The sequence below is a fragment of the Saccostrea cucullata genome, unplaced genomic scaffold (genome assembly GCF_032062105.1).
Source record: "Saccostrea cucullata isolate Sc308-1 unplaced genomic scaffold, CSIRO_AGI_Scuc_v1 ctg756, whole genome shotgun sequence".
Taxonomy (NCBI): Eukaryota; Metazoa; Mollusca; class Bivalvia; order Ostreida; family Ostreidae; genus Saccostrea; species Saccostrea cuccullata.
Genome location: NW_026930876.1, coordinates 291,484 through 363,572, shown reverse-complemented (window position 1 = coordinate 363,572; position 72,089 = coordinate 291,484). Strand labels below are relative to the sequence as shown.

The 72,089-nt window shown below is 33.5% G+C and overlaps 6 protein-coding genes across 7 annotated transcripts in view; 5 read left to right on the top strand and 1 right to left on the bottom strand.

The window, feature by feature from the left end:
* Positions 1-1,328, top strand: part of LOC134230401 (uncharacterized) — a 2,885-nt gene extending 1,557 nt beyond the window's left edge. The window contains exons 3-4 of the mRNA XM_062712199.1: positions 291-432; positions 616-1,328. Of these exons, the coding sequence (XP_062568183.1) occupies positions 291-432; positions 616-625 (152 nt within the window). The 3' untranslated portion in view covers positions 626-1,328. The remainder of the gene's footprint in view (positions 1-290; positions 433-615) is intronic.
* A 3,321-nt stretch (positions 1,329-4,649) lies between these two features.
* LOC134230418 (uncharacterized) lies at positions 4,650-5,562 on the top strand. The gene is made up of 2 exons (XM_062712246.1): positions 4,650-4,687; positions 5,088-5,562. The coding sequence occupies exons 1-2, from the start codon at positions 4,650-4,652 to the stop codon at positions 5,560-5,562; spliced, it is 513 nt and encodes a 170-aa protein (XP_062568230.1).
* Positions 5,563-50,383: 44,821 nt separating this feature from the next.
* Positions 50,384-53,479, top strand: LOC134230400 (uncharacterized). Its single transcript, XM_062712198.1, has 7 exons — positions 50,384-50,666; positions 51,139-51,278; positions 51,379-51,498; positions 51,597-51,710; positions 51,908-52,269; positions 52,656-52,814; positions 53,156-53,479. The coding sequence occupies exons 1-7, from the start codon at positions 50,536-50,538 to the stop codon at positions 53,324-53,326; spliced, it is 1,197 nt and encodes a 398-aa protein (XP_062568182.1). The 5' UTR covers positions 50,384-50,535; the 3' UTR covers positions 53,327-53,479.
* Positions 53,480-60,453: 6,974 nt separating this feature from the next.
* On the top strand, positions 60,454-62,016 carry LOC134230399 (uncharacterized). The gene is made up of 4 exons (XM_062712197.1): positions 60,454-60,543; positions 60,917-61,049; positions 61,155-61,263; positions 61,473-62,016. The coding sequence occupies exons 1-4, from the start codon at positions 60,516-60,518 to the stop codon at positions 61,572-61,574; spliced, it is 372 nt and encodes a 123-aa protein (XP_062568181.1). The 5' UTR covers positions 60,454-60,515; the 3' UTR covers positions 61,575-62,016.
* A 705-nt stretch (positions 62,017-62,721) lies between these two features.
* On the bottom strand, positions 62,722-67,979 carry LOC134230416 (uncharacterized). Of its 2 annotated transcripts, XM_062712242.1 has the most exons (3): positions 67,773-67,979; positions 65,786-65,878; positions 62,722-63,732 (listed from the first exon to the last, which is right to left on the bottom strand). In XM_062712242.1, the coding sequence occupies exon 3, from the start codon at positions 63,726-63,728 to the stop codon at positions 62,964-62,966; it is 765 nt and encodes a 254-aa protein (XP_062568226.1). In that variant the 5' UTR covers positions 63,729-63,732; positions 65,786-65,878; positions 67,773-67,979; the 3' UTR covers positions 62,722-62,963. The 2 variants fall into 2 exon arrangements, with proteins under 2 accessions (XP_062568226.1, XP_062568228.1); XM_062712244.1 differs by lacking the exon at positions 67,773-67,979 and having other exon boundaries at positions 65,786-65,879.
* Positions 67,980-69,313: 1,334 nt separating this feature from the next.
* LOC134230417 (uncharacterized) overlaps positions 69,314-72,089 on the top strand; it is a 3,618-nt gene continuing 842 nt past the window's right edge. Inside the window, exon 1 of the mRNA XM_062712245.1 lies at positions 69,314-72,089. This exon is cut by the window's right edge and continues 546 nt beyond it. Within this exon, the coding sequence (XP_062568229.1) occupies positions 69,314-72,089 (2,776 nt within the window).

Genomic DNA, 72,089 nt, shown 5'->3' with positions numbered 1-72,089 from the left:
TGAGGTTTAATATTATTGACACTTAATGTTTATTTTAAACAATCTATCCTCGTCGCTGGAGCGGTATCGCATTTTTGGCACAGCAGTACTATGACGTCATAAACTTTTATCGTTTTCAGCACCATCGGGGTTTGGCGTGTTAAACCATCGGGGTTTGGCGTAGACCATCGGACTTTGGAGTCCCATCGCACTTGGAGTCCTACATATATATACATGTATGTGTGAAATTTTAGCGGAATCTTAAAAAACACGGATAGAACAAATATAAAATAACCATTATTTTTCTCCAGCAATGATAGATGTTCAGATAGAGAGTCTCCTTGCTGTTGATCTTGGTGGAGTCGGATGGTCGATCCTTTTTTTGGAATACCAAAAGGAAAGCGTCGATTCCATCAACGTTCGTGATTGGGGGAATTTTTCTACTTGTGGCAGGTAATGACTTTCTACCTTAATGAACGATATCAGTAAATAGCTGTAGAGCATTATCTAAGGAAGAAAACCATAAATATAAGCGACTATCTACGCGTTAAAACCGTTTAGATCAATATTTAGATTAAGGATATGCTTAAAACAGAAATAAAATACTTTTTATGTGAACTTTTTTTCAATTCATAGTTACATCTGAGTTCGCTGTCTTGGTTCGATTCATCGCAACAACCGCTTCCAAAAAAGCGGCACATGGGAAAGACTTTTCTTTTGGAGTTCCATACTCATTAATACTTGTCGGCTTTGGTATTGTATTCATGCTTGTTGTTGTTATAAGGAGCTTTTACCTCAATCTCAGACAGAAAGATACCACGAAGACTAATCAACGGACGGAAGATGAACCGAGGAGTTATATCACTGAAAACAAAATCTAAAGCTAAAAGACATCATCTTTAAAATATATTGAGAATTTAATTTTACTATATAAGAATATGTCTTTATGATACATTTGGAGTTTTTCCTTTAGGTTATGATCAGTTAGACCTAATTATATAAAGTACTAGTATTTAAATTGTTTCAAAACTAAAAGCGTCTGTACTATCAAATGTTTAGTATTATTTATGAAAACAATATTGTACAGGACGACAATGTAAGTTTGCGTCATTACGAGCTTGTAAATATAATATTACAAATATGAACAACAGAATTTGTTTATAAATATTAGTGCTTTTTTCTCTGTCCTTGAAATAGTTAATGGCGATTTTGCAACAGACATCAAAGTAGTATCTCATTTTGCTTTCATGTTGATTTAGGCACACATTGAAAATGTTATCGTTTTGATATTTATTTTAAAAAAATACGATGACTTACAATGGGTTTCGAGTTAAATTTGATTCATGTATAAAACAATTGCAAAACACGTGATATATGTAGCTAGTGACTTAAAGAATTTCCTATTGTTTGAAATTTGAATATGTCTTTTATCAAATAAAGCAAAAATAAATTAATAACACTGAATGATGCCGTATTTATCTTTTAAATATCAAATAAGAGTCTACTTTTGAGGATATGAGGACTTGGTGCTTCTATATTTACATGATCTACAACTGCTTTTGAAAACTGTCCATAAATATTGCTACAGTACCATAACTAATTAGTAAGTAAATGGTTTTCTTCTATTGGATTTGAACTTAGATTTAATTTTAAAAGTGGTAATCCAACTTATACTCATAGAACCCTTTCTAATGCGGAAAGTCTTCAAAGTCATCTGTCGGTTTTGGATATTTTTAATATTCCAAGCAATCAAAATGAATTTAAATATAACCATAACTATATTGAATTCCGAAACTTCTTAAAGTCTTTAGAAAAAAAATACATAGCGGGTTGAAGTAAATGTTCTACCAATCCTGGTTCTTTACTCCTTACTAAGATGATTAATAGTAGTTAAGGATAAACTTCAAGAGTACTGTGCAGCAATATTTTCGATCCCCGCGAGAAGTGATGTAAACCAGATGTGGATACTAAATAAAAAATTCCAAGGAACTTTGAGAACATTTGAAATCACAAAATTTTATTAAAATCAACAGCATACAAAGGTACCACTTATTAACTTTAAATACAACCATTCCCCCAAAAATTAAAGTCCAGGCTTTCCAATATCATTGACATCTGCTTTTTCAATAAAAATGAAACTTGTAACCATTTTAAAATCCATTCATTGTACCGCAATAAAAATGCCAAATAATTCAAAGGCCCACTTTCACTGTCGCCAATAGAACATGTAACCATTTAAATGGAACATTGTGAACATTTCTAAATTTAAAAAAATCTTCAGAAAAATTAAAATTAACTTTGGGGAAGACAAGAGAAAGTAAAATAATGTTTATTAAATTTGATTTCTTTGGTAATATATACTAGTACTTTAGCAATTGCATTGCAACAATATTCTATATAAAAAACAATTGTTTAAATATAATTACATAATAATAAATACATGTATAAAAAATATATATGAAATAATATAAGTTGAAAACAAGAATACAAATAAATTAAGTTTTTAAAAGTATTGTAGAGAGGAGGGGGTAATCCACTGATTTATAAAGCGGTGAAAACCGAAACCTGATATATCTTATTATATATTATACTATAAATCGCAGCTGTAGTATATTCAAAACAATTTTACTAGTTGAATAGATTTTCAAGTTTTATTCATCATGCACTTTTGCATGTACCACATCATTATTATCCTGAAAATCATGACGATTTCCTTTCATATTATGTATCTAAGCTTGTTTATACCTAATAATATTATTTCAAAGTTAATTTGAATAAACATTGAACTTCATTAACAAAATATCAAAGTACTCTATCTGATATATTATAATATACTTTTTTTGTGAAATATTCCATTAATAAGTATTTACGATTTTTTTATAAGAACTTTTCCTCCAGAAAGTTTCAATATTAGTGCTGAATTTTCAAAATTTATTTTCCGGAATGCATAAAAAATAATTTCCTTGAAAAAAATTTCAGAGTGCGTTAAAGGGGCATAGACACAGTTTCAGCTTAAAATTTTCAAATTCATTTTTCCATTTTTACAAAAATTTAACTAAGGTTTTTCTAATGATCATCCAAAATTTGATCTTCAGTTGTAGTGATACAAGACGGATTTAGAGCTCTTAACCTTTGTTATGTAAATAGGATCCGTGTCATAATCCGTTTACATAAATTAATACACTGATAAATGTTCGTTCAATACAGATAAATTTAATAAAGAAGTTAATTCTAAATAAAATTAAGCAGCTTCTAGTGATTTGCTGAATTTCATTTTGTTATTAATCAGATATTTTCTATTTGTTTACAAAAACAAGGCACGAGCCCTTTTTTCATTTTGAAGAACTTTAAGTTCTGTATCTCGTTTGTTAATCAATGTATGATGTTCAAATCTTTGATGATCATAAGATGATGCCTTAGTTAAGAATTGTATGCATTAAAACTGCTTTTAAAAATTCAGTTGAAATTGTCTTTATGTCCCTTTATAATTGGGAACAAGTTATTCAACACACTTTGAAAAATGATTTTTTTTCTTTTTAAAGTGCGTTAATATGACCGAGGCATACAAGTGTTAAATGATAAGATAGAAACTTCTGAATGAAAGGTTAAATATACACAAAGAAACATAAACACATAAATATAAACATGCATATATGATATATAAATTAATACAAGTAAATGTAGATGCAGCATTTTCATGGGGTTATCAAATTGCAAAAAGCATGTGATCAAAAACCTATTTCATCAATTTTATGCAGTATACAAATACTATATTAGCGCACTTTGAAAAAGTTCTTTTTTTAATTATATATTTTCAGAGTGCCTTAAGTGTGTCCATAGAATAAAAAAAATGTTCCTGTACACTCTTAACGCACTTTGAAAAGAAAATTCAAAGTATGATGATTTTGTCCCAAATTTAGGAACACTTTGAAAAAGATTCAAAGGGCGCTAATTCTGTCCCAGTTTTAACGCACTTAAAAAAAAATTTCAATCTACCAGAAAGGTCTAAACCCTATATACGATATGCTTAACTTTATTTTCTTTTCTCTCCGGGAACAACGTAAAAATGCAGTTCGTCAGATATAAAATTTGACTTACACCGAGGCACTCGTTTTAATTTTTTAAAACTTGGGTTATCCTCAAATTATGTTTGTTTGCTCTCTCCCGATTCAGGAAGCAATTAGATTGAGAAGTTGATGAAATTTTTTTTCCCCTATATAGAAATTATTTTAGACAAGATAAAAAACCCTAAAGGAATAAAAAAAATAGAAATCTCTAAAAAAAAAATTGCTTCATATAAATATAATTAATATAGGGTATGCTTATTTTTTCCAAAACAGACCCCTTTTCAGGATATAATATACCTGATTATTCAAAGAACATGGTATATAAAACATATTTAATATTTCTTATATTGAGCATTGATTGTGCATGATTATTTCTTAAATCATTATTAAAAGCTGTTGAAAGTTACCCGATGTAACTCGATGTTTGTGAATTTAGAAAACTGCAAAACAGGACACATTTTTATGAATTTATAATTATACTACATTATAGCTTATATCAAACGGATGAAGTTGGTCCGGAATCGTGCTTATTAAATCTCGTGTGTGTATATATGACTCTAGTTGTATTTCCTTTTGACAGAGTTCTTTAATATTCTAATTACAATGCAAAGTGACGGCCTGAATAGAAATTTTTGCATAGAGTGAGTACTAAGTCTAATATATATATATATATATATATATATATATATATATATATATATATATATATATATATATATATATATATATATATATATATATATTATAAAAGAAAAAGAAAATGCAATATATATATATATATATATATATATATATATATATATATATATATATATATATATATATATATATATATATATATATATATATATAATTATAAAAGAAAAAGAAAATGCAGTTTCCATATATATATATATATATATATATATATATATATATATATATATATATATATATATATATATATATATATATATATATATATATACTTTTAATTCAAGATAATGATACTTTTAATTCAAGATAATGATTTTTGATAAATATCTCTAATACTCTTTACAGCGGTCGTTGGTATAGCACAGGTGGCTACCTGCCAACTGATGTGTTTACAGGGGGATACGAGGCAGACGGCAAAACACTTCACGTAGTCTGTGCTCACATTGATGGCGACTTTACACCTGGAAAATACGGGAAACATCTTAGTGGAGCCTGTATTCCGTACGGTGGTGAAGAAAAGGTTTGCGGATGGTTCTATTATCTGGCCAATAGCTATTACGAGAAATGGATTTATAGCTGGGAGGGCGCCTCAAACGGAAACGTCCCCCACAACGCTCTGAGGGTGGGTGAGGGGCTGTACGTGGGTCGAGTCCACCACGAGGGGAGTCTTATTCCATGTAAAGTTCACACAACTCATGGATGTGCTTATTTTGGTTATGACGGGAAAGAACACAAAACCAAGCAGTATGAGGTCCTCGTCTCCACATTGAAGTCTGGTCAGGCAGAGGAAGCGGAAGGGCAGAAAGAGGCTAAGGAATAGTCTCAATACAGCCGAGAAGGAATTGAATTTTCTCATAGATTGTGCACTCTGTAATGAAAAATATCGAAGCATAGAAATATAATGTAAATTTTAATTTTTCTAGTTCAGATAGTTATCAAATTTTAAATATTTCTGGATCATTACCTGTGAAAAATATTGATAATTTACTTCAGCTTGTAAATAGTTCTCTTGAATCTTTAGTAATATTTTAAAGCAACAACAACTTGCTCTGTGTGTATTTTAGATTATAGAATTTTATTTCTATAATTTTTATCATTTTTTTTATTCTACGATGGTATATCTTTGATACCCCTCTGTTGGCTCTTGAATGGAAATAAAGTAATGTTTTGTCAATTGTCTATAATTAACTTGCATAACATTGAAACAAATCTTCTGCATGTGATCTTTAGTATTAAGAAGGAAAACTTAATACATGATTGTTATAAGAAATTAAGGATGATTAAGGTAGATTGATGTATAACTACCTAAATCACGATCCTCTGCGGACAGTTATTCTTTACATTTACATGTTCTTCATTCCGCCAATCCACATGCTTCAAGCCCTGCTTCTTTTCTCCATTACTCCCGCCCTGCACATTTCTTTAACCTCGCCTATCGATGAAGCAGAGCATTGATGAGGAAATAAAGTACATTGACTATTTGTAATTTTAACCTTGACAAAGACATCAAAAAGGTAAATATTTATGAATAAATCTACTTTATACGAATATAAAAACATGGCTCAGAAAGGAGCACGATTTGTTACCATAGAAATTCCCATTTTTGGGGGGAGTCTCAGAGTACTTGCGTTTTGAATCAGGGTGACTTTTAACAAAGTAATGTTGTTGATGATCAATTATTGCTATTGAAATAATAGTTGTCTGTGATTCAAAAAAGCCTTGTTCATGATTTCGTAAGGAATGTGTTGTGTGATGTGTTGTATTTGTATTGTTTCATCTTGTATATTATTAGTAACATTTAGTTTCTTGAACATTCCAGAGTGGTCAACATGTTCGGTCATTTGATCTAGAACATTCTTAAATTTTGTGTATGTCCAGATTGTTCCAGTAATATCATGTTTTAACAATTTCTAGAATATTCTAGATTTATATTACTGTATAAATACCCTGTCAATTCGATGCATAGAAATACTTTGTCGTATAAGCACTATTGAGATATAAATGGGATATATTTTCACTGGGACATTGTGTGCAGCAACGGACACTCTGATGTATGTATTTTTAGATTCTTGCTAAGTTTGTACTTTATGTTTGATATATTTATTATATATTACTGTAAATAAATTATTGTTAAGTTTAAATTGTGTTATTGATCTTTGCTGGCATTTCGGGTAATTCTGACCCATAACAGAATTGGGGGCTCGTCCGGGATAAAGAATTTCTTGCACTTTTGCAGTTTATTGTCAGAATTTTTGTTAATTGAACCTTAAATTTAATTATAAGCCAGCAGAAATCAACATGGTGTTTTCGGTCACAGACTTTCTTAGTTCACCAAGTGTTCAGGTTTTTGATACGTTAAAAAAGGATGACTTGATCGCATTAGGTTTGCATTTTGGGTTAGATGTTAAATCCTCTCAGAAAAAGCAAGACATTAGAATTAAGGTTGCAAACAAACTAGTAGAAGAAAACATCTTTGAAAAATACGATCTTCCAGAATATACAGTTAAATCAGAGTTAGGCTCTTATAAGATGGCAGAATATCAGTTTCAATTAGAGTTAGAGAAAATGCGATTTGAAAGAGAAAAATTAGAAAGAGAAAGAGAAGAACGAGAGAGTGAACGAAAATTTGAATTAGACAAATTAGAAAGACAAGAGCGAGAAAGAGAGCGTGAAAGGAACTTTGAATTAGAGAAATTAAAATTACAGAACCAACCAGAACTGTCAGTTGTCAAAACTGAATTTGATGCAGCAAAAAATATCAGATTAGTTCCAAAATTTCAAGAAAAATCTGTAGACAAATATTTTCCACAATTCGAAAAGGTAGCAGAGAATCTTAAATGGCCACAAAATGTTTGGTCAACAATGTTACAAAGTGTACTGGTTGGAAAAGCGGCTGAGGTATACTCTGCACTAGGGGTAGTTGAGAGTTCAGACTATGAGAAGGTCAAAGCAGCAATATTAAAAGCATATGAATTAGTACCTGAAGCGTATAGACAAAAGTTCAGAAAGTATAGAAAGTTTGATAATCAAACATTTGTTGAATTTTCACGAGAGAAAGAAGATTTATTCGATCACTGGTTTAGATCTAAGAAACTTGATAAAACTTTTGCTAATTTGCGCCAAGTCATCCTAGTAGAAGAGTTTAAGGAATGTGTTACTCAAGATTTGAAAACACATCTAGAAGATAAGAATGTGAAAACTCTTGAAGAGGCAGCAGTCATATCTGATACTTATGCTCTGTCTCATAAAAAGAATTTTGTATCAAGATCTCAGACTAGCAGTAATTCTACAAATTCAGACACATATAAAAAGAGTGGTTCAGGGTCTCAGTCTTTCACAAGTTCCCAGTCTCCATCCCAAGGTGGTTTTAAGTCCGGTCCAGGACGTGTTGAAGGAGCGTCTGGAATAGGGTCGCTTCCTACTTGTAGTTATTGTAAGAAAAAGGGACATCTGATCAGTGAATGCTTTAAACTTAAGAGAAAAAATGATTTTGATAAAACTCAACCACATGCTTGTGCGGCAGTTAGAGGTGATAGAGAAGCCTTAGTTTCGATTTGTTCTGACACTCCTGATGTCCAGGGTTCACAGTCCAGTTCTATTGATTCTATGGAGGATTATAAGCCCTTTATGTCTCAGGGATTTGTTTCACTCGGTGACTCTAGCGAAATAAAACCTGTCCAGATTCTGAGAGATACTGGTGCTGCACAGACGTTATTGTTAGAGGGCGTGCTTCCTTTGTCTGAGCAGACTTCTACTGGTGGGTCAGTTTTATTACAGGGTGTGGAGCTAGGCGTCATTGATGTTCCCCTGCATAGAATTAGTTTGAAGTCAGATTTAGTTACTGGACCTGTTATCGTAGGCGTTCGACCTACTCTTCCCGTTCCAGGCATTTCTTTGTTGTTAGGCAACGATTTAGCTGGTGGGAAAGTTGTACCAGACTATAGTTTGTGAGAAGATCAATCCAGATGTCATGTGCGATGATGAAGATGATGACATTTATCCAGCCTGTGCTGTTACTAGAGCGATGGCCAGAAGACGAGAAATGGAGGCAGACCATACTCAAGCCTTTGACGAGACGAATTCCTCTGTTGATATTGATTTGAATGACACTTTCTTATCTGACCTTGATGGCACTCAAACCAGCATGGAACCACACAATATCAAAAAGCAAGAGAAGAAAGAATTTTTACCAAAATTTGGTGGTGAGGATGATGAGTTGCATCCACTAGTTAGCCAAGGCAAGGACATCCTCAGCCGAGAACGTTTACTCTCTGAACAACATAAAGACCCAGATATCATTCAACTTAGTAAGAGGGCACTTCCACCAGAAGAGGCTATTAAAGTTGGAGAATGCTTCTATATGAAAGATGGCATCCTTATGCGAAAATGGCGACCACCTGACGCTTCTCCAGATGAAGTGTGGCGTGTTGTTCACCAGATAGTGGTCCCAGCTGCTTATCATCGAGATGTCATGAGTTTAGCCCACGATACACCTATGGCTGGTCATTTAGGTATCAATAAGACTTATAATAGGATTTTGAGTCATTTTTATTGGCCTAAGCTAAGAAAGGATGTTTCGAAGTTTTGCAAGTCATGCCATGTCTGTCAGATGGTAGGTAAACCAAATCAGAAGATACCATCTGCTCCTCTCCAACCCATTCCAGCTTTTGAAGAACCGTTTAGTCGAGTGTTGGTGGATTGTGTAGGACCTTTGCCTAGGACCAGAACTGGAAACCAGTATTTACTTACCATTATGTGTACATCCACTCGATTTCCTGAAGCCATACCTCTAAGGAATATAAAGGCAAAGAGCATAGTTAAGGCCCTAACCAAGTTTTTCAGTTTTGTAGGAGCACCCAAGGCAATTCAGTCGGATCAAGGCTCAAATTTTATGTCGGGGTTGTTCCAGCAAGTCATGCATGAGTTGGGTATAAGGCAATATAGATCAACTGCTTATCATCCTGAGTCCCAGGGAGCGCTAGAACGTTTTCATCAAACCCTAAAAACAATGCTGAAGAGCCATTGTTACCAGTATGAGAAAGACTGGGATGAAGGGGTTCATCTTGTACTATTTGCTGCACGAGAAGCAGTCCAGGAGTCTCTTGGGTTCAGTCCTTTTGAATTGGTGTTCGGACATACAGTTAGAGGTCCTTTGAAATTGTTGAAGGAAAAGTGGCTGACTGAGACTAGTGATCTTAATCTTTTAGATTATGTGTCTGATTTCAAAGAAAAACTTTACAATGCTTGTAAATTAGCACAAGAAAATTTGAAGAATTCTCAGATGAAAATGAAAATGTGGTATGACAAAGATGCCAGAAATAGGGTGTTTAAGCCAGGTGATAAGGTTCTTGTATTTTTACCTATTCCTGGTCATCCTTTACAGGCCAGATTTTATGGCCCTTATGAAATTGAAAGCAAGATTAGTGATGTAAACTATGTAGTTAAGACACCAGGTCGACGTAAAGAGAAACGGGTTTGTCACATTAACATGTTAAAAGAGTATTTTGAAAGGTGTGACCGAAATTCTGTAAAACCAGTTTCCACTTTAGCCAATGCTAAGACTGTTCAAAATTGTATTGAAAGTGATACGAGTGTAGAAATGAATGAGAAAGATTGTAATCAGAGTGTTCGTTTGAAAAACTCAGAAATTTTGGCTGATTTTGATGCCAAACTTGGACATTTGAACATTCATCAAAAAGAACAAGTTAAAAACTTGATGAATGAGTATCATCAAATCTTTTCGGATGTTCCAAAGAAAACTAATGCAGCTTGTCATGATGTCATAGTGAGTGACGTTCTGCCTATCAAACAACATCCGTACCGTCTGAATCCAATAAAATTGCAGTACCTAAGAAGGGAAGTGCAGTACATGTTGGACAATGACATTGTTGAACCTAGTAAAAGTGATTGGAGCTCACCATGTATTCTTGTACCAAAACAAGACGGTTCGTACCGATTATGTACAGACTTTAGAAAGGTGAATTCTGTTACCAAAACTGATTCATACCCAATACCTAGAATCGATGACTGTATTGACAACATTGGAAACGCCAAATTTGTCAGTAAATTTGACCTGTTGAAAGGCTACTGGCAAGTGCCGTTAACAGAAAGAGCAAAAGAAATATCTGCTTTTGCTACACCAGATGGACTTTACCAGTATAAAGTAATGCCTTTTGGCATGAAAAACGCACCGGCAACATTCCAAAGGATGATTCACTCCCTTCTTCAAGACCTTGAGGGATGCGAGGCCTTCATTGATGATGTCGTCATATACAGCAACACATGGGACGAACATCTCCGAATCATGCGTGCTTTATTTGACATTTTAGCTAAAGCAAACTTAACTGTGAATCTTAAGAAGAGCGAATTTTGTCATGCTTATGTAGAGTATTTAGGTCATAAAGTAGGTCAAGGTTATGTTACACCCATAATGGCTAAAGTGGAAGCTATTGCAAAGTTCCCGATTCCTACAAACAAGAAAGAATTAATGAGGTTTTTGGGCATGGCTGGGTTTTACAGAAAATTTTGTCCAAATTTTTCCTCAGTTGTTAGTCCACTTACAAATCTTTTACAAAAGAGGGTTAACTTTGAATGGACAAAGGACTGTGAAAAATCCTTTCATAAAATCAAATCTATCCTGATGAGCAACCCAGTTCTGTCAACTCCAGATTTTTCTAAGCAATTTAAGCTTACTGTTGACGCTAGTGATGTTGGAATCGGGGCAGCTTTGTTTCAAGAACATAGTGATAATGTAGATAGAGTTGTTTCTTATTTTTCAAAGAAACTTACAAAATGTCAACAAAAGTATTCCACCATTGAAAAGGAATGCCTTGCTTTGTTGTTAGCCTTACAGCATTTTGATGTTTATCTGAATGTTACTTTGCATCCAATTCTTGTATATACGGATCACAACCCCCTGACATTTTTGCATAAATTGTCAAACAAGAATCAAAGACTGACTAGATGGAGTTTGTTGTTACAAGAATACAACATAACAATTAAACATATCAAAGGCAAAGACAATGTTATTGCAGACGCCTTGTCAAGAGTATCGTAAACATACTAGATTTTGTATTAATGTACATGTTTTACAATTTTAAGTTTTTCATTGACATTCAAACTTTTTAAGAGGGGAGGTGTTGTGTGATGTGTTGTATTTGTATTGTTTCATCTTGTATATTATTAGTAACATTTAGTTTCTTGAACATTCCAGAGTGGTCAACATGTTCGGTCATTTGATCTAGAACATTCTTAAATTTTGTGTATGTCCAGATTGTTCCAGTAATATCATGTTTTAACAATTTCTAGAATATTCTAGATTTATATTACTGTATAAATACCCTGTCAATTCGATGCATAGAAATACTTTGTCGTATAAGCACTATTGAGATATAAATGGGATATATTTTCACTGGGACATTGTGTGCAGCAACGGACACTCTGATGTATGTATTTTTAGATTCTTGCTAAGTTTGTACGTTATGTTTGATATATTTATTATATATTACTGTAAATAAATTATTGTTAAGTTTAAATTGTGTTATTGATCTTTGCTGGCATTTCGGGTAATTCTGACCCATAACAAATGGTTGTTTATTGTGTTGAAAAAAATCTTACATTTAGATGTAATTGACTTTTAAAAATTTGGTCATTTCCCGTGGCAGGACTAAATTTGCCAAGGGTTAATTGTAGAGAGAATTCGAATCGGAAAACCTTGGCTAGCACAGATGAAATTTTCTAGTTTTTGTAGTTTTTGAGAACCCACATCTCATATACACGATTTCTAGAGTATTGCGTATCACAGTGCATCTGAAGTTTCTCTTTTACAGCACTTTTTTTAGTAACAGTAAAGATAGGGGCTTGGTACAACATTTGTTGTACCCGGTGTAACGTTGAATATTGACCCCAGTTGAAAATTGACCCGGGGTTAATTTTTCAACGTTGAATATTGAATATTGAACCAGGGGTGTTTTTTCTCCGTTAAAAATTGAGACCAAACGTCGTTAAATTTATACCCGGGGTCATTTTTCAACAGCTTGATATTTTTTTCTTATCCCCCATGACCTCAACAAGTTGAAAATAGACCCTGTTGAATATTGACCCCACCTCAGAGTTTGAACATTTTTTGAACTGGGTAGTTGTTTTTCGGGATTTATCAGTATCTCTATATTTATATTTCGGTTTCAATTTTTCCCCTTTTCAAGAATAATAGAAATAAACCTATATGTACATTTTGATCAGTACAGGATTTCAGTTATATTCAAGCATGACACTTTATTTTTTGACAATACTTTCTTAAATCCACATCCATAAATAACTACAAAACTATGAATAGGGCATAAAACAAAAATCCTGGAAAACTGGCTGGTGTTTGGAAAGAGAGCCCTATATAATATTATATTGATCAGGTGGAAAGAACATGTTCCATCAAGATAAATTTAGTATAAAACTTAACAAAGTTAACAGCCTAAAAATTAGTGTGAAAGACATTGGTCAAAATGAATCCAATGATAGGTTATATTTGTGAAAAGATCAATATAGTGACCAAAACATGTAAATAATGCTGACTTTAAACAAGGTTGGTAAAATCCCTGTTACAAACTTATCTGTCAGTAGCCTGCCTTGGCCTAAAAATCGAGCGTTTTCGGATCATAACCTTGAGAAGGAGAACTAGAGTTTGAGTCTGGGAGGACTTTTTGATCTAAACAACTAAAAAGCGCATTCCCCTTCAAAAAAAACAGAGAGAGAGAGGGGATCCTAAAGTTTTTCTCGGAGGCGGGGGTATGATCATATCAAAACCATCCGAAATATTGTGACAAAAAAAAACATAAACAAAAAAAAACAAAACGCAATAAACAAACAAGCACACAAAATGTGGAAAAAGAAAACTAGCCATTGTTGAAAACCAAACCATGTTTCTCTAATTGGATGGAAGGACCGCTTCATATCCTCAGAAACTATTCTGTGTTTACCCGATTGGGGAGGGGGTGTCAATGTTATATTTTGGTTACCTTATTACAAAAATTAAATAACGCTGAAAGTCAGGGAAACATTTTTTGATTTAAAAAACTACAAAAATGAAGAAAACAGCCCAGTCACAAATACAGTGTTTTAATGTTGTGCATAACTATATAAGCATTAAAACGTACGTGTATCATGCGTTTAACTTTCACCATTTACTAAATACTAATATTAGGAATTTTAATATTAAAATAAATGAAGTGAAGTTAGCAAAAAAAATTAAATAATCAAATTTATGAACTAAATTGTATTTTGTGTAACTATATTTACTAATGTTCAGGATTTACTTATACAAATGTTCTTCCTTTTAAATAAATATTACACGAAATATTGCGATTTTAAGCTACATGTAACTTTGAAATCTAAGAAATTTTTGTGAATATTTTATTCTAAAAATATATAAAAATATAACTTAATTACTGAATTAAGTGTGCATTAATTACATTGGCAAATTGAAAGTGCGGGGGGGAGGGCTAATTAAAAAAAATTCAAATCTGAAAAAAAATTGACATTTAAAAAAAACTGCCCATTGTCCAAACTAGTTGGGGGTGGGGGGGGGGGGGGGGGGGGGGGGGTTGGGTGATGGATCCAATATCTTTTTTTTTTCAAAGCACTACCACTTACTCTCCTTTCTTTTACTACAATGTAACGTGCCTGTTGTAAGCTGGGGGTGGGGAGGGGGTTGCTAAACCAATTCTACATTGTTCAATGCCTATGTTATGTCCATATGTGGAAATAAAGGGGGTAAGCATCCCTACTCCAGCCCCACCCCCGTTCCTGATGCCTATGGATTAAATCACAGTTGTGAATTAAGTCATAAATATGTGTTTTTATGCTGTTGAATTTTGAACCGGTTTCATGATCAAAATTCCACGACCCGGCTCAGTTTTCAACGGACTAGGGTCTAAATTCAATACCTTTGGTCTCAGTTTTCAACGTTGAAAAATGACCCCTGAGTCAATTTTCAACCCGGGTCAAAATTCAACGTTACACCGGCAGTGTATCTATGTCTGCAAAGATTTCTGTAAAGTTTAGGAATCCGCTATCGATATGGTAGGTCGAACACACCTTGGTTGATTGGAATGATGAATGCATTAATAACCGAAATTTGATTTTACAGAATTTCATCCTTAGAAAGTGAGATGTGGATAAAAGTATAAACATTTCCGGGCGTAGAAGTAAAACCAGGTTCTTATTCGATACATTTTTAATAATGAGTCTTACAATGACGATATTGTTAAAAGCCCTGTCTACTGTAACCATTACATATTGTTCCTGTAATCTTTCTTATTCTTCTATCACCCCCGATTTGGCAGGTTGGATAATTTGCACATTGCGTTTTAACTTTAATTCGATTTCAAAAACACTTTTTGACAAAGTTTCCTACTTTTCAACCAAACATACCGCGCTTATGGCAAAATTGTCGACGGAATTCATAATAAAAATATTCTATCTCAAATTGAAAGATCTATGCTCTCTGTATTCAGGATTTTTTATTGACAAATGACACAAACTTTAATCAACAAGTGGCCCACAGGCCTTATAGGTCACTTGAGTATCATGTAAAAACTTTCCAACACTTGAATTAGGTTCGTGTTATAAACCAGAGGCCGTGAAATTCACAATTTTGAGAGCGGCACCATTGCTTACATGTATCATAACTACATGTTTACACTTAGCATGCTTAATCTGTTTACCTCATACCCAGAAGTAGATCAGAGTAACAAAGAGGAAATGCATTTCCAATTATAACCAGTTGTGCACCCCATCCCCCAGGAACCACTGACGCAAGGGCCATATACTTCAAAAATTTGGAAATTTTATCATAAATGCTATTACATTATAAATTGTTGATTTATACGAAAGAGCAGATTTCAAAACATTAAATTATTTTCAGACTATGTACACACACACCCTCACACACACACCCTCTCACACATACACACACTCACACAACCTCACACACACACACACACCCTATAAGTACCCTGACCCAGTGGCCCTGAAATTAAAAATTGTAGAAGAAGCAGCTTTCTTCATAAGAAATATGTACTTAGATCATTAGTTTAATACCCAGGAGCAAAGGAAAAGATTTTCAAAGAATTCAAGCATTGTCACTATATAAACATTACAGTCCCGCCCTTACACAAGGGGCCCTGACCCAGGGACTATGAAATTCACAAATCTCAAACAGGCATCCTTCCTCATCATTACTATGTAGTACATAGTTCATTGGTTAATTCCCAGGAGCAGACAAGAAGAGTCTTACAGAATTTATTCATTTACACTACATAATCAATAGAGTCCCACCCTAACACAGAACCCCTGACCCTGAGGCCATGAAATTCACAATTTTGAAGGAGGTAGTCTAATTCAACTAAACTATGTACTTGGTTAGTTTATTTAATACCCAGGAGGAGAGAAGAAGATTTTCAAACAAATAATTCACTTTCACTATATAATCTATATAGCCCCGCCCTAGCATTAGAACCTCTGATTGTTGGGCCATGAAATTCACAATTTCGGAAGAGGCAGCCATATTCAACATTACTTTGCACTTGGTTAGTTCATTTAATGCCCAGGAGCAGATCTAGAGAAGAAGATTTGAAAAGAAATAATGTATTTTCACTTTATATTCATTTTAGTCCAGCCCCAGCTTCAGAAAGACTGACCCTGGGATCATGAATTTCACAATTTTGGTAGAGGACTCAATGCTAATTACAATCATACCAACAGATTGACTGCTTGATGTCAAGAAGTAAGGAAGAAGATTTTTAAAGATTGCATTAATTTTAGTGGTTTTTGCCCCATCCCCCAGGCCCATGGGGGCAAGGACCGTGAATTCATAATTTTTGTTCCCCTTCTCCCATAGATGCTTTGTGCAATAGTTGGTTGAGATTGGTAGAGTGGATTCACAGAAGAAGCTGAAAATGTGCAAATATTAATGCACGATGAACGCCAACGGACGAAAACGGATAGCAATAGGTCACCTGAGTTTACTCACGTTTCCTAAAACAAATCAGTAACAACTGTTATGTCATGGCTAGAAATGTTCCTAATGAGAAGGAAATATCTCTACTGATAAGAAAAACGGGGGGTGTAAAAAATGAATACATTTTTTCTGTTTTTTTGCCAACTTTTAATTATATGTCAAAAATATGTTTTTAATGTGTCAAAATGAAATATTTGATAGAAATTTATCGGAAAGCTGACTATTTCATGAAAGTGCACATTTTGCAAGAATAAGAACATACCATAATTTGTTTATAAATATATCATGCCGTCCCATTAGTTTAAGTCATTTTTCCCTTTTTCTTTGATAAAGACAAGGCAGTACGTCGGATTATAATTTGACTAAAGATATACAGATTGATTCATTCTTTCCCTAACTTTGTGAAGAGATTTTTTTATAGATTTTTTTTATGAACGGATTGCACATATGTAGATATTTCCATTTTATGTCAATACGATATATCCCTCATGAGATTGAAATGAAGATTGTTATTACATTCGAGGTTGTTTTTCCGACCTCTGACGGAAAGTCCCGAGATGATGCGATTGCGTGCTAGTCACTTCCTAGCCACATTTCCGTGAATAATTTACCCTATCTCGCTGAAGTTTCGCTAACTCTCGCAAGAGCCACTGTCAGAGCTACTCTGAACTCATCGGGTTTTATAATTTGCAGAACACAGAAAAATAAAAGGTTCCGAACACATGAGAAGGGGTGGCATATACAATTTCTCATAAAGGTATCACACCGGTAATTATTTTCACTATATGTTTCTATACTGGGCAAAATAAGTTAGGGATCATATTTTTACACAAGAATAATTTTTTCATACCCATGAATTTATGTGACAACAAGGCTTAAGCAGTTTTTAAAACATGTCATTAACATGATTTGATACTTAAGTCACATGTGTTTATTGGGTTTTGTACATATTGGTCAAGAAAGTACGTGGCGTTAAAAAAGTAAGTGGAACAATGGAAGCATAAAATTACCAAAGAGGGTTTTCTTTAGTGAACATAAGAAAATTTCAGTATATCTGGCCAGAATTAGTGATAAGACGCTATTAGGAGGCATATGAGTATTGACGAACACTCCATGGCAGCATGGATGCTGGAAGCTGGCAAAACGCAACGTCACGTTGCAGAGAGACTTTAACTTTCCAAAAGCGGAAATAACGGTTATGAAACCGATATTTACAGGCAGAAAATTGTCAAAAAAGGCTAATATCGGGACGTCCAAGGTGTATGGCAGTCCGTGAGGAGCGTTATTTGGCCAATTTTGCTGAGACGCACCGCTTCCAAAGTGCTCTTAAGCTTAAAACTGGGCATCAGAGATCAACGGACAGGCGGATTTCTACTCAAACAGTTTGAAACAGACTTAAGGAAGCAAATCTCAAAGCTTGCCGACCAGCCGTACGTCCTGTATTAAAATTAGAGTGCCGCAGAAATCGACTACAGTGGGTAACAGAACACAAAAATTTGGCAATAACGTCATCGGTATTCTGTTCTCTTCTCAGATGAGTCACGATTTTGTTTTGACATCCATGATGACAGAAGACTTGTTTGGATTGCAAATTGGGAAAGATATGCTGATTGTGTCATTTCTGAGCAATACAGAGTAAATGGAGGTTTAGTGATGATTTCGGCAGGCATAAGTATTGACTGCAGAACTGATCTGCACATTTTGGAAGGCAATCTGACAGGTTTAAAATATTGAAATGATATTCTTCATCCTATTGTTAGACGTATTGCATGTATTCTTGGGGAGGATTTCATCTTAATGGACGATAATGCTCGACCTCAAAGAGTCCGAATGGTAAACGAGTTCAACGAAAGTGAAACAACTTAGCGTATGGACTCGCGAAGTCGATTTCTAGACCTGAATTTAATTGAACATGCCTGAAACATTCTTTAGGAAAGCATTTCAGTTCGTCTTACACTTCCCCAAAATCGACGGGAGCTTCAGAAAGCATTGCAGGAGGAATGGCAACAGATTCCTCAGGCTAGCCTTGGACGGCTGACGGGCATCATGGGTCTGCGCTGCAGGGCCTTGCGGGGAGGTCATTCAAAATACTGGCAATTAATTTAGTGACGTAATTTAACTCTTTGGAAAAAAATCTCGTTTTCAGGTCTACTCCCAACATGCCGAATTCTGAAGTGACATTAATGAACAATTCGTATCGTGTGTTCAAACAAATTTATCACATCCAATGTTTAATTTTCACTTTTTAAATGTAGAATATGAGACTAAAATTAAAACTGCATTCTGTTTTCTATGATACAGTATTTGTAAAACATATTAAATTTTATGATCCTTAACTTTTTTTCTTCAGTATATATAGGAAAAAATTCTTTAAAAATCAGAAAAATTATTCATGAAAAAATACTCAGCAGAAATTGTTAAATATTAACTCTCTCACTGGCCGAGTCCAAAAAACAGGGTACCCACACGGCATTTTCTGACTTTTTCCATCTGCAAACAGGGTAACCCTCAAATCCCCGTGTTTTCAGCATGTTTATAAACAGGTCCGATGCACCCCAGGATTAAATAGCCTCTTATGTCCTGAAAAAATAGTTCCTGTCAAAAAACTTTTTTTATTTACACATTACAGTAAATTTACTAGGCACAGGTACCAAAGTTGTAAAAATAACAAAAAAAATTAAAAGAACCATCGAAAGAAAGAAAAAAATATTTTATATGTATGGACCTACATTTTACTAAGTTCATTTTAATTGGTCAATTACCGGTGTGATACCTTGAAAAGTCAAATGCTGAGTGGCATTTTTTATACTTATTTTTAAGCCATTTTATACAACTGATCTGCTCCAATTTTGCATTTTTATAGGCTTTAGAGCTTGAATGCTGTGCGTTATCTCCATATATTTCATTTTAAAACATAGACATAAAATAGTTTTCTGAAATTAAGTGTTTCAAGAGAATAATCATGCACACATTCATGCAAAAAGGGTATGGTTCTTCAAAGGTTGCAATATTCGATATTTTTCATTTGTATAGAATGATTTTCCTATTATGCCCCTGGATTGAAAGATCCTGGGGGTATATTGTTTTTGACCTGTTTGTCGGTTTGTTTTTTCTGTCTGTCTGTTGTCAACTTTAACCTAGCCCATCACTATTGAGTGGGTTGGGCTACCACCAAATTTGACCTCTTGACCTTGGAGCTTGACCTATTTATACAAAGAAATTACCCAACTTTAACCTCGGCTATAACTTTTGAACTGTTTGTACTAGTGCTTTCATACTTAACATGTGTATTATTACTGAGTAATTTGTGAGAAGACCTTTCAGCTTGTATAAATATGTGTGACCTTTTTACCTTGACCTACTAGTTTGACCTTCTTTTTAAAAACTTTAACCTTTGTCATAACTTTTGAAGAGTTAAACTAGGGCTTTCCTAATTCTAGGGTGGATTCCTTGTAACAAGACCATTCTTTGGGTACCAAAACTTTTGATATTGACCTTTAGAGTTTGACATGCATTTGAAAGAATTCAACCCTCGCCATAGGCTGCCATACGGGGCATCAGTGTTTCACAAGCACATCCTGTTTATCATCTATAATTTTCCATTTGCATGCTAAAATTTTCCATTTGTATTAAAAGTTTTTGTATTCTATAATTTTGGATTGAATTGTATAATTTTTGTGCCCCCGATCTCGGGGATATACTTTTTTGTCCTGTCTGTTTTTCCGTCTGTTGTCAACTTTAACCTTACCCATGATTATTGCTGTCATGATCTAGCTATAGAGTAAGTGTAAACCACTTCAGTGTACGTCCCACTCCAGAATTGTGTTACCATCGAGGGCACAGTGTTTCACAAACACATCGTGTTTATTTGTTTTCTGTGTTTCCATTTGTGTTGTAAAAAAATATTTGAATTGTATAATACTTCATTTGCATTCCATATTCTCTATTTACATTGTATAGTTTCTTATTTGTATTTGAAGATTTCTTATTTGCATTCGATTACTTTTTTTTATTAGATTTGTATCCGATGATTGTTTATTCATTTCGATATGAAGGATTATCATCAGTCAGGATTTAGCCTAAATCGTATTGAAAATAAGTGAGATGTTCTAGGTGCTCTTGAAAATCAAACTAGACTCTTTTATGCATCTGCATACAAATATAATTAGCTCGTATATGGTACCTTTTGTTAAATCTGTGTTTTCACAGGTTTGCTTTGCCTGTTCAAAACAAATGGACTTTCGAAAATGATCGTAGTTTATTTTCATTTAAAAGCTTTGGTAAAACCCTTAACTTTTAATGCCTACACTTAATACAATAAATCATTTTGTAAATATGCACGATTACGAAAATACTTTTCAAAATACTTCATTTGCTTTATTCTGAAGTGACATTAATGAACAATTCGTACGTGTGTTCAAACAAATTTATCACATCCAGTGTTTAATTTTAATTTTTTAAATATGAAATATGATACTAAAATTAAAAAAGCATTCTGTTTTTCTATGATACAGTATTTGTAAAACATATTTAATTTGATGATCCTTAACTTTTTTTCTCCAGTATATATAGGAAAAAAATCTTTAAAAATCAGAAAAATTATTCATGAAAAAATACTCAGCAGAAATTGTTAAATATTAACTCTCTCACTGGCCGAGTCCAAAAAACAGGGTACCCACACGGCATTTTCTGACTTTTTCCATCTGCAAACAGGGTAACCCTCAAATCCCCGTGTTTTCAGCATGTTTATAAACAGGTCCGATGCACCCCAGGATTAAATAGCCTCTTATGTCCTGAAAAAATAGTTCCTGTCAAAAAACTTTTTTTATTTACACATTACAGTAAATTTACTAGGCACAGGTACCAAAGTTGTAAAAATAACAAAAAAAATTAAAAGAACCATCGAAAGAAAGAAAAAAATATTTTATATGTATGGACCTACATTTTACTAAGTTCATTTTAATTGGTCAATTACCGGTGTGATATCTTGAAAAGTCAAATGCTGAGTGGCATTTTTTATACTTATTTTTAAGCCATTTCATACAACTGATCTGCTCCAATTTTGCATTTTTATAGGCTTTAGAGCTTGAATGCTGTGCGTTATCTCCATATATTTCATTTTAAAACATAGACATAAAATAGTTTTCTGAAATGAAGTGTTTCAAGAGAATAATCATGCACACATTCATGCAAAAAGGGTATGGTTCTTCAAAGGTTGCAATATTCGATATTTTTCATTTGTATAGAATAATTTTCCTATTATGCCCCTGGATTGAAAGATCCTGGGGGTATATTGTTTTTGACCTGTTTGTCGGTTTGTTTTTTCTGTCTGTCTGTTGTCAACTTTAACCTAGCCCATCACTATTGAGTGGGTTGGGCTATGACTTTCATATTTCACAGGTATATTCCTTTTAACAAGAAATTTCTTTGGGTACCACCAAATTTGACCTCTTGACCTTGGAGCTTGACCTATTTATACAAAGAAATTACCCAACTTTAACCTCGGCTATAACTTTTGAACTGTTTGTACTAGTGCTTTCATACTTAACATGTGTATTATTACTGAGTAATTTGTGAGAAGACCTTTCAGCTTGTATAAATATGTGTGACCTTTTTACCTTGACCTACTAGTTTGACCTTCTTTTTAAAAACTTTAACCTTTGTCATAACTTTTGAAGAGTTAAACTAGGGCTTTCCTAATTCTAGGGTGGATTCCTTGTAACAAGACCATTCTTTGGGTACCAAAACTTTTGATATTGACCTTTAGAGTTTGACATGCATTTGAAAGAATTCAACCCTCGCCATAGGCTGCCATACGGGGCATCAGTGTTTCACAAGCACATCCTGTTTATCATCTATAATTTTCCATTTGCATGCTAAAATTTTCCATTTGTATTAAAAGTTTTTGTATTCTATAATTTTGGATTGAATTGTATAATTTTTGTGCCCCCGATCTCGGGGATATACTTTTTTGTCCTGTCTGTTTTTCCGTCTGTTGTCAACTTTAACCTTACCCATGATTATTGCTGTCATGATCTAGCTATAGAGTAAGTGTAAACCACTTCAGTGTACGTCCCACTCCAGAATTGTGTTACCATCGAGGGCACAGTGTTTCACAAACACATCGTGTTTATTTGTTTTCTGTGTTTCCATTTGTGTTGTAAAAATATTTGAATTGTATAATACTTCATTTGCATTCCATATTCTCTATTTACATTGTATAGTTTCTTATTTGTATTTGAAGATTTCTTATTTGCGTTCGATTACTTTTTTTTATTAGATTTGTATCCGATGATTGTTTATTCATTTCGATATGAAGGATTATCATCAGTCAGGATTTAGCCTAAATCGTATTGAAAATAAGTGAGATGTTCTAGGTGCTCTTGAAAATCAAACTAGACTCTTTTATGCATCTGCATACAAATATAATTAGCTCGTATATGGTACCTTTTGTTAAATCTGTGTTTTCACAGGTTTGCTTTGCCTGTTCAAAACAAATGGACTTTCGAAAATGATCGTAGTTTATTTTCATTTAAAAGCTTTGGTAAAACCCTTAACTTTTAATGCCTACACTTAATACAATAAATCATTTTGTAAATATGCACGATTACGAAAATACTTTTCAAAATACTTCATTTGCTTTATTCTGAAGTGACATTACTGAACAATTCGTATCGTGTGTTCAAACAAATTTATCACATCCAATGTTTAATTTTCACTTTTTAAATGTAGAATATGAGACTAAAATTAAAACTGCATTCTGTTTTCTATGATACAGTATTTGTAAAACATATTAAATTTTATGATCCTTAACTTTTTTTCTCCAGTATATATAGGAAAAAAATCTTTAAAAATCAGAAAAATTATTCATGAAAAAATACTCAGCAGAAATTGTTAAATATTAACTCTCTCACTGGCCGAGTCCAAAAAACAGGGTACCCACACGGCATTTTCTGACTTTTTCCATCTGCAAACAGGGTAACCCTCAAATCCCCGTGTTTTCAGCATGTTTATAAACAGGTCCGATGCACCCCAGGATTAAATAGCCTCTTATGTCCTGAAAAAATAGTTCCTGTCAAAAAACTTTTTTTATTTACACATTACAGTAAATTTACTAGGCACAGGTACCAAAGTTGTAAAAATAACAAAAAAAATTAAAAGAACCATCGAAAGAAAGAAAAAAATATTTTATATGTATGGACCTACATTTTACTAAGTTCATTTTAATTGGTCAATTACCGGTGTGATACCTTGAAAAGTCAAATGCTGAGTGGCATTTTTTATACTTATTTTTAAGCCATTTTATACAACTGATCTGCTCCAATTTTGCATTTTTATAGGCTTTAGAGCTTGAATGCTGTGCGTTATCTCCATATATTTCATTTTAAAACATAGACATAAAATAGTTTTCTGAAATGAAGTGTTTCAAGAGAATAATCATGCACACATTCATGCAAAAAGGGTATGGTTCTTCAAAGGTTGCAATATTCGATATTTTTCATTTGTATAGAATAATTTTCCTATTATGCCCCTGGATTGAAAGATCCTGGGGGTATATTGTTTTTGACCTGTTTGTCGGTTTGTTTTTTCTGTCTGTCTGTTGTCAACTTTAACCTAGCCCATCACTATTGAGTGGGTTGGGCTATGACTTTCATATTTCACAGGTATATTCCTTTTAACAAGAAATTTCTTTGGGTACCACCAAATTTGACCTCTTGACCTTGGAGCTTGACCTATTTATACAAAGAAATTACCCAACTTTAACCTCGGCTATAACTTTTGAACTGTTTGTACTAGTGCTTTCATACTTAACATGTGTATTATTACTGAGTAATTTGTGAGAAGACCTTTCAGCTTGTATAAATATGTGTGACCTTTTTACCTTGACCTACTAGTTTGACCTTCTTTTTAAAAACTTTAACCTTTGTCATAACTTTTGAAGAGTTAAACTAGGGCTTTCCTAATTCTAGAGTGGATTCCTTGTAACAAGACCATTCTTTGGGTACCAAAACTTTTGATATTGACCTTTAGAGTTTGACATGCATTTGAAAGAATTCAACCCTCGCCATAGGCTGCCATACGGGGCATCAGTGTTTCACAAGCACATCCTGTTTATCATCTATAATTTTCCATTTGCATGCTAAAATTTTCCATTTGTATTAAAAGTTTTTGTATTCTATGATTTTGGATTGAATTGTATAATTTTTGTGCCCCCGATCTCGGGGATGTACTTTTTTGTCCTGTCTGTTTTTCCGTGTGTTGTCAACTTTAACCTTACCCATGATTATTGCTGTCATGATCTAGCTATAGAGTAAGTGTAAACCACTTCAGTGTACGTCCCACTCCAGAATTGTGTTACCATCGAGGGCACAGTGTTTCACAAACACATCGTGTTTATTTGTTTTCTGTGTTTCCATTTGTGTTGTAAAAATATTTGAATTGTATAATACTTCATTTGCATTCCATATTCTCTATTTACATTGTATAGTTTCTTATTTGTATTTGAAGATTTCTTATTTGCATTCGATTACTTTTTTTTATTAGATTTGTATCCGATGATTGTTTATTCATTTCGATATGAAGGATTATCATCAGTCAGGATTTAGCCTAAATCGTATTGAAAATAAGTGAGATGTTCTAGGTGCTCTTGAAAATCAAACTAGACTCTTTTATGCATCTGCATACAAATATAATTAGCTCGTATATGGTACCTTTTGTTAAATCTGTGTTTTCACAGGTTTGCTTTGCTTGTTCAAAACAAATGGACTTTCGAAAATGATCGTAGTTTATTTTCATTTAAAAGCTTTGGTAAAACCCTTAACTTTTAATGCCTACACTTAATACAATAAATCATTTTGTAAATATGCACGATTACGAAAATACTTTTCAAAATACTTCATTTGCTTTATATCAAAATAAATTCTAGTGTCAAGAAATTGAACAATAATAATAGATGACTGTAACAACTGTTCAAAATGAATGACTGATGTTAGTTCAGGAAAAATATGTGGGATTCTATTTTGGATAGCATTAGTCCCCTCCCTGAGAATGCGATATGCATTCCTTAGGAATTTTCTCATAAACATTATGATATAAAGTTTCCAAATTACTTGATTTTGTTTTCATTACCATTTGAGAATTTAAACTATTTAACAGATGTTAACATTCACTGAATGGCTTTAAACGCAAACTTTTACTTTAATTTGAGGGATACAAACCCTGCATTAAAAAAGAGCGAACAGGGTTTTATATGGATATACCTGTATGTAGGAAAACATATCATTTTGTATGTTGGATACTTAAATGAGATGAATAAAAATTAAAAAATATATATATATATATATATATATATATATATATATATATATATATATATATATATATATATATATATATATATATATACAGTGGACCCTCATTTATCCAGACGCTTTGGTTCCCAGTCAATTTGTCCTGATATGTGAAGCATCCGGATATCTGAATTACCAGTTAAACAAGAAATAATAACATTTAAAAGTTTCGTTCCGATGAAAAATCGTCCGGATACTGAAGCATCCGGATATCTGGCGTCCGGATATCTGAAGGTCCACTGTATATATATATATATATATATATATATATATATATATATATATATATATATATATATATATATATATATATATATATATATATATATATATATATATATATATATATATATATATATATAAACCAAACCGTTTGCTTCAGTGATTTTGCTCGAACACCGAAAGCGTTATATATATATATATATATATATATATATATATATATATATATATATATATATATATATATATATATATATATATATATAATCACTGAAGCAAACGGTTTGGTTTAATCAATTTCTTTTTAAGATTGTAGTTTCTAAATTAAAAAAAAATTCAGAGAGAAAGAAAAAGAGGGTGGGACAACAAGAAATAGATAGGCAAACGTACCCCATATAGTATGATATAAAGTTTTTAAAATTGTTTACATCTTTTAGCTGTGTTATTAATGAAAGGATTTTGCCGCCTAAAATAATCTACCGGTAGTCCCTTTTCTATATTTCATCAAAGAGGATTAGGATGGGTCAATCCAATCTCCCTTTTCTATCGCCTACCAATCATTTGAATTTTTAGTTGATGTAGTTTATACTTACAACAAGATACGGTTTCAATGCAAATATTGCCTTGTGATTTTCTTAAAAAATGAAACTGATGTAAAATTTGAAAACTCATGCTTTCTGAACCATTGAAATTTTATGCGGAAAAATCAAGCAGATCATTTACCTCACATACATTTCTAAATGCTAATTGAGATGAACATGCAAATTTTCTTTTTTTTTCTGAAGAAGTTGAGGAAGAAACCAATTTTAATGTAATTTTCTGTCAGATAATATTGTTTTCAGGTATCGACCACAAAGATTTTGAGTTATGTGAACTTTAAATAAATTTTACAACATATCTAAAAATTAAAGCTAAATATGACGTATCTTGTCTAATAAAAAAACAAGATTAGGTGTAGATTTAGATGATATTTGATTATAACGTTCAATTAAATTTAAATTTTTGAACTTAAATATCCCCACTTTTCTATAGTTAAATTGACTTTAAACTGTGTCTGCTTCCCAATTTCGAGCCTGAAATAAATCGGTTATTTTCAGTTGTAAAATTGTGATTTCTATAAATCGCTATTGATTTATACTGTGTACAAGTAATTTGCAGGAAAGTCTTATCTTTATAAAAAGAAATAAAACTGATAGAAAGATCTTTTTTTAATTTTGGTTAGAGTGATATTATTTTTTTATAAAGCCATATATGACTTTAAGTTTGGATACAGCTGAGGACACTATTTTCTTAAGGGAAATTACTCTTGAAATGGGTCATTTTGAGACTTTCCTTAAAATAAAGAAATGCATCAAAATAATGACGTCATATTCCCAGAATGAAAAGTTTATGCTAAATACATTCTTTATCAATCAAAGCCATGAACACAACGAATACCTGAGACAGTTTCAAAACTTTTTAAAAACATTTAATTTTTAGGGCACGATAAAGCAGAAACGACGTACCTTCTTTTGAAATATTGAGATTAAGATGTTTTTGTTATTTTTGATAATAAAATAAATTAAATACCACTTGTCTGTAATATGGCTCCACATATGTTCTTCTCGCTATTTATGTTGAAGACACCCAATTTAATTAAGATAGCAGGCTATTATAAGACACAAATCAGTTCTATTTTAAACTTTTTTACGCAATTTCAAAGTTTGGGATTTAAAGTCGAACAATAACGATTCTATTCATTTAAATCTTCCTTTAACTGCGCATAATCGACAAGTGCCAAAAATAAAGAGTCGAATTACCAGGTAAACATAATGCTCAAGATTCTAACGCTCACCTGGTCAAGTAGATTTTGTTGTGATTTTTTCTCACTTTTTCTACACTATTAAAATACTTCAGTCCAAAACTTGCTACATATATCGTAGATGAATAATAACTATTTTAAAGATATTTATTGGTAGGTTATATTTGCTTACAGCCAGTTACAGGGTCATTATAACGACAACAGAATTTACAAAATGCTGACTTTAAACGAGGCCGTTGAAATCCCTGTAACATTAACTTGTCTGTCCGTAGCCTGCATCTTTCAAAAAGCTTATTGTACACGAAGCATATTCTTGATTTTTAAATAAGTTAGGAGATGTGCATGTAAACACCAGATGATAAAGGTATAATTCTACATAATAAGAAAAGTGCTGACAATGGCAAAGGTGACCTCGTTTGTCATAGAGTTAAAATCGGAAGGTCTTAAGTTCAAATCTCGACTGCAATTTATCTAAGTGGATACAAAAGGTAGGGACTGTTTCTTCACCAGGTGCTCGGCTTTTTGAACAGAATGTTGAGTTTCTTCAGAGAGGCCCTGGAAAACTGAGGTCCTATTACATGGCATATGCTGGCTGGATAATGATACCTCATTGCCCAATTTTCAATTTCAACCTGTAAAGGTTTAAATTTGAAGACATTCATTGATACATGTTAGCGATTCTATATGAGTGAAACATTCTTGAATGATAGGTCAAGCAAAAAACAATCATTGGATCAATCAATCTTACATATATAATTCATATATATATCATATATGTGCGTATGACCCTTATGGTCCCCATCCAGATATGAAACAGATGTAAAAGACACTAGAGCCATTGATTTCACGTTCACGAAGATATATCGAATTGATATATAAATGAACGTTTACCGACTATAGACAAAAAAAGCCTCACTAAAATTAGACGGTATGACTCTACTTCGTCGATATGATATTGTATTAATGTCGGGTTGGTTGACTAATAAAAGACCGCAGCAAGTGTTTTCTTCTCATGTAGAAGTTTTGGTATAAATTCTGCTTCACATGAATATACTTCAAATCAAAAAGAAGTACATTTCCATATACTTTTATTTCATTAAGTGCCTATTTTTACCTTTATTTACTAGCACCTTATACGAGGCATATTGTTATAAGCGTCATACTACTGAATACGAAGTTTGTCTGTTCAGGCGAGCTACACCTGCATACGGAGTATTTATATCTCAGTTGATTCGATACGCAAGAACATGCTCTACGTATGAACAATTTCTTAAACGAGGTAAATTATTGACAAGCAAGTTGATGAAACAAGAATATCAACAGTCTCGTTTAAAGTCATCATTTCGTAAATTCTATGGTCGATACAATGACCTTGTCAGCAAATACAATTTATCATTGAATGAAATGCTGACTGACGTTTTTCATACCAATTGTTAGTCCATTATTTATACACTGAATTGACCACGGATTTTTTCCGTTATTTCCTGATTATGACAACGAGCACACGGCGGGTGTGACTGGTCGGCAGGGGATGCTCACTCCTCCATGGCACCTGATCCCACCTCTGATTTTTCAGAGGTCCGTGTTTGCTCTGCTCTTATTCTGTATATTTGTTTAATGGACGTTGAGATTGAATACTGTTCGTTATCTCCATATCCTTCTACGATAACAATAAGGGACCTCCTCTTTGAAAAAAAAAAACTGTTTAAATAACGCACAAAAGCAAACCACAATACCCAAAGAAATATCAAAATCTATTTGCGCGTTTATTTTTAGAATCAGATATAAATAGTTATAATTATGTTTCCCTGTTTCCTTTGATGTCATATATATATATATATATATATATATATATATATATATATATATATATATATATATATATATATATATATATATATATATATATATATATATATATATATATATATAAACTGTTCCATATTACACAACGGTACTGTAGAACTCGCTAATAGGTAGGTCATTTATAAGTTTTATGGTTGATTCTTTTTCCATTTCTCCAATGATTTTTCTCTCCGTCTTCTGTTTGAATTTTGTTCTGTTTCGGCTTATTCTGAACAAAAGATACCTTTTCTACGTTTGTTTGTTGTTTATCGTCCCTCTTCAGAATTGTTCACTCGTATGGTGACACCTACCGGTGGAGAGCTGCAAATTTTGACCAATACTTAGAACAGTAGAGCAGGGAGATATCTTTTTCTTGCTAGCGCCAAAAAAATGTAATGCATTGAATAACAGATATGGAAACTGGAATTCATAATCAGCGCATCAAAAATGAATTCAATAGTTTTTTTCTCACATGAATTACAAGTTTAACTTCTTTTTTTTAAAACGACACAATTCGTCGCTTTGTTGTTCTTATATTTGTTATGGATACTTTTTGAGAGAGTAATGATGCCGCTTTATGTTGACTTGCTATCGTCTGCCATTGGTTTGATTTTATGCATCGTTGCCACAGTCCTACCTGGATTCATAATTGAAGAGGTAACTGTAACTTATTTGAACGATTATAATTGTATTTATTTCTATATAATTATAGACTAGTCAGAATATTTGTTGTGCAACAATCAAAGGGAACAATCATGTATTTTTCTTATAATAGTAATTTATACTATTCAATTTTGTAGGTAAGCCAATTTAGCATTTTTTTACGCCAGGGATTGTGATCGCCAGGAAAATGACAAATGCTCGATAAGTTCTTACGTAGCTTTAGATGAGAAATATAAGCTCAATGGCGCGCTTCAGCTCTGTAAGTCTCTCTCTCTCTCTCTCTCTCTCTCTCTCTCTCTCTCTCTCTCTCTCTCTCTCTCTCTCTCATTTTTTCAAAATTTTTTCTGCATAGTTATTTGATTTACTTCCGATTTTAAGAAGAAGTATTTTGAAATATTTACAATAAAGAACACGGTTCACTTTTGCCTTATTTCGCCCTGTGAATTTCTGAAAAATTGAAACTACATAGTTTTTGTTAACAATGCATTGAATATCTTTTGGATCTTTGGTGTTTGCTTATCTATAAAAAATGACGTAGTTCTCTGGCTAGTCAATGCATTATGACGTCACGAAATGCGTCAATTTCCTCATACTCTTTGAAAGTCTAAAAAATCGGCCAATTTTTAAAGATTTTTTTTTTCGATATTTAATATAGAGCGTAACCTCTGATCTAAAATATGCAATCAATAAATGAAAAAAAAACTGTTTCTGAGGTTTAAAAGACATGTTTTATTTTTTTTTTTTTTAGATCAGAGATTGCGCTCATATGATCTTTCTTCATTGAAAGTACTGAAATTTACCTGTTTAGCTTGAAATTCAAGAACATTGCAATTTCATCAATCCAGTTCTCCGAGGCCTGGTCGTTTAGGAGAAAATTTTTAATAGGATATGAAAACATGAAGTCTCTATCTTATTTAAATGCTGCATATGAACAATTAAGTGTTAAACAAACAATTGGAATATTTACAGGGCTATTTTATGCGTAAAGTGCACCGACTTCTTTCCCCTATGATTCTTTACAAAATAAAATGCAGTATATTTTCTCATGAACTACATTACATAATTATGTACTGCGATTGAGCATGAATATCTACTTCGTTACGTCACTTGACGTCAAAATATAAAGTGCAAATTGTTTGGGTTAAAAATAACAGTTGAACGCTTCACGCCGGCATATTTAAGCGCGTTAGTGCTTCATGATAAATATGCCGGCATGAAGCTTTGTAGTTCCTATATCTCATGAATATTCGAAAAATAAATTCATTTCTTAAATAATATCTAATAGAGGAATAATATGTATACATGTATGCGGAATTTAATCGAAGTCTTAAAATACCCGAACAGAACATGTATAAAATAACCATATTTTTCTTCAGCAATGATAGATGTGCAGATAGAGAGTCTCCTTGCTGTCGTGGCCGGTGGAGTCGGATGGTCGATTCTTTTTTGGAATACCAAGAGAAAAGCGTCGATTCCATTGACGTTTGTGATCGGGGCAATTTTACTACTTGTGGCAGGTAATGACTTTCTGCCTTAATGCACAATATCAGTAAAAAGCCGTACTACATTATCTATCTAAGGAAGAAAACCATATATATGAGCGATAATCTACCCGTTCAAACCGTATAGATCAATATTTTTATTAAGGATATGCTTAAAACATAAATGAAATAATTTTTATGTGAACTTTATTTCCATTCATAGTTACATCTGAGTTCGCTGTCTTAGTTCGTTTCATCGCCACGAACGCTTCCAAAAAAGCGACATATGGGAAAGAATTTTCTTTGAGAGTTCCATACTCATTAATACTTGTCGGCTTTGGTATTGTATTCATGCTTGTTTCTGTTATAAGGAGCATTTACCTCAATATCAGACATGAAGCTACTTCGAAGACTTATCAACAGACGGAAGGTGAACCGAGGAGTAATATCACTGAAAACAAAATCTAAAGCTAAAAGACATCACCTTTAAATAATGTTGAGAATTTATCTTTACTCTATAAAAATATATGCCTTTATGATAAATTTGTAATTTTTCCTTTATGACCAATAAGACTTAATTATATAAAGTACTAGTATTTAAATTGTTTCAAAACTAAAAGCGTCTGTATAATCACGTTTAGTGTTATTTGAGAAAACAATATTGTACAGGACGACAATGTAAGTTTGTATAAGTACAAACTTGTATATATAGTATTACCAATATGAACTACAGAAGTGTATAAATATCAATGCTTTTTTTTCTCTGTCCTTGAAATAGTTCATGGCAATTTTGCAACAAACATCAACGTAGCATTTCATTTTGCTTTCATGTTGATTTTGGCACATATTGAGAATGCTATCGTTTTGACATTTACTTAACAAAATTTGATGACTTTACAATAGGTTTTGTTTTAAATTTGATTCATATATAAAATAATTGAAAAAAAAACAAATGATATCTATGTGTAAAAGATGTGACTTAAAGAATTCCCCATGGTTTGAAATTTGAATTTGTCTTTTATCAAATAAAGCAAAAATAAATTAATAACAATTGTCTAAATGATGCCGTATTTATCTTTTAAATATCAAATAAGGGTATACTTTTGAGAATGTGAGGATGTGGTGTTTCTATATATACATGAACTACAACTGCTTTTGAAAATTGTCCATTATTATTGCTACAGTGTCATAATTAATTAGTAGGTAAATTGTTTTCTTCTATTGGATTTGAATTTAATTATAAAAGTGGTGGTTCTACTTATACTCATAGAACCCTTTCTAAAGAGGAAAATCTTCAAAGTCATGTGTCGGTCTTGAGCCTTTATTAAAATAATATTGCGTTTAATTGCAATAATTTTTAGCATATAAAGTTTGTGTATATTAACGAAAATCTCTTTGCATTTTAACACAATAAATCTTTCTTCTAAGGATTCATTTTGCATATTTACACACTGATATAGTGCCGTAGTTTGAAAATCAGACATTGAATAGCAAAGGATTAAAATAAATACTATGGTTTGATTCTTTAAAGAAGAACTATTGGTTCTGTGCCTTTTTGCAAATGCTGCAGTTTTTGAGAATTGAAGTTACACAATGGCATCCTAACAATCAGTGTTTCTTAAACCTATGAGAACTAAACACTTTTAACGAAGCCCTTAATTAATCAATTGCTTACGTATCACAGCTAATTAAGAATGTTTCAGTGGTATTAAGAGACATATCAATTTGGCAGTACACATCGATCAATCTGTTTTCATTTAATTTTGATATTGATGTCATATTTCTTATGTTCCCGTGTTCTCGTGTATACTGTATGTTATCAGGTTGTGAAAATACCCCGGTACATAATTTTTACATGTACACAGGTCTAAACATTTCATTTGTCTTTATCTTAGTTTGAACTTTGAGACCGCTACATGGGGTGATAGTTTCTCAATCATTAGTTTTTCTTCAGTCTTTTATTTCAAAAATCCTTAAAAGTTGTTAGCATACTTTTTAAGGTTTAAAAGTAGAAAAAAAACACCAAGCAACTGACCAAAACTTTAATACGAATATAGATATCTGTGCATGCTAAAGCGCGGTTTTTTTCTTAGGTTGTGTATGGTTTTTGTAAAGACCGATACCTCTTTCCACTCTTTAAATCCACACCAATGATTTAACTATCCAGAAAATGCTTATTCAGAAGAATATGATTCTATAAAGCTAAATAATACACAATCCTCTTTGTACGTTACTGTACAAGAAAGAAAGAAAAAAATATCAGTATGCATGGGTTCATTGCACTCTTCAAGGATCAATAGAAGTGATTGCTTTTAAATACAACGAATAAACGCAATATTATTATAAATACCTTGTCATTGTTTATTTGAAAAATTATTTTGTTACAAAATTATGATTGTGCACACAAGTTGGTTAAATAGATCTCTGATTGAGTTTCTGATTGACAATACCGAATCTACATGTCGTTTTTGGTATCCAGGTCTTCCAACAATATTCGAATCCCCATGGGTACCAAATGTGTTTAAAATCTAAAACGGGAAAAGAAGAAAATATTTGATGTGGCTTTCAACTCGTTTTTTAGATATTCATGCAGCGACGTTGTATTGTCAAATGACAATGGTTATTTCTAGAGATGTCAAAATTGTCAATAATTGACATTCGAATATTCGATAGTAGTATTTGAATATATTCGAATATTCGATAAAATAAATACATCTTGCATTATAATACGTATATATCTTCACTCTTTTGTCAAGCAATATACCTTTTATATCATTTTTCTAAATCTAAATAAAATTTCATGTAGAGTTTTGTAAATGCACTGTAATTATATTCTTAAAATATTTTACAGAATAAATGTAGAGTTAAAATCCAAAATTTAATAAAAGAAAATTCAAAAGATTCTTTTAATAAGCTCCAGATCAATTAATCGGCTTACCAAAGTGTACACTGATAACCCTACAGATTTATACCACACAGAACAATTATCTAATGGAGAAACATTAAAAGGCTAAAGGCAATTACTTTTAGCTAATTAATTTCCTGATAATGATTTGAAATTATGTATACATAAGCAAGGGATGTTTGTTACTTTACAAATGTGTCCTTTCAACAATACAAACTAATTCTAAGTACTGGACACTGTTATACCTCTAATTCAATGATCAAATGAATAATTTAAATTATTTTAATAAACACACTCTTCACACCTTTAAGGTAATGCAAGAAGAGTGTCTTTTAATTTTGTTTTAATTAAAATCTTATTGTTTGTCAACGATAAAAATTTGATTCAATTTCTGATAAAGCTTCAGTTTTACCAATTTTTTTTTCTTTATGATGCTTGTATACTTAAAATCCGAATATTCGAATCATAATTTTATATTCGAATATCAATTCTTCGAATGAATATTCGAATATTCGTTGACATCCCTAGTTATTTCAATTTTTATCTTAATACGATTATATCCCAAAGATTTTGAAATAAAAGAAAACACAAAATCAGAACATCTGTTTCATATTTAGATAATTTACTAGAAAAAGGGGATGCTCATCCCTCCATAGCACCTGATCCCACTTCTGATGCTTTGCTTCAAATTTTGTATTGTTTTATGGACTTACGAGCTTGAATACTGTTCGTTATTTCAATATTATTCATCCCAAGTCGGACAGAATACGACACATTGATAGCTGATATTTGTTTGATAACAATATCATTAAAACAACTTTAAAATTTACAAATTGCTGACATATCATCAATTTATCTGTGATGTGTATCCAGATCATATTCAGAGCATGTTCTTAGCAAATAATTGGGAGGAATATATACAATAAGCAGGCGACAGTAGAACAAAAAAGAAAAGTTGACGCTAAAATCATCTCGTTTTATATACACCAACAATTTAATTCATAATTATTTCTTTATTGTTAAAAGCTGTAGCAAGTTACCCAATGTTTGTGAATTCAGAAAACTTCAAAACAGGACATCTTTTCATAAATTCATAATACTACAACATAGGCTATTTCAAACGGATGAAGGTGATCCGGAGTCGTGTATGTCTATACATGATTTAATTGCATTTCCTTTGGACAGATTAATTTAAACTAATATTCTTATTACAATGCAGAGTGACGGTCTGAATAGAGATTATTGCATAGAGTGAGTACTAAGTCAAATATATACATAAATACTTTTAATTAAAGATAATGATTTTTGATAAATACATGTATCCCTATATTTCTGTTCTTTACAGTGGCCGTTGGTATAGAACGAATGGCTACATGCCAACCGATGTGTTTACAGGTGGACACGAGGCAGACGGCAAAACACTTTACGTAGTCTGTGCTCACATTGGTGGCGTCTTTACACCTGGAAAATACGGGCATCATCTAAGTGGAGCCTGTGTTCCGTACGGTGGTGAAGAAAAGGTTTGCGAATATTTCTACCGTCTGAGCAATAGCTATAATAATAAATGGATGTATAGCTGGGAGCGTGCCTCCAACGGAAACGTCCCCCACAACGCTCTAAGGGTGGATGAGGGGCTGTACGTGGGTCGAGTCCACCAGCCGGGAGTCTCATTCCATGTAAAGTTCACACAACTCATGGATGTGCTTATTTTGGTTATGATGGGAAAGAACACAAAGCCAATGAGTATGAGGTGCTCGTCTCCACATTGAAGTCTGGTCAGGCAGAGGAGGGGGAAGGGCAGAAAAAGGCCAAGGAATAGTCTCAATACAACCGAGAGGAAATCATTTTTTTCTTATAGATTGTTTCCTCTATAATGAAAGAAAACAAAGCATAGAAACATAATGTAAACTCTTTCTCGTACAGAAAGTAGTCTAGTTATCAAATTCAAAATACTTCTGGGTCATTACCTGTGAGGAAAATATTGAAACTTTACTTCAACTTGAAAATAGTCCTCGAATATTATGTAATATTTTAGAGCAATAACAACTTGTTCTGTGTGTGTTTTAGATTATAGAGTTTTATTTCAATAATTCTATCATTTTTTTTATTTCTACAATAATATATCTTTCATACTCCTCTGTAGGCTCTTGATTGGAAATAAAGTAATTTGTCTGTCAATTGTTTATAATTAACTTGGATAACTTTAGAACAAAACTTCTGTAATCTTTGGTTTTCAGCAGGCAAACTTAATACGTAATTATGATAAGCAATTAAGGATGGTTCATGTAGTAAAATTAAAATGTACTACTACCTAAATCTGCTCTGCTACATGGCATTTAGGAGGCAGAGTACAGAAGCTGTAAAAGGAAAGGGAGTTTGATCAGATTTGTGAAATTTGGACCAGTTGATCACTTCCCTGCGCTCGATCTGTTGGGAAATGTATCCTTATTCATCTTTGCTATCCACCTCTGATAAAGGGAAAAAAAGAGGCCCATGAGCAACAATGATCACCTGAGTAACTTTAGCCCTGTTGTTCTTCACCATATCCTCCCCCTTATTGCCCCACTGTACCCAACCCCACCCCCATTGCACATTGAGGCATGATTTCAACAATTTCGAATCTACACTATACCCATGCTTCCACATTATTTTTCTGTTTTCTGGCCCAATGGTTCTTGAGAAGATTTTAAAGATTTTTTTCCAATATGTTTGAATGTAGCTGCAGAACTGTAGCTCTCCGAAAAAAAAATATTTTGACAGACCGGACAACTATCAATATATTTTTCCGGAGAGCTACAGTTCTGCAGCTACATGTTTTAATGTAACAAAAAATTATTGGCAGTTTTATCCTCAAGCTACGCCAAGAGGCCATGACTTGAATAATATAGAATCTACATTACCCTAGGATTCTTCCAGATAATCGTTTCAGCTTTTCTGATTCTTGAGAAGAAGACTAAAGAAAGACACCAGTCTTTTTCGAATTTTCTTGATTATCTCTACTTGGAAAGGGGCTTGACCCTTTATATTAAAATTTTAAAAAAAAAGCCCTCCTTTAGACAGGGATGCTTTGTATCAGATTTATTTAGTTAAAATTGGCCCAGTGGTTCTTGATAAGAAATTGAAAATGTAATAAGTTTATTTACAGACGGACATAAAGACAGCCGCCGGACACCGGGTGATCAAAAAAGCTCACTTTACCTTTAAGCTCTGGTGAGCTTAAATGTAATTCGTAGTTTGATGAAGAGAAGTATTTTGCGAGAATTGATAATGTATAGTAAAAACATACACGTGTAAACAAAGATTAAGAAGCTCAATTCGACAGAAATAAGTTAGGTAATTTTTGGCTCACCTGAGCTGAAAGCTCAAGCACAACTGTGAGTATGAAGTTTATATTGTCGAAAAAATGTGGGAAAACAATTCCTACCCTTAACTATAAAATCACCAGGATTGCAACGTGTTTTGGGTGCTAAGAAATAGATGTGGGTTTGGTCAAAAACATTTCGCGACCAATTCAGTATCCGGAGTGTTTGGTGTTTGTACTATTTATTCAAGTTGCTTGATGCCATGCATGCCCCTTTCTTCTACCTTGACGGCTCATCCTGGAAACCATGCCACTAAACCAGAGGTGAATCCCACAGTGTAAATTTGACGTCTTCAAAAACATGTTTAAATAAAATTCAATACGCAATTGTTCATAGAAATTTGATTCAGTTACTTTAGATATATTAAGAGAACTTTAAAAAGTTATCAATTCTTTTTCGTACTTATATAAGAATATGTACCAGGAACAGATAATTCAGTTTTTACAAGGCGCCACATTTAAATTATTGAAAAGACCAAAACAGCTAAACTTGGCGACCTGATAAGTCATTATTTTGTTTTAAGAAATACATTTTTAATTTAATCACATATGGTAAAATAACATTGTGCATGAAGTTTTACACGCATTTTCTTTCTTTTCTTCAATAATGTCAAATTTTCACCGCGGGTTTTTCTTCTGTTTAAGTGGCATGGAGTCCGGGATGAACTGTCAAGGTGGAAAAAGTGCCATGCATGCAAGGCCCAATCAAGATTGATTGTTTTTAATAAAGAGCTCCGGATACTGAATTTTTCGCGAAATGTTTTTCACTAAACCCAGATCTATTTAATTTGGTGGGTCCCCACAAAAACACATTGCCATCCTGGTGTGTGTGTGTGTTTATTTTTATTTAGCTGAGGGTGGGAAATTTTTTGCGGGGGTAGGGTGACAAACAAAAGGGGAATCTAAGCTTTACATTGAAGTATATGGGAAAGAACAATGACAATATTTGATTCCATTGCATGCAATCAACCATTTTCATCAGTATAGTATTTAGAGAAGAAGAAGAAAAGAAATAATTATTTTCACTATATAATCTATTAAGCCCCGCCCTATCATCAGAAACCCTGACCCTAGAGCCATGTTTTTCACAATTTTGGTAGAGGACGACTCAATGCTGATTACAATCATACCAACAGTTTGACTGCTTAATGTCCAGGAGTAAAGAAGATTTTAAAAGATTGCATGGATTTATGGCCCCATCCCCCTGGCCCATTGGGGTAAGGACCATGAAATTCACAATTTTTGTTCCCTCTCTCCCATTGATGCTTTGTGTCATAATTTGTTGAGATGGGTAGAGCGGTTTCAGAGAAGAAGCTGAAAATGTTCAAATGTAAACGCACGACGAACGCCGGCGGACGACAACGGATAGCAATAGTCACCTGAGCTTACTCACCTGTTATTTCGTGGCTAGAAATGTTCCCAATGCGAAGGAAATATTTCTACTGATAAGAAAAATGGGGGAAAATGTAAAAAAAAAATCATACATTTTTTTTCTTTATACCCAGTTTTAAATATATGTCAAAATTATGTTTTAATGTGTCAAAATGAAATATTTGATAGAAATCTATGGGAGAGTCGACTATTTGATGAAATTGTACATTTTTCATGTTTAAATACATACTATAATTTATTGTAAAAATATAATCCTGTCCCATCAGTTTAAGACTTTGTCCTTTTCCCCCTTTAGTTCGATAATGACAACGCTGTACGTCGGCTTATAATTTGCTTAAAGATATTCCGATTGATTCATTCCTTTTCCTTATTTTGTGTCGGAGTTTTTTTTTTTACAGAAAAGTGTTTTATGAACGGATTGCACATGTGTAAATTTTTCCATTTTATGTCAGCACGATATATCCCATATGAGCTTGAAATAAACATATCACAGAGTCTGAAACCTCTGTCTCATTTAAGGATATTTTACTATAAAAAGACGTCAATAGTTCTCTACTCACAAAGCTTTATTTAAAATGTTTTGACTTTTACTTTTCAATCGTCAATTTCCCTTACTTTTGCAACGATACACCTTATATAATATACAATATACATATCTCCAGTTGATTTGATACGCAGGGCCATGTTCTTTTAAACAAGGTAAATAATTGACAGCTAATTATAAATTGCTGAAAAAGAATATCAGCAGTCTCGTCTAAAGTCATTATTTCGATATAATGACCTTGTCAGCATATACAATTTATGATAAAGTTAAATGCTGACTTGCGTTTTTTTACTTATTTTTAAGCCGTTATATACATACTGAATTGTCGACGGATTTTGTCGTAGTTTCATGATCATGACAAGAAGCACATGGCTGTTGTGACAGGTCGGCAGGGGATGCATACTCCTCCATGGCACCTAATCCTACCTCTGATCCTTTTTGGTGGTCAGTGTTTTATCTGCTTCAATTTTGTATTTTTCATGGACTTTTGAGCTTGAATCCTGTTATCTCTATATGTTTCAGTCTAAAACATGGAACACAAAAATAATGAAATTAAGTGTTTCAAGAGGATAATCATGCACACATTCATACAAAAAGAGTAGGTTTCTTCAAAGATTGAAATATTCGATCTTTTCCATTTGCATTGAATAATGTTTTCTATTATGCCCCTGGATTGAGAGATCCTGAGGGTATTTTGTTTTTGACCTGTCTGTAGTGTAAACATAGTCTGCAGTCAGATTAATAATCCCACCGCTGCCACCATGTTGTGTTGGATAATAACCTAACACAGGGTTCTTTATATACATATATTTATTCTACTATAAACAACGTCCAGCTACATGAGTTACAAGATATATTGTGTGTGTTCTCTATAGATTCTCACACTCCCCAACTCCCATACTGCACCCATATCAAATATCATCAGCTTTCATTCATTCATTGCAGCCAGCGTGGGAATATTAATCTGACTGCAGACTATGTTTACACTACATAGACATACTTGTTTGTCTGTCTGTTTTTCTGTCTGTCTGTTGTCAACTTTAACCTAGCACATACTATTGAGTGGTTGGGACTATGGCTTTCATATATTTCACATGTCTATTCCTTTTGACTTGGCATTTCTTTATCATGTTTGACCTCTTGACCTTGACCTTGGAGCTTGACCTACTTATACAAAGAAATTGCCCTACTATAACCTTGCCTATAACATTTGAACTGTTATTACTAGGACTTTCCTACTTTACACGTGAATTATTAATATGTGAGAAGACCTATTTTTTAAAACTTTAACCTTTGTCATAACTTTTGAACAAGTAAAACTAGGGTTTCCTATTTCACAGGTTGATTTCATGTAACAAGACCTTCCTTTGGGTACCAGATCTTTTGATCTTGACCTTTCGAGTTTGACATTTGAAAGAATTCAACCCTAGCCATAAGCTGTCATACGGGGTATCAGTGTTTCACAAAAACATCTTTTTTTATTCTATAATTTTCCATTTGTGGACTAAAGTGTTCCATTTGTATTGTAGTTTTTTTGTATTCTATAATTTTGGATTTGAATTGTATAATTTTTATGCCCCCGAATCGAAAGAATTCGGGGGTACATGTGTATATTGCTTTTGTCCTGTCTGTTTGTCTGCCTGTCTGTTGTCATCTTTAACCTAAACCATGACGATTTCGCAGTCAAAAGTAAGTTTATACCTCTTCCATCTACGTCCTTCATTAGAATTGTGATACCATCGAGGGCATAGTGTTTCAGAAACACATCGTGTTTATTTGTTTTTTTTCCATTTGTAATGTAAAGTATTTAAGAAATAAAGTCCGCGTTTTCGTGAATGTTGCAGAATAACCTCCGAGGTCTCGAAATGTTGTTTGAAAGATAAAAGCCGAGGCGTTAGCTTTCAAACAACATTTCGAGACCGAGGAGGTTATTCTGCATCATTCACGACAACAAGGACGTTATTTCTATTCTACCAAGGGCGATAAATACGGCTGATCGTTTCCTCTATAGAGAAACGAATTAGGTCACCATGTCTCGATTACGCTGTTTTATTTAACACCAGAGGTACAATTTGTTTGCTTACCTGTGTTAGGAATGCAGACGATCTGAGCTTTCGTAACATTGAAAATAGCCTTTTTTAAATTACAAATTTGTTCGTTATATGTATTGATCAGTTAAAACGAATACAGTGGACCCTCATTTATCCGGACGCTCTGGTTTCCAGTCAATTTGTCCGGATATGTGAAGCATCCGGATATCTGAATCACTAGTTAAACAAGACAGAATAACATTAAAAAAATTCGTTCCGCTGAAAAATCGTCCGGATACCGAAGCATCCGGATATCTGGCGTCCGGATATCTGAAGGTCCACTGTATACGATAACAAAATTATGTTCCTGTTTTACTGCTAAAATCACGTTGTTTAATGTGTAGGGAGGTCCGTGGAATAGCCCCGCTTAGCTATAAAAACCGACTTCATCAGCAACTTTATGAAATTTACAGTGTTTATTTCTTATAAAGACGACACATCGATGCGGTCTAAACAAGTATTTCATTCTACAGCAAAACATGCATTTGAATTTTTTTAATTTGATACATGTTTCTGATCTGATAATTTTTTGATGAGGTTCGTGATTTATTGGAGAATAATGTCCGGCGGCTTCCTTTCATGTTTTGAATAATCGTGGTAGAAATTTGAATAATACCGGTATTTAGTTTGCATTCTATACTTTACATTTGCATTGTATAGATTCTTATTTGTATTGTAAAATTTCTTATTTGTATTGTAAAATTTCGTATTTGTATTCGAAAAGATTTCATTGTATCCGAGGATAGTTTATTTATTTCGATACGAAGGATTTTCATCGGTCAGGATTAAGTCTAAATCGTGTTGAAAATGAGTGAGATGTTCTAGGTGCTCTTGAAGAGCAAACTAGGCACTTATATTTATTTGCATACAATTAGAATTAGCTCCGCTATGGTACCGTATGTTAAATCTGTGTTTTCACAGGTTTGCTTTGCTTGTTCAAATTGACTTTCGAACATGATCGTAGTTTATTTTCATTTAAAAGTTTTGGTAAAACCATTAACTTTTAATGCCTACACTTAATCCTACACTTAATAAAATAAATCATTTTCTAAATGTGTACGATTAAGAAAATGCTTTTCAAAATACTCCATGTGCTTTATATGAAAATAAATTCTAGTGTATAATAATAATAGTTGACTGTAACAAATTTTGGAGAATGGGTTCAAAATGAATGACTGGTGTAAGTTCGGGAAAAGTATGTTGGATTCTCAAACTCAAACAGATTTGAAATGATGTTTTGATTGCTCTTAATGTGACATCTATCTATAGATAGATGAGGTGACAATACTATGGTAAGTGTTACAACTACTTTACAAAAGTGAATATTTACGATACTTAGGAGCACTGAACCGTCAAGAGCACATCTGGGGTAGTATTGAAGACATGAAAACATTTACTTTACAAAATCTGAGAGAAAGGAAAAAAATTTTACGTGGTGGAGATCAACTTTAAATTTTGAATTTATATCTAAAAATATTCATTATTTACTAATAAAATAATATCAAATGCCTGTCATTTGTTTAAAGTTACAATATTTCGATTGATTATCATTGGTATTTACATAAATGTCAATAAGAAAAATTGTAAAGATCAGGATTTATAGCGTAACACCAGTGTGCAATTCAGAACAGCAATAATTATTTTAATGCTCGGGTTTAACATGCCACAACAACAATAATGCGTAAGATTTTAGTGCTCGCCTGATCAGATGGCACATACATGTACATACATTCAAGGATTCCAAGTTTGTGAATTTCTAAAGGAAAATAACACAAAGCGAAAATAATATTTCTTTGAGAGAAAATTGTACAAAACTTACCCTTAAAGGTCTTATAATGTTCTTCTTTAGTTATAAAGGTGTTAAGAACAATTTTGTGTAGTAAATCATATAGCGGGTATTCTTGCCTGCTCAAAAGTATGCCAATAAATTTGACGTAATTTATTTTTAGCGGACACATGGTTTCAGCTCTCTGCAGCTGAACACTAAGAAGAATACTGACTATTTTAGAGATTAAGATTTTGTTGGCTACCATCAAAACGTCAAAATGAACTAAAATAATATCCCGATAAAATAGCCCGTTGTACAGTATTATGTAATTCTAATCAAATTATAAATCGACATTCTGGGCCTTTTGGGTCCTAGTACATTTTAACAAATATAACTTTATTCAGTAAAAAATAAGTTTGGATGTTATGATTCACCTCAATTCTGTTGACTTTGTTCATTTTAGTTCATGGTTTTTTTTTCTTTTTTATTTATACATTCCTTTATTTATTATTATTTATTTTGTTCCTTGACCTTAATGTAGGGAGAGGGCTAAAATAGGCTGAGCCTGTTGCCCAATTTTATTCCCCATAAATAAAAAATATTTGAATTAAATTAATTTAAATGACTTTATCAACACCCAGCCAATAAAATTATTAATTTTTCGACATGGGTCGCTGTTAGTTCTATCTTCACATTTTTCAATTTAAATTCTTTGTGTTTATGAACCGACTGATCGGGCAAGCTCAAATAAGTTTTGACTTCCTCTTTGAAACAATGGACTGTATTACATGATAAAATACACCGTTGAACCCATTGAAGATTACAGGTATTTATTATTTACGGATTATATTTTAATTTTTGGATCATTTTTATTGATTAAGAAAAATACAGTAAAGCAATAGGGATATGTCTTGCATGTTTGTTTAGATTCTACATGTTATTATAAACATATCATGGTCTACAAAACACATTGTACACTAAAAGAATCTAAATTAAGTTTTAAAAAAATACACTTTCTGTTATTTTTTTACATGCATGTACCCAGTATTATAGCTCTGAGTTTTATTGTCCTTCCTTTCTGCTCATGACATTGACATCCATTAACAATTACAACATATTCTCTTTGTTATTCTTTAAAAAAAAAATGTTTTGAAGTCAATTAAAACACTGTGTCATTTAAACAGAATAAACATCGATTTGTTCAAGCATCGAGGGTGATGGTTAAAGTTTGTTGAAAACTGAAAAAAGGATCAAATATCAGAAAGTGTGAAGATTACAGATTGCAAACAAGAACTACTTGAACTTGCCTCATTTGTCATCAAGCTATTCAATACACTAAAATTGTTACATTTGAAAAATAAACACTATTTTTTAAAACCAAATCCAAAGTAATAGCGTTGTCTGTAATTTTTTTTCATTTCTTTCCTTTATAATTTTTTTCAAAGAAGAAAAGTATGTCTCAGACCAAGACGTTGTTTCTTGAGTTGATCTCGTCTGTTGTTGGATTAGTTTTCTGTTTCGTTTCTATGGTAACTCCTGGATTTATAGTGGATGAGGTAATTCAAATCTGATTTTGAACGATCAATAAGGTGAAATTTTTCTCATCATTGATTCATGGAAGGATTGATACAATTACCCACTTATTGTATGAAAAAAAAACCTTAGTAAATCATTTACATTTTACGATATTGTATAGGAAAACATGATGAGGAGCATCTTCTATGCCAGGACTTGTGTGTTTGATAAATGCTCAACAAGATCTTACCTAGCTCTTGATGATGAAAAGAACAATAATGGGGCGCTTCAGCTATGTAATTCTCTCTCTCTCTCCTCTCTCTCTCTCTCAAGTGTTTTTCTGTGTGTTTTTGAAATAAACTTTATATGATAAATTGATTAACTGCAATTTTTGACATTTTAATTTGTGTATAGTAAATAACCTGTTATAACACTTTCCTTCAGCAATGATAGATGTGCAGATAGAGAGTCTCCTTGCTGTCGTTCTCGGGGGAGTCGGTTGGTTGATTCTTTTGTTTAATGCCAAGAAGAAAGTGTCATTTCCATCGATGTTTGTGACTGGGGGAATCCTTTTATTGATGGCAGGTAACAACTCTTCCCCTTACTATTAATAAAATAGGCATAAACAGGCTTTTATGTTCTGAAACAAATAAATATTTTTTGTATTCATACGCCCAACAGATTACAACGATTTGGTCTTGGGTGTTATGTATACTTATCACTTTCCTTGAAATTATTTAAAACCTTTTATTAGGAAAAATAACGAAAGTAAATATAAATATATCTAATTATTCAAACAGTAAGCGGTAATATTCTTATGTTTGGATTCACAGGTACATTTGAGTTCGCTGTTCTTCTTCGATTCATTGCTATGGATGCTTCTACAAAAGCAGCAGAAGGGGAAGACAACTACAGCTCCATTAGCGTTCCATATTCCCTTATTTTTGCTGGCTTTGGTATTGTATGCATTCTTTTTGCTGTGGTAAGGATTATTATTCGCTATAACAGAAACCAAGGACTCGCCATGAAAGATGAACAGAAGACAAATAAACCGGAGGACAATTTTGCTGAAAACAGGATATAAAGTTCAAGGGCATTCTCCGAAATGATAGTACCAGACATAACTCTGTTATGGAAGAAAATTATCTAAGCTAAGGGATTTTGCGCATGCATGTTACTGTATATTTTTTCTAATTTCATATAAGCTCATCGAATGTACTTGAATATCGTTCTCTGTTATTAAGCAGACCCGCGGGTGACGCAGGCTTTGAATAAAATAAAGTTTTCCATAAAAAGGTCAAAGAGAGTGAAATACCTTTGAGTTTATCTGATTTCATTTGGATTATTTACTGAAGAGTTCTCATGACTTCAAAGTTACAACATATAGTATTGACATATAAATAAGATTTTGGATATTCATTTGTTGAAATATAGCCGACTTCAGACTACGCCAATCAAGCTCTCATCATAGGGCTTTTTACTTTCCGCTCCAACACCTCTGTTATCTTCTAAATTACAAAAATCTTGTAAAACCAAAGAAAATACATATTCTCATCAAATTGTTGGTTTTTAAAAATGAAGTTAAAAATATGAATCGGCAGAACTTTTTTTTTTATTTTTCAAAAGCTTGATATATACATGTATATTAAAATAACTTCAATATGTACATGTACAGAACTATTTTGTTTTGATTTTTCAGTTTTATTTTAGAATATATTTTCGATCAGAGAGCTTAAAACACGTAACATCATTTGGCAACCTACAAAACATCAACACACTTTTCTTTGGCGCTAAGACTGCCAATTAATTATGAGACAATCCGAACTACTTTTTAGATAATAACAGAGTTGAAGCTTGCGGAGCTCGCACTCTGATGAGAGATACCTATTCTCACCAAATAGTTACAATCAAATTAAACTGGTATAAGTAGACCGATTTTTAATTAAACATATCATAGAAAGGAATCTATACTGTTAATATAAGTGATAGTCCTATTAAATCACAAAAGGGTCCAGTCTTGTATTCACTACCATAATTCATGTTGAAGTTAGAAATATACATCGACTATTCTCTCCAAATACTTTTATTACTTGGGTCTCTCTGAAATTTTTTAACATATCCTCCAAAGTACTTGTTCATATTCATCACCCTACAACTATAATCCTGCTAGACATGTCATTACTTGTGACGTAAATAGTTATGTTATGAGGACCTAAGTCGCTTTTTTAAAATGCCAACTTTTAGGGAACCCCTACATTTCAATATACATATACAAAATTATACATATCAATTTCATATACATGTATCATATACATGTATTGTGAAGTCTATTAAGATTACGCAATGCAATGTACCAAACATGAAAAAGAAACATGTATGCTTTGTCAGAATGGATTAAAACTTAATAAAATCTCACATTAACTAATTGAAGGGCAGTATAAAAACCATATATCCATCTGTGTTCAATAACCCAGATGTGAAAAATGAATTAAAAATACTGTAAATCACTTAATTTTCGCGACACCTTATTTTCGCGAGATAGTCATTGACTCTTTTTTAGCGAGACAAAATTTTCACGAATTATGGTCATTGCTCTATATAATCTTGAGGAATTCTATTATACGCGAGAATGAAATTTTCGCGAGCATACCGTCTCGCGTAATTACGCGAAAATAAAGTTCTCGCGAATAAAAAGAGTGATTTACAGTACCTGGTAGATTTCACGATCAGCATGGGCTGCCTTAATAAAAATATACTATAGTATTAATTAACTACATGTATAGTTTACTATTGTAAGTACTTTGATTTACTATGAAACTTTACTTGAGAATTTTTTTTAGGAATTTAATGAAATGAAATTAATCCAATTATCTATCTGAAATTTGTTGTAGCTGAAAAACTTACTATTAACTAAAGTGAAAACTTTGATTAACTATAATTAACTATAGTAAGGCTGTAAGCTATAGTTAACTTAAGTTCTTAACAAAGGCGCGCGGCTACAACAGTGTCTTTGCCATGTTCTGTAAAGCACATTGTTTTATTTGCATTTTAGAGGAGCAGGAATTTGATTTTGATCATGATTATCTATCTTAAACAAAGTTCTCTTTCTAGGGAGGGAATTTTTCAAAATAATATAATATCAATTTTGATTTCTTTTTTCTTTATTCCAAAACAATATCAAAATGAATTTGTATAGCCATACCTAAACTGGATTTCTTCGTAAAACCCTACAAAGATAAATAGCGGGTTTCAGTCAATGTTCTACCAAGGCTCCTTCATTGATCCTCACTAAAAATACTGATGGCAGTGCAGGAAAAGCTTCAGGGGTACTGAACATGCAAGAATAGATTCAAGAAGTAGTGAAAATCAGATGTGGATGCTTAAAAATACAAACTAGGAAACTTTTTAAGTTTATTGTTAGTCGTGAAAATGTAATTTTTCTTTGAAAGGAAAATATGTCAAGTGATTTATTTTATAATATCTAGTCTAAATAACTCCGCCCATTCCCATGTAATTGAGAAACCGAGGGAATATTCCGGCTTTTTTAGTGCGATGGATGTTAAAACTTTGCTTTTTTTTTGTTTTGTTTTTTTTTTTTTGTTTTTTTGTTTAAGGTAGTCCGATCCTCAGGTTTATAAAATTAGCAGTTAAGTAATCAAAAATATTCATAAAAGTATCTCTGAATCCGCAAAGTTATGTAAATTTATCCACAGTATTTCTTTAAAGTTAAAGATTAAAGTTAATCATATTATATAGGGTAAATTGTCAAATCTCCAATATTTTTGCAGAATTGGAAGATCAGCAATGCATTTTCTAATTGCAAACTGATCAACAAATATATTTTAGGTTAAAAAGCGATAGGTATCCAGCCATTCAGAGAAATTGTCATGAGTTTTATACTTATTTGGTATTTTTTGTCTTCTATTACCGTCATGTATTCTTTAATACATAATGTAAAATGATTTTGCTATCATTGCAATTAAGACACCACAAATCACTTCTTATTTCATATCATGCTAATAAGCATTGGCATCTAAGGCTGGATTCAAGAAAGTTTTATTTCTCTAAAACTGTAATGTTTTCACTTTTATAGGATACAAATCAACTTTTCTAAGTCCTTTTCTAAGACTTCCAAAAACCTTGAATGTTATAAAGATGAATAAAATGAAAATTGTTGCATGAAAAAATTTCATTTTTAAGCTTCATTTTGATGCATTTCAAATTAAATATTAATTTTTGGAGTTATCCTTCCTGGCTGAGGATCGGATATCCTTAATTATTATTCATTATAAAAACACAATGCTATCATTAAAAACACTTTGTTAAACACATTAAAAACAAATAAAATTCTGTATGCTAATGTTTAACCCGTAAACCAAGGATGTAAAAAGGTGCCAAGCTACTATACTTAAATAGAATACTCCTTTTCTTTTTTTATTAATGATTTTCTTTGAAATTGCTAGCATAAAAATATCCCAATGAATTCTTTTTAAAGATTTTTTTTTAAATTGCAAATCAATGTAAAATAGAAAGTTATGAGTTCTCCTGACATCCCTGTCTTTACCTTGACTATTGCATTATTTTAGGAAGGTAGATAATTTTGTCCTACTTTCGACACTTTGACACTGCATATTTTAATCCGCCTTTCACATGTATACCTGGCCAATACACGCATAAACCAGTGAGATAAGGGTATGTGTACTCGTTACGGAATGAACACCCCCTGTTATCGTTACAAAGGTGTCGCGGATTGAAACATATCCCAGCATTTACACAAGAGTCAGTAGTAGAGTTACTGGAAGACCCCTGTTTAAGTCCACGACTGTTCTCAGCTTCTAATAACATGGATCTTTCGAAGATCGAATTCGGTGCAGCTATGAAAAAACAGTGTTTTCATTTTGAGGAGGGCTTTACCTATGTAAATCACGGAGCGTATGGTGAGGTACCTTTGATTATAAGGGAAAAACAAAAACAGTAAGCAAATTCTACATCATATTCATATAATATTTTAGGTCAATGTACTTCAATTTTTCTATTTAACATGAGCGTGAAAAAATAATCTTGTTTGTAATTCATTATTTTATTAACTTTGCAACTAATTAATTAACTAATTATAAGCAATGTTTTCAGATACTGCACAAACTTCCTGGAAAATGCATGCACATGATATAGAGATAAACGTTATGGTGATCTTGTAAGCAAATATAATCATTTGGTCAAAATCGGGATGAAACGTTTCATTCCAACTGCTGGGATTTTGTTTTATATTAAATTTCAATAACTGTTTCGTCTACCTGATCAAAACAGAGCTCACGGCGGGTGTGACGGATCAACAGGGGATGCCTCCTTCTTTTAGGCACTTAGTCCCTAAAAGTTTATTATTTATTTAAGATAAATCATCTTTCGTACTAATCTTCCCTTTTTATGTTAAATTTTCTATTTTTAGATTACTGGACACCCAGAACGATAACACGGGGATGTTCTTCAGGGATGCAACACCTCGACTGTTTAGAAAGGCAATAGAAGCAGCAGCCAAATTTTTGGGGGCGGATCCAGAAAATTTGGTTCTTGTACAAAATGCCACAACAGATAAGAACCATTTAAAATACATACATGAATTTTTTTAATGCTAGGTTATAGGGATAGATATAGGTCTATGTATACATCAACAAAAATATTTAATCTGCAGGTGTGAACTCTGTCTTAAAAGCGTTCCCATGGACGAAAAATGATGAGATTTTGGCCACAAATTATACATACAAAGCAGTTGAATACGCTTGTCGGAAGGTAGCGGAGTTTTCCACAGGTATATTCATCAATGGTTGTATGTTACCTTCATTTAAAATTTTAAATTATTAGTATCTTGATCATCTCTTACTTATTATTTTTCATTTTGTTCATCAGGAGGACATATTCATCAGTTTGATATACACTTTCCCATTAGAGATGAAATGGAGGTGGTTAATAGTATGACATCATATCTGGCCGAGCATCCCAAAATTAAACTCGTAGTGTTAGGTAGGTATGATTTTAAACATTAAAATGATATCAGATACATAATCAAAGGCTATGTTGAAGTTATTTAATGACAGTACATTATAAGTATTAAAAATTGCATGTTTAAGAACTTAAACAGATTTCTATTGTTTAAAGATATTATTGAGGTCAATCACTGATCGTTATCTTCAATATTTTCATCTGTTGGAACCTTTCAGATAACATCACAAGTCCAACAGCACTAAAGTTACCGTTAAAAGAAATGATATCGGAATGTAGGAAGAGAAACGTTATGGTTTTAATTGACGGTGCTCATGCACCCGGCCAAGTGGAGATCAGCCTTGAAGAACTCAGTCCTGATTTTTACGTAGGAAACTTCCATAAGTGGGTCTATACACCAAGAGGATGCGCCTTTCTCTGGATTCATAAGGATCACCAGGATTGGTGCACTCCTCTTGTGACGTCACATATGTATAAAAAGGGGTTTCAGAAGGAATTCTGTAGACAAGGAACACGTGATGATATTCCGTATTTTTTGTTACCCGAGTCTCTAAAGTTTTACCAGGACGTAGGAGGGAGGGTATGTTATCGATTTTTTTTAGTCTTGAAATTCTCACAATCTTTATGTTTTGAATAAATCGAAATACAGGGGTGAAATTAATGGGTCATTAGGAACTCCTCTGAAGTTTGGCAAACAAAGTATTCTGTAGGGTCTACTTGAGTGAGATGTAAATTATTGAATTTCTTTTAATATACTCTTCTACCTGATAAATACATACTATTCACGGGGAATGTGAGCGATCAACAGGGGATGCTTATTCCTCCTAGGCAGTGATCCTACCTCTTAATTTCCAGGGGTCCGTGTTTTGTCCATTTCACAGATGTGTATTGTTTATAGATTTTTTTAGATCGATCCCGGATCATTATCTTCTTCTTTTGCATATACATGTACATGTACTCGTCTAGGAAAGGATTAACAAGTTCACCAGAAACCTCTTGGACAAAGCCAGTGAGTTGATAGCAGAGAAATTAGGTACAGAGGTGCTGCAGATCCCGAAATCAATGGAAGCTCCCGGCATGAGACTTGTATTGTTACCAGAATTTGAAGGCTATGAGAAGACTTGGGTAAGATATACATTAAAGGAACAACTGTCTCTTTTGGGGGGGTTTTATGTTGTGATCAATCAGTTTGCTCGCAAAATAATTTGCAAAAATGCCGAAGGCATTTATGCGTTAAATTATCACGCCAACAAACTAATTGATCATCATAAAACAGAAATTAAAGCATTCCCTTCAGGTGTATTACTAAGGAACACGCAGCGAGAAAATATCATATGCTGAGCAAATTGCTTTATGAGGTTATAAAGCTTGTACCTTATTTGTTGTTTTATCTCAAGCAAATACATTGGAAATGTAAATATTTAAATATCAAATACAATGACAGTGTCTTGTCAATTCTTTTTCAGAAAGGTTCAGAAAATCTCTACATGGATATCATGAAGACACATAAAATCAACACTGCAATCTATCCTGTTCAAGGCGAGCTTTATGTGAGACTGTCCGCCAATATTTACAACGAGATAAGTGATTACGAGAAACTAGCGGATATTCTGCTCCAGCTATCCAGGAAAAGTTAGAGCTTCTTGTTCTCTAGACAGTTCTCACATTTTACATTGTATTGCCATTATACTATTATATTTATGTTATTCTGTGTATTTATTTTACCTTATGTCTTAGTTTAAGTTGATGTTCTTCATCACCATTAATTATTTTTTTATTAAATGATTATTTATTTAAGTAGTTGTCTTTCACACTGTTTTGTGTAACAGAAAAGAAGATGATGAAAAATAGAGATAATGATCCGTATTATAAAAATCAGAGATGGGATCAGGTACCATGGAGGAGTGAGCATCCCTTACCAACCAATCAGCCTTATCAAAATATGGGAAAATAGGAAGAAATGTAGGTTTAAATAATGGCATATCAATTAGTATGAAAAACATCCAGCAGCATTTGACTTAATTATAAAATGTATTTGCCGACAATGCCATGTGTATCGGCCTTAAAACTCGCGAAATAATGACGTTTAACAAAACTGTTCATACTCTTGTGTGTTTATTCCCAGCAATCAAAATGAATTTAAATTGCCACATCTGTATTCCGAAACTTCATAAAGATCCTTACAAACACAGATGCATAGCAGGTTTCAAGAAATGTTTTACCAAGCCTCTCTAACATATTAAGAGTAGTGAAGGAGAAACTTCAGGAGTATCGCGCAACAATATACCTGTATTCTATTAACGGTGTTAATCAGATGTGAATTCATGTACAAAAAAATTCTAAGGAACTTTTGGAAAATTTGAAATCACAAAGTTTTATCAAAATAAACAAAAGAAAAGCTTAAGACTTATCGACTTTTTATATATTATGTATATACTAGTATATTACCACTGTATACAGGGAAATTTTCGCTTCCGTTTGACCATTTTTAAATTACACAGCATTTATTCTTAAATAGAACTATGAATGGGCGAATTTAAAAAGGGGCAAAATTGTTCGCAAGTGCAAAAGGGCGAAAATAACTTTGAATATAGCATTTTCCACGGTGAATTAAAGTCCAGGCTTTTTGATAGCATTAACAACTGCTTTTTCACTAAAAAAGGAACTGTGACATAAACCCCATAGGTAGGTTATAAGAGTATATTGCTTCGAAAGTAAGGGAAGCTGGCGATCGAAAATTTGAACGTTTATATCAAAGATATTTTTAGGCTATCATGAACGTAGGATATGGAGATAACGAACGGTATTCAATATCAATGTCAATAAAACAATACAAAATAGGAGCAGAGCAAACATGGACCTCCGAAACATCAGAGGTGGGATCAGGTGCCATGGAGGAGTGAGCATCCCCTGCTGACCGGTCACACCCTCCGTGTGCTTCTTGACATGATCAGGAAATAACGGGAAAAACCGTCGTCAATTCGGTGTATAAAAAATGGACTAACAATTAGTATGAAAAACGTCAGTCAGCATTTGACTCAATGATAAATTGTATTTGCTGACAAGGTCATTGTATCGACCATAGAACTTACGAAATGATGACTTTAAACGAGACGGCTGATATTCTTGTTACATCAACCTGCTTGTCAATAATTTACCTCGTTTTAGAAAGTGTTCTTTAGTAGAGCAAGCTCTGCGTATCGAATTAACTGAAATATATACACTCCGTATTCAGGTGATGAAGGTATATTGCTGCATAAGTAATTGAAGTTGACGATAGAAAAGTTAAAGTCATCACGTTTATCATATAGCTTGGTTGTTAGATTACCATTAACGTCTTTTTCAAGTAAAATATCCAAGTATGAAACAGATGTGTCATACTCCGTGGTATCTTTTATTTCAAGCTCACCAGGATATATCATATCGACGTAGGAATGGAAATTACCATTGTTAATTGACAATACGTCGTCGATATATCTAAATGTCGAGTTGAAGGCCACAGCAAGTGTTTTCTTCTTTTCACGCACAAGATTTTGCACAAATTCTGCTTCATATGAATATAAAAATAGGTCCGCTAATAACGGATGCTAATAAAGTCCATTTCTAGTTAAAGATCTAAATATGAAACAGATTATCAGATTCACTCTGTGATATCTTTTCTTTAAAGCTCACTGGGATGTATAAAAGTCGAAATATGATTGGAAGTAACTATTATAAATTGATAATGTGTTGTCCGTATATCAAAATGTCGGTTTTAAGGCCACAACAAGTGTTTTGTCCTTCTCGTGTCAAAGTTTTTGAATAAATTCTGCTTCGAATGAATCCAAAATATGTCTGCTATGAGCGGGGCGCAATATTAGTACATATGGAAATTCCGATATTAGAATGTTCGAAGACCCACTGGTCTCAAAAACCACTCAGATACTGACAATCAGAAACTCGTGCATCTTTTAAAATCAACTTCAGAGCATTATTTTTTATGTACTATCAGAAGATTTTTTAACAAAATAATTTTACGAATAACAAATGTCAAGGTAAGTAAATTGGCGAGTTCCATTCTTATTGAAAAGAAGGCTGTCAAAGATCGCAAGGAATGGTTGTAAAATGTATATAGAGTTAAAAAGTCATTACAGTATTTTATATACCTTGTATAAAAAGTTAAAAAGTCATAAGTTTATAATGTTATCGACTTCGGTTTAATTTTGTGATTTCAATTTTTTTCAAAAGTTTCTTGGAATTTTTAAGTATCTATAGCTATTTAAACCACTTTCAAACAATTATTTAGTTGTACAGGACTGCTGAAGTTTCTCCTTCACTGTTGTTACAGATGTAATATCTTGGTGTGAGGAGTAAACAAAGAGCTTGGCTTAACATTTTCTGGAACCCGTATATATATCTTTATTTATAAAGATTAGGAATACAGTATCCAGTTCAACTTCATTTTAATTGTTGGGAATATTGAAAATCTCAAAACTGAATTTTTACAAAGTGCCCGGCAATTTGAAATGTTTGCCAGCTTTGCAAGGTTGTAAATTGCCATTAACTGGAGAGGAATTCGCTATTGACCTTTAATCATTTATCCGATCGGTTAAAACAGGGGCAAGATTTCATCAAGCACTTCATACTGAAACTTATTTCAATGCACCCTAGCTGATTTCAGATGATTTGACAAAATCGTATCATTCGATCATTAGAATCTTATTACCTGAGGATGCTTCGATCTGTTTTAAAATATTATAACTAATCTCAGTTGTATAATTCTTTATCCTTCTCCACCTGCACACGGAGTTTATCTCTCAGTTGATTCGCTACTGAGTATGCAAGAGCATGCTCTACGTATGTACATTTTCTATAACGAGGTAAATTATTGACAAACAAGTTGATAAAACAAGAATATCAGCAGTCTCGTTTGAAGTCAATAAATCAGACATCGTTTCGTAAGTTCTATGGTCGATACAATAACCTTGTCAGCTAATACAATTTATCATCGAGTCATACACTGAATTGACGACAGATTTTTCCATTATTTCCCAATCAATACAAGGAGCACATTGTAGGGGATGCTCACTCCTTCATGATACATGATCCCAACTTTGCTGTTTATGGGGTCCGTGTTTGCTCTGCTGCAATTTTATTGTATTATTTCATGGACTGTATTAGCTTAAATGCTGTTCGTTATCTCCATATATTTAATTGAGAAGGAGAGTTCTCAAGATATATCCTATACATCTATATCCACGAGAGTCTACAAGGCATGTCAGTAAGCAATAAGCAGTGAGCTTCTTCACACTATAAGTTTACATGAAAAGTGAAAAATTTAGCTCTAGCTCAAATTTTGTGAATATGTTGCATATGAATAGTCTTTCAAAAAATATATCTATGAATGTAAAAAGTTTGTCTGGTAACTAAGGAAACAGTTTTCCTTGGATACAACTCAATTATTATGGCTGAAATCGCTAATTTTGTATTCTTTTTGTCATTTGTGACAGAAATAATTCATACACTTTTTTTTAAGAAAAAATTCATATTTTTGACTTTCCATAGAAAGTTCAATGCTTACTGACATGGCCTCTTAAATCTTTGATCCCATATTGTGGCCCAGTCCAATATACAGGGGTTATGATTTGAACAGATTATAACTGCACAAAGTAATGAAGTGATATCAGTGACAAATAAGTAACAGTCAGGTTTACAAATGACAAATGGAATATGAAGATTACTAACTGTAATTGCACTCAAAAGTCGATTGAAACAATACACTTTTTTGAATAGAGCAAACACGAACCTCTGAAAAAAGAGTTAAAAATATGGTAGTTCAAATTCATTCTAGTGTCGTTTATAGAAATTCAGTCATATGATGAGAACACGACAAAGGCGGTATCCATAAACTGGTGAGGAAGTCGCTATCCTTGTCTATTCGACCGGTTTAAACAGAGGCAAGATTTTATCAGGCACTTCAATAGTTATACTGAAACTTATGCACGTTAAGTTTACATGTATTTCAGATGATTTGACAATACAGTGTATCATATCATTCGATCATCAGAATCTCCTTTTACTGAGGGTGCTTAGATCTGTATCAAAATATAACTTTTCTTGGTTGTATAATTCTTGAGAATATTTTTTATAAATAAATTCTATAATTATATACATTTTATATTCCTATTTAAATTCCCTAAAACTTTTTGTTTCATTCCAATGATATGTTGTAAATGTAAAATAAAAATCCTTCTTCTTCTTCTTCCTGTCAAGAGAAGGGCCGCTGCTGCGGCATTTTCTCACTTTGATTAAAAACGTGTACGTGAGGGGGAGTCCACGCGTCTATTTACAATTTTAAAAACTGATAAAAACATGTCCTGCTTTGTTTATGGTGCTTTGTATCCCTGAATCCTGGTCTTAAAGGACTCCAGGGATATGGCTTTGATGGTGTCTTCTGGCAGCTGGTTCCATATCCTGATGGTAGTAGGAAAGAACGATTCCTTGTAGACGTTGGTACGGCAAAATGGGATCCTGTACCGCTGTTGGTGTCCCCTTGTGGTTGCTCCTGTTTGGCTGAATTGGGGAGGCAGGTCTATGGCAACAAGGGAATGGATGACACGGTACATCATAATAGCCTTTGCTTTAATTCTGCGTTGTTGTAGACTTTCCCATTCTGGCCTGTCAATCATCGTTGTGACACTACTGGTGGTGTTGTAGTTATTGGTCACGAACTTAGCTGCCCTTCTTTGCACAGCTTCTAGTTTGTCAATGTTTTTCTTTGTGTGAGGTCCCAGACGGTGGATGCATATTCTACCTGGGGTATGACCAATGTCTTGTAACACTTGTCCTTGATGTTACTGGGACAGGGCGAGAGGTTCCTCCTTAAGAAGGCAGTGGTGCGGTTTGCCTTCTTACATACACTATCAATATGATGGTTCCACGATAGGTTGTTGGAGATGTTGACCCCTAGGTACTTGGCCTTGGTAGTAGTGGCTAACTCCTTCCCATGGATGTAATATGGGGTAATGCGTTGCTTCCGTTTGGTGGTGATACGGATAACCTCGCACTTGTCTGGGTTGAAATGCATTAGCCAGTCTGTTTCCCAGTCTTGGAGGTTGTCAAGGTCCATCTGGAGTTGTCTGGCGTTAGCCTCTGTAGTGATGGTCCAATACAGAAGGCAGTCGTCCGCAAATAACCTGGCCTTGGACCTCACTCTGGATGGTAGATCGTTTATGTATGCCAAGAATAGCAATGGGCCGAGGACCGTTCCTTGGGGCACTCCAGATGTAACCGGTGCGGTTGGTGAGAAATGGCCCTCGACCAATACCTTCTGCGTTCGTCCAGACAAGAAACTCCTGATCCAATTGAGTAGGTTGCCTCGTACCCAGTAGTGGTCTAGTTTGGCTAGCAATCTCTCATGTGGGACCTTGTCAAATGCTTTGGAAAAGTCCAGTAGCACTGCATCAACCTGGGTGTTGTTTTCAATACTCATGGCGAGGTCCTGGATTGTTGTTATTAGTTCGGACTCACAGGATCGCTTCTTCCTGAACCCATGCTGGTAGTCGGTTAGGATACTGTGATGCTCGAAGAAATTCATCAGGTGGCTGTGGATGATGTGCTCTATTACCTTGCAAAACACAGAGGTCAGGGACACTGGACGATAGTTTGCAGGCTTACTCTTATCACCCTTCTTGAATATAGGCGAGACATTCGCTGTTTTCCAGTCCTCAGGTGTTTGACCTTGGTCAATGGATGCCTGGAAAATCTTGGTGAGTGCTGGTGTAACTGGGTGAGCCATCTCTTTCAGAAATCTAGTGGAGGTCTCATCCGGGCCAGTCGCCTTATTGGGGTTGAGTCCTTGCAGGAGCTTCAGTACGCCCTTCTCTGTGACCCTGATATCAGGTGCCGATGGGGTGGAACTAGTGCCTAGATATGGGATATTAGATGTATCCTCTGTGGTGAACACTGACGAAAATTGTTGGTTCAGAAGAGAGGCTTTTGTTTCTGGATCTCCATGAAGGTTCCCATCAGAACGTAGAGGAGCAATCCCAGCGCTGTCGCATTTCTTACTCTTAATGAAGGAGTAGAGTTTCTTACTGTTGGAATCCTCCTGCACCATGCCTGATACGTATGAGTTATAGGCACTCTTACATTCATGTTGGGTTGATTTCTGCAGGCGTCTGTGTCTCTGTCGATCCTTATCCTTGCCTGATCTTTTATATGTGTTGTAGGCTCTTCGTTTTTGTCTTGACAGTTGCTTGATCTTTCTGTTACACCATGGTTGGTTAAATCTACTTGAAGTCCACTTGGTTGGTACGTGCTTCCTAATGGTGTTGAGGCAGACTGTCTTGAAGGTGATCCAGAGGTCGTTTATGGGGGTGTCATGTGTGGAGCCATCAATGAGGTGTGCCAGGTCACTGTCAAGGTCTTCTGCCATCTTCGTTGTGTTGGCTTTCTTCCATAAGTGGATGAGGCGTCTGACAGGTTTTTATCTGTGTCAGTCATGACTATGTCATGGTCACTAAGGCCCAGGCAAGGTATGCATCTGTTTAGTAAGGAGGGGCGGTTTGTGATGAAGACATCTAAGGTGTTTGTACCTCGGGTAGGAAAAATAGAATGCAAAGAGAAACCGTACACTAGTTGGTTAAGCTCATCGAGCTGCACCCACGTGCATACATGTAAAAACGTGCACTTCTGTAGTATTGTATTCATTTTCAAAAAAAACTTGTCTGTATTATATATCTTGTTACATTCCGGAAAAAGTACATTTGTGGTTTAGCTTTTAGTCTCTATTTTCACTTTGATAGTTACACATTTTTGTGTGTATCTACCCAAAAAAGCTTCAGCATGGCAACGGATACTAGAATTCCCACAGGTAACAATGTATTATTGATAATTAAAATATATTTGAGACCAAATTTTCGCTGAAAATAATCAAATGCACTTAAGTAAACATAGGAGACACGCCCTGATCAGCTTGATCAGGAAAAAATGTGAAGCTTTACGCTCGTTATCCTAAGCAAACACTGAGGAATAAAATTTAATTTGTTTTTAAGATGCAGTTGATTTTGATAAAGAATTCAAATTTATTATCTTTAGATCTTGTCTGTGAAATGAAATAAATTTTGGGGAAATCAATAGCGTGATTACCGATTACGGAATGACAGTATGGTATACAGCTGTATGTGTAGATCAATAGATCTCAAAAGCAAAGTAAATCACTGATGTATTTGAATTTTTATTTATAGTTGCTGCTGAAGAGATAGACCTGACCACTGTTCGTGTTGTTGTAATTGTCCCAGAACTGACTTTAAAAACAAAAGTGTTTGGGGCAAAGGAACCCAGCAAAAACTGTAAAGTAGAAGTTAAACCAGAGACAAGGTATGAGGAGTTATCTTCCCTAAGCAGTGCTTAGTCACACAGATTGTCCAGTCTTGGACTAAGTATTACTGATCTGCCTGATTATGTAATTATCTGTGTTTGTAGAAGTTTACAGTTCACTGCTGAAATAGAAGAAAAGGGTGGTAAGGTGATCAAGTATGAATATAAAGCCAACAAACTGCCCGGGGACATCGAGCCTAATTGTAAACCTGAGGTAAAGAGTCCATTTCCAAAGTTTCATCTGTTATAATTATTATGAAACTTACAAGGCCTTATCCTTCTAACAGCAAAAAAATGTATTACGAAATCTTGGGTTGTTTTTTTTTTACCTGGGTGGATACAAATCAGTTTTATGAATCATAAGATAAATTAAGTTTTAGCAGTAATTTCTTCAATATAGTTAACTGCATTTTCCCATTTCAGTTTAAAAAGGGGCAGGTAATTCTAAATTTGAAGAAGAAGGAAGAGAGTTCGTGGGCGGTGCAGCTCTCTAAGAATGGACTTGATCAGGATCCAGATGCCTAGGCACAGAAAGCAGAGCCAAGGATATTAAATCGGATGAATCCTCTGATTGGATTGAAGGCTTATTTGTAAACATTTAGTACTTGAGCTGATATCATGGTCAACAAGATTTTATATGAGGTATTGTACCTATACTTATCAACTGATATGCTGAAGTAAAATATGCATGCAGTAATTTCTACTTTTTATGCCTGTCATATGTTGCTAGCTTTGCAAAACCTAGAACTACCTTGTATCAATTAAAGATTTATGACTAAATGTTTTAATGTTTAACTCCCTCTTATACATCACAAAGAACTGTTTCTATCCTATCTATGATATTCGATGACTGTTGATGATATTAATAACTTTATATTGGAAGGGTTTTGATGTACATAGAATATTATATAAGACTATATTTTAAAAAATTAATAAACGTAATGATTAAATAGCTGACAAAAAACAATATTAATGAAAATGACTTGTTTATAGTTACTTTAATTTTAGTGTTCAATGGAAAAATATTTTTACTGTACACTAACTGTAAGCAATCCGTCTTTGTATGCTGTATATATATGTAAATAGTTTATAGTACTGTTTTTCAGTAGATATCCTTTAGCTGTGCAATAATGTTGAAATTAAAGTACAAGATTATATGTATTTTACTTTAGTTGTTTATTTATCATATAATTTAATTATTTGTTCATAACTTTATAATTCTTTTTACCCAAAATATAGATCTGTAAATAATCAATGAGTAGATACTGTGATCTTTAAAAAATAAAATTCATGTTAGTTTTGGTATCTGGTTGTTCTTTGTTTTGTTTTTTTGTTTTCGTTTTGTTTTGTTTTTTTTTTTTGTTTTGTTTTTTTCTTTTGTTATGGTAACTACTGGGATACAGGTTTACTCTTAAAGTTATTAACAAGACACATTTGGTTTTCAAAAATCAGCATCTGAACATGTGTAGATCTTGATATGGTGAATTAATCATATTCTACAGCAGTTGTTGATCTATCTTGATCATAGGTCGTTTGAAATAATACTTAAGAAATTAATTGTCCATAGTACTATGCAGGCTAATTAAGTATATATATTCCATCATAATCGTGTATACTCCATCATATTTTACAGCAGGTTGATGATTCATATTTTGATTTGAATAATACCCAATAAATTAATTGTCCAAAATGGACCGGTTTATCTAACTATGAAAATTAAAGGTCACATTGTAAATCATCTTCAAAGTTAAACATTTCAGGAATTTCGTTTATCAAGTATACATGACTAAATCGTGTGTACACACTCAATCATATTAAATAGATACCGGCGATTAAGTATATTTATCATCCTTTCACGAAGACTAAATATGTCCAGTCCTACATCTCCCCCACATAGATTTCCTCTTTCATCATTTAGTTGTTAAGCGGTTCCTCTTTGAGTTTAATTTGCTGCTCCACCCCGAATCGGAAACTACAGTTACCCTCGACAACCCAATGTACAGTCCTTTCTTCTATCGTAAAACCAGTCGTTCCTTTCTTTTGCTCATCCTTCATTATTTGGGAAAAATCTCCTTCAAACGACTGGATAAACGAATTATTGTCTTTTAAATTCGTTAAAGATACAATCACAATTCCTCGAATTTTTACTAACATTTTATATTTGGCACTAAAATCATTTTCCCGCACCTCAAGATCCGCCGTCGCGGAATGATTTCCCTTGACCCTAATTGTGCTATTTACTGCCCAGGTCAAGGAATTTTCACAAGTATCCTCAAATCCTGTTTGCATATTCACCTCTCTCCCAAATCCCGCTGTAATCTCGGCCACTTCCTCCGGAAGTCCTAGTTTGAGTTCCACATTAAATCCCTTGGTGAATCCCTTCTCCATGCTGGTTGTACTCACACAAGACGTTGTTCTCTCAGTTTGGAAGGAATGCTCTTGTTCGTTCTCTGTATTGTTGTGATATGTTGACCTAAATACAACTTGAGCTTTCGGAATTTTCTCCATATTTTTGTCTTCGTACACTGGCTTCTCCGTGACGAATCGAACACGTGACCAGTTGACATTCATCTGCACATCTTCCAGACGGAGCTTGCTGTTTTCTTTGGAGCGAACCTTGAGAAAGTTCGTCCAGGCCCAAGTTTTGACAATGTCCTCAAGATCTAGAACGTTTGCCATACTGCTGGAATACAGTAAATGATAAAAAAAAGTTAATATGATATAATACAAATACCGGTTTATGCCTCGGACACTTGTTTCTACAATTATAAAAAACTAATAATATTTTTTATCCCACAGACAGAAAAAAATACCCGCAACAATATAATGATAACTGCATGGTATATTATTATTATGCTACTGGTTGACGAAAGTATAACAAAAAATGTCAGTGATTTATACATAGATTTTTATAAAATTTAGGTTGGTTGTTGATTAGACTCTGATAAGAATTTTCCTCCAAAGATTAAGTGAAAAAAATCGAAATAATAACAAGTCTTGTATATTTGAAGGGCGTACTTTCTCCAACAATATACAATTGCTAAATATACGTACATATAAAAGTTATGTGACCTTGAATGTTTATTTTCATTTTAAAAAGTAAAAATATTTCTTTTGCAACAATGCAGAAAAAAAATCATATAGAAGGCCTTTCACCCCCACCCTCACTTTTTCGTTTTTGTCTCCCTCGATCTCTTTTCTCATTCAATGGTCTAAAATTTCAGATTGTGTTTGTTTATAATTTTTGTTATTCATGTTATACACCCATTTTAAAATGTAGCGGAACTTTTTATGGAGTTGTGATATTTAAGACTGCAGTTCACTTAATTTAAGGGGGCCGACTATAGTTTTATTGTGTGAAAACTACAATAGCGACACTCTTCATTATTATACCATATATAACTTGCATTTACTTCAGTGTATATGCAAAGTTTGGGGAAAATCTACCGTCCAGGTATTTTTGAGGGACCGTCTCAAAATACAGGTACATTTACTATAGGATTATATAGGAAAATGCCAATTTTTAGCACTTTAAAGCAAATTATACAAATACTACATTAGGCATTTTGTTCAAACTATAATATTTTATGAGTAATACTATATGATACAATATATGTAAGAAACACAAAATTCTACTGTCTTGTTAAGAGAGGGGGCATCTCAAAATGCAAAAAAATAGCAAATTTCACTATTTTTATAGAGTACTACAAAATATGACGTAAACAATGGATTCAAAAGAAAACATAATAAAAATATTGGAGATATTCTAAAATTTCTATGTTTTAAATTTCAAGAGCGTGTGTTTATTACTTTTTCTGTAATAATATTTTTATTACCCCTTTCTTTAAGAGCTTCAGATTACCATAACGTCAAAAAGACACTGCAGTGACATCATCCTACCAATCAATTGCAAAATCGGTTAAATAATCAGTTATAATATCGAATTGTAATTACATTTTTACACCTATAATTTCTTAATTTTGTTTAATTTTAATAATTAAGCGAAAAAAGTTGCATTAAAACAATAAATACGCTTCATTTTACTATGATGCGCAAAATATTGCGCAATGGAAACTATAGTCGGTCCCCTTAAATCGTGTAGAAACATTGAAATAGTCACAGTTCTTCGCAAAACTTTTATACTGTATTTGACGAAGGAGAGTTGGACATAACAACCTAGGGCAATAAAACTCGATATCCATCGGTCATGCCGCTGTGGGAATTCGCTTTCCTCGTCTATGTTAACATATTACAATTAGCATAAAACCGTAATAAAACCGAATACAGTGTATGGAGAACTCGACTGATCTTCTAGACTTTTGCAATCAGAAATAACAAACTTATTCTGTATACATGTACATTGTTCCGCATTTTCATAAATAAATAATATATGCATATCTGCCGATTAATTGCGTACACGATTCCAATTTCTGTCAATAATTAATTTTAAAGAAATACTTTGTTAAATTCAAATTCTATTTTTCTTCAGCTTTGTTTAGTTACAGGATTTAAATTTAGATACTTACATATTAATTAATACTAGTATATACCCGTGTGTTCTATCAATATTGAGGGTACCAAAAGAAAGAACATGCAATATGTTTGTTTCATATCGATTTTTCTGAATATATAAAATTATATTTTTAAAAGAATCCCAATACTGTCAAAGATATTTTTGAATATATCACATTTCAATTTTAACAAATGAAGAAATAAATGCATATAAGATTATTTACCCTGTGTTTTGCTGTTTAGTCCAGTGCTCGGTGTTTAGGAGAGTCGGGGCAGTTATGTGACTGTATCAACGCACGTCCTCCAGGAATCCCGCCCTGTAATCACACGAAAAGAGAACGAGGGATTAGGACAACTTACCGAACCAATATTATTACATTCTGATGAAACTGGCTTCACTCCAAACCAAACTTTTGTTTCTCAGTGACTCTAATCCTATTAATTTCACATTCACTTGTTTACTCAAAGTATTTCAATATTATTAGTTAATTTGCGGATTTCGATGTTTTAATTTCAGACTTCAGACGGCGTTATTCGCTTATTTATTTGTTCTCCCCATTGTTATTTTGTTTTCCTTTTACGTATAAAATTATGGAATATTTTGTTTGATGTAAAAATTTGGAATATTGTTTTAAAAAATTAAAGCGCATATTTTTCTTTAAAGGAAAATTTAAAATGTTTAAAGGAAGAATTACTATACTGAATACATGAAATATGTAGAGAAACAGAAAACCCTTTGTTTCATCTGCAATTTTAACCTTTTTTTATCCATTAATTTAAAAGATGTATATTTATGCATATTCAAATAAAACATTCACTTTCTATAAACCCACTTTTGGAATGTTGTTTTTTTTTTAAATCACATAAAAAGCAATCGTGTAAAATGAAACGAGAAAAGTGCATTGTAGCTCAAATTCAGCTGAACCATTCCTAGAAGATTATCGATCAGAGATGGAAGCCCCACATCAGTCCGCCAGGATAAAGACAAACGTGATTTATGGTTGATATCAAACATCCATACTCGGTAAATTTGATAATCTCGACGGTTTTAATCGTGTCATTGTCGGTGCCGAGGGAATGCAGAACGTTAGTTACATAAAGCGTCCAGAAGAGGCAGACCACTTAACGTTAAGAGGCAAAAAATGTAGAAACGAGCATAGCTTCCAAACACTACATCAGTTTACTATTTAATGCTGGTACTTGATGCTAGAAATATTCAGCAAAATGAATACCGGTTTAAACAATAACTAAACAAAACAGGGGAAGAGAAGAAAAAAAATTAAAGATCATTGAAAGGAATAAGCTACACCAATACTAAAAGCTGACTACAATGACTGTAGCAGAACAATCTAGAGAGTGTTTATATTTTGGATGCATTAGGCTGACACCGGGGAGAGCAAAAGCTACTCAAAACTTCATTAGCGTGTTCGTGTAGGACACGTGCATCATGTAATTGATCACAAGCAAATTAGTTTAAGGGTGAACCGTATGTTTAGATACATTCTCTGCGGCCCGGCATCGGGAACATATGTTTTTGTTATGACAAAGGATGCCATTAAATTTTGTTTGTAATTCTAGTCAGTTTTTTTTTTTTTGCTAAAGCTTTATATATTTATAGAACCGCCATTTTCTCTAATAAGTATCCAGTTCATTTGGGGTTTGTTAAGAAGGAAATATGCAAAGTGTTATTTTCCGGGGTTGAATAGTGCATACGTTCAAAGTTAAACATGGTGAACGATGTTTCTTCCTCATAACTATCAGATGTCCAGTCATGTATTTCTACAGCGACATTGAATTTAAAAACATTTTAGAGGACATTGTTTAATAAGGGCGTTTTCAACTTTCCATATACACTGTATATAAGGAAACTGGTCGCTTGGAACTATCTTGAACAAATCAAAATGAACTTTGGAAACACACAATTGATTGTTCCCATGCATCAACACGAAACTTTAAAACAAAAAAAAAATACATCATGATCATTTATTTATTTTCACGATGGAGATTTTCTTGAAAAAATGTGAACATTTACAGGTTAAATTGTTAATCGATATTCGTGAAACAATTGCTCTTTCCCAGTGTTTGATACGGTGCAACCTGTCCCAGAAACCTTTGATCTTTACCAACAGAAAATAATTTCAAATAAAAAAATTATGCCACTAAAAAGTTATTGCAAAAATATATTTCTAATAGATTATGAAAATGTCTTACCTTTAATTTAATGAATTGACTATTTCTCCCCACTTATTTGCTCTGTCACTTCAGCAACAGTCATCGCCTATTTCATGCCGAGCACTGATTGGGTCGATAAAGTCACGTGTCTGTATCGACGTGTTGAATCAATGGCCGTGTGGCCAGGTAAATTATTTATGTTATTGTGAAGGTATAGCGATATTTCACAGATGGTGTACATAATTTCAGTGTTAATCATAGTGTAAACAGACTGTCACAATCAATATTTAATTTTAATTGCATTTACATTATGTTTATGGTTTTTATTTTATTTACCCTTTACTGGACCTCTATACTTTTGTTACCTTATTGAACCTCAGTTAAGTTTTGCAGGTATTGGTCAGTTACGACCTATTGTATTTTGGGGTATTTAAATCGCTGCATAGCTGACCAGGTAACCAGGGTCCACGTTTTCATAGCTTTTAAATGGTTGACATACAGTCCAAGATGAGTGGCTAAATTTTTTCTTTCAACGGTAACCATTTCTCCAAAGGGGTAAGTTTGTTTTTTATTTCATATGTAAGTTTTTGAGTAATACATTTAAAACGTAGAACTATTTAAGAACTTGAGTTAATTAATGTTTTTGTTACTATTTACGTATACAGGTTTTGCTGGGTAGAGTTACTCATGCGTTTATTGTTCTATTTTTGTGCAATGTACTGAGTTATATACGCACGTAGGCTATTTTGTTTTGCCGCTTATAAAGTCGGTGTTGTGGGTTTAATAGTTAAAACCACTTTTGTTAAGATGTTGTGTATTCTTAACGTTTTTCTTATTATAATAGTGTTCGGTTAAAATTACCGGGACTGATTGTATGGTGTGCCATAAGTGCAATTGTAGTCAATGGTGACTTGAGTTTTCCTTTTGTATACGTGGCTTGTGACTTAAAAAAATGTTATTTAATTCAAAGGTTCCTGATGTTATCCAATGTTAATCTATCCATGTGTGTGTTGGCAATGAACTTACCAGACCGGGATACCCACTGGGAGCCAGTTGGCGGGAGTCCGTCGTGAAACGGGTCGTGTCTGGATAGACGTGGTTTAGAGTCAACGATATTGAGGATTAATAGAGACTTTAATTTCTGTGTATTGTAAATAATAGCTGTAAAAATATGTTGTAAATATTGTTTTTATTGATTTTATTTATAGATAAAAAAAAATTGTAAATAGAAAAAAAAATCTTGTTATATCTGACTGGACAGAGCACGACGGCTGTCGTGACAAATTGGTGTCAGAAGTGGGATTAGTCTGTTCAGTCAGGAGTATTTTTGTATATTACACTTATGTTTTTTTTTTCTTTAATCATTTTTGTTGTATTTTGCAGTCAAAGAGTTTGTAGATTTTTGACAGTCTCAGGGTGTGAGTACTTGGTTTATTGATGGAGCCCCAAATGGAGAAAGCTAGGTTACCGTTGCTTTGTTTCATATGAATTGAGTTTGTATACTTAATTTATCTGTTGAGATACAAGTATACACATTTTTGAGAAAGATTTTCCACATTTCATTTTTGTTTTGAAAATCAATGTTGTTCTACTGGATTGTAGTAATATTTTTCATATTTAGTCAGTTAGTGTTAAGTTTTATTACAATGTCGACATTGAAAGAACTTGCAGAATATGGACAGAGTCTGAACTTGACTGGTGCGGACTTGCAGCAGTTTATACAGCAACAACAGGCACATCAGCGTGAGCTACGAGCGGCGGAAAGGGAGAAAGAGAAGCAGGACAGGGAGTATCATCTCAGTAGAGAAGCACTTGAAATTGAGAAACTCAAACTACAGGAAAAGAAAGGTATGGAAGAGATTGAGAGTAAATTCATGCAAACTATTCAAACCTTAGAGCAAAAGTTAGCTGTAAAGGAGTCAGAAACGAAATCAGAAAATCCTAGTAATGCAAAGTTTCCAAAAATGCCTGTATTCGATGAAGTTAAGGATGATATTGATTCTTATTTGAGACGTTTTGAAAGGTACGCTGCAGCACAGAAATGGAAGTTTGACAGTTGGGCTGTTAACTTGAGCGCACTACTCAGAGGTCGTGCACTGGATGTATATGCACTGTTGCCGCAGGAGAAAGCGTTGGACTATGATGCTTTGAAGACGGCGTTACTAAAAAGGTTTGAAAAGACGGAGGATGGATTTCGTCAAAAGTTCCGTAAGAGCAGACCTGAGGTAGGGGAAACTTTTTCACAGTTTGTTGTTCGTCTCGGTAGTTATCTCGATAGGTGGATTGAACTTGGTCGAGTTAACAAGACTTTTGATGGCCTCTACGATATGATACTCAGAGATCAGTTTCTGTTCATGTGTAACAAAGAATTGACATTGTTTTTGAAAGAACGCATACCGAAAAACATCAGAGAAATGTGTGATTTAGCAGATCAGTTTAGAGAGGCAAGGCATGTTAACATTCAGACATTAGTTCATTTTAGCAAGAAAGAGAACTCTCCAGGAAAAAGTCAGGCATCGAGAGAACAGGAACAGCGAGATCAGAAGCCAGGATTGAAGTTTCAACCCATGAAAACTCCAATGAAGAAAGAAGTTCGTTGCTTCAAGTGTGACAGACTGGGCCACATAGCATCTCAGTGCCACCAGACTCAGAAGAACCGGAACTCATTGAATGTTGTCGTCGATCGTACAGAAAAGGAATCTACGACAAAGAACTCAGAATTACAAGGCAAGTGTGGAACTTTTACTTCCTTTACAAACACATCAACATTTTCGATGGCGTCAAATTCAATGGACCTTGTAAACACTTCATCGTGTAACGTTAGTGCATCTCTTGAAGATATGCCTACCTGTAAGGGCAAGTTAAATGAACATTTTGTGACAGTGCTTAGAGACACTGGTTGTAACGGTGTTGTAGTTCGTAGGGATTTGATAGATGATGTTCAGCTTACGGGAAATCATCGAATTTGTGTTCTGGCGGATGGATCTAGGATTCAGGCACCTGTTGCGCGAGTGAAAATAGACACTCCTTACTTTGTGGGTGAAATAGACGCTTGGTGTTTAGAAAATCCATTGTATTCCTTGATCATAGGGAACATCCCCAACGCAAGAGATCCAAAGGATCCGGATAGAAACTGGACACCTTATCAAGCGCATGCAGTAGTGACAAGGCAACAAGCTCAAAAGGAAGGTAAGAAGACTAAATCTCTTCATGTTCCAGATATTATTGACGCTGAGATATGTCCTGACGACATCAAGGCAGCACAGGAGAAAGACGAGACGTTAGCCAAGATACGCTCTTTGGTAGGACAAGACGACGACTCCAAGGTATCTTACATTAGTAAAAAAGGTATCATTTATCGTGTCTTCCAGTCAGATAAACATCAGAATGGTAAACGTTTTACACAGCTAGTTGTTCCAAAGAAATATAGGACTAAAGTTCTTTCGCTTGCTCATGAATCTATTATGACAGGTCACCTAGGTACTTCCAGGACAGCCAGCAAAGTCCTTGCAGAATTTTATTGGCCGGGAGTTCAAGCGGACGTACGTCGATTCTGCAGATCATGCGACATCTGTCAACGTACTACTCCGAAAGGCAGGACTACAAAGGTACCACTCGGAGATATGCCTATTATTGAGGTACCGTTCAGACGTGTAGCTGTCGATTTGGTAGGACCTATCCAGCCAGCAACCAGTAAGGGTAATCGTTACATTTTGACTATTGTTGACTTTGCTACCCGTTACCCAGAGGCAATTGCTTTAAAAGGAATTGACACTGAACGAGTCGCTGAGGCTCTGGTAGATGTATTTTGTAGAGTAGGAGTACCGAAGGAAATGCTCACGGATATGGGGTCACAATTTACATCCGAGCTGATGACAGAGGTTAGTCGTTTACTTTCTATACGACAGTTAACAACGACACCGTACCACCCCATGTGCAATGGACTGGTCGAGCGGTTCAACGGTACATTGAAGCAGATACTCCGACGGTTATGTGCGGAACGTCCTACTGATTGGGATAAGTATCTATCAGCCTCATTGTTTGCTTACCGTGATGCACCACAGGAGAGTCTAGGATTCTCACCGTTTGAACTGGTTTACGGACACGAAGTTAGAGGACCTATGAAGATTTTGAGGGAGTTGTGGACTAAAGAAGTAGCAGATTCAGAGGTTAGAACTACATACCAGTATGTTGTTGATTTGAAGGAACGACTAGAAGCTACGTGCAGATTAGCGAGAGAGAATCTACAAAAGTCGTCAGAGAAATACCGGAAGTATTATAACAAGGGAGCACGGAACAGACAAATGTCAAAAGGTGAGAAAGTTCTTATTCTTTTACCAACTGCCAGTAACAAAT

Excerpts from the sequence above, each read along its gene's own strand:
- LOC134230418 (XM_062712246.1), top strand. The coding sequence starts at position 4,650 with ATGCAAAGTGACGGCCTGAATAGAAATTTTTGCATAGA. Across the intron at positions 4,688-5,087 it reads AATAGAAATTTTTGCATAGA|CGGTCGTTGGTATAGCACAG; the intron begins GTGAGTACTAAG and ends TACTCTTTACAG.
- LOC134230416 (XM_062712242.1), bottom strand. The coding sequence starts at position 63,728 with ATGGCAAACGTTCTAGATCTTGAGGACATTGTCAAAACTTGGGCCTGG.
- LOC134230399 (XM_062712197.1), top strand. The coding sequence starts at position 60,516 with ATGGCAACGGATACTAGAATTCCCACAG. Across the intron at positions 60,544-60,916 it reads GGATACTAGAATTCCCACAG|TTGCTGCTGAAGAGATAGAC; the intron begins GTAACAATGTAT and ends TTTTATTTATAG. Across the intron at positions 61,264-61,472 it reads AGCCTAATTGTAAACCTGAG|TTTAAAAAGGGGCAGGTAAT; the intron begins GTAAAGAGTCCA and ends TTCCCATTTCAG.
- LOC134230400 (XM_062712198.1), top strand. The coding sequence starts at position 50,536 with ATGGATCTTTCGAAGATCGAATTCGGTGCAGCTATGAAAAAACAGTGT. Across the intron at positions 52,270-52,655 it reads ACCAGGACGTAGGAGGGAGG|GAAAGGATTAACAAGTTCAC; the intron begins GTATGTTATCGA and ends GTACTCGTCTAG. Across the intron at positions 52,815-53,155 it reads AAGGCTATGAGAAGACTTGG|AAAGGTTCAGAAAATCTCTA; the intron begins GTAAGATATACA and ends ATTCTTTTTCAG.